This window comes from Bidens hawaiensis, unplaced genomic scaffold (assembly GCF_021521415.1).
Source record: "Bidens hawaiensis isolate Kalapana, Puna unplaced genomic scaffold, B.hawaiensis_p1.1 tig00044774_1, whole genome shotgun sequence".
Taxonomy (NCBI): domain Eukaryota; kingdom Viridiplantae; phylum Streptophyta; class Magnoliopsida; order Asterales; family Asteraceae; genus Bidens; species Bidens hawaiensis.
In genome coordinates this window covers 2-72,090 of record NW_027497958.1, presented here as the reverse complement: position 1 = coordinate 72,090, position 72,089 = coordinate 2, and the positions used below count along the sequence as shown (strand labels likewise).

The window sequence follows — 72,089 nt, the reverse complement described above, 5'->3', positions numbered from 1 at the left end:
AGTTAAGAGGAAAACGAAAGCGTTTGTGTTTGAATTTTCTATAGGTGGAAGGAGAGCGAGCAGAGAGTTGATTTGCATACAATAGAATAGATGCAAATATAGGAGGATACAATGTAGATTTATAAACTCCGTTGGGTTAAATACATGTATGTATTACGGTTACATGCCACCTTTACAAAATATTTTCCTTTTCCTTATATATTTATTTCGTTCCTTAGGTGATGCGAATAACATAAACCCACCCATGTTTTTTCTTTCGTCATCGTCAGAGGATGTTTTAGTAATTTAATTAATTCCCCCATCAATTTTACAAACCATGTTTTTGAAGGATTCATTTCAAATTCCCATTACAATTTCATTTCCAGTTCTTCCATAAACATTCATTGAACCTGCGACATCTAATTTTCTTTTATGCGGCATTACACTTTTATTCTCAAATTGTTTTCCTACAAATTTTAGTTTAAAATTTGATTATTTACGATATGACTAAATTAACCAATTTTGTGGTGTTATAAATCTACCCAGTTATCCTCATCCCATTACACGAACGTGGAACTCAAACTTCTAACTAATAACCTATTACTATTAAGGGTTTGACCCAAACCATTTTAAATGAGTTAATTTGGTTGTTTTAAAATTAAATGGATTAGTTTGGGTAAGAGAATTTAATTAAATGGGTTAAAATAAGTCATTTGAAATTCAACTTGTTGTTTTGGGTGTCAAAATGGATCGACAAATTCAAAGAAATGGGTCGATGTAGGTTAGTATCTAAGGAAATATGGCAGGCTTCGACGCACGAGACAGATTTCGGCACGAAACGGGAACGGGTTTGGTTCAGCTTTCAAGCCAACATGAGTTTTCACACGGGACGGGCTGGGCTTTGGTTTCTTTTGTTACTTTTTGGTTAATTCCGGACTCGTTTTTGTTTTTTTTGTTTTGTTTTGGTCTGTTTTTTCATTTTCGTTTTTGTTAGGTTCCAATTTTTTTAGTTTCGTTTTGATCGATTTTTTCGATTTCAATTGATTAGGTTCGGTTTTGGCTTTTTGTTTCAATTTCGCCGTTTTTTCGGTTCGATTTCTCGTTTTTTTTAATGAAACGAGGACAACGGACGAAACAATTTAATGTTTTTTTTTTACTTTTTTTGTTTATGATTTATATTTTGAGTCGACATTTTTTTTATTATGGAACTCAAAATTAATGTTACTTATATTATAATTTTTGTTTAATAACAACTCATATTATTTAACTTTTTAGAAAAATCTAAAAATACAGTCTTGTTTAAATTTTTTATGAACATTTTGACATAAATTTTATTAAACACCGAGTACTTTTAAAAATATGTATTTTTTGTAACTGTTCGAAATGAAATTTAAGTGTTTCTTTTTTTAAAATCTAAAAAACAGTCTTGTTTTGTTTTTCTTTTTTTAAGTTTCTGAACACAGTTTTGTTAGTTTTCTTTTTCCAATTTACCAAGTCGCGTGTCTTCTCAATATCCAACTTAAACAACATCCCACGTTTTTTTCGATTTCTTAAACCAAGCCATAGTCTCATTTAACATCAATATAATAAACCTAAATAAGATATATGTAATAAAAAATGGCTCAGGTTGGGTTATGAATGAGAGTGAAAAGTTGGATTGTAAATGTAAGAGAGAGAAATTAGTATTTTTTATTAAATGTTGGGTTGGGAATAAAGTTCATCTAAGAGTTCTTCTATTTCTCATATATGACATTTCCAATTGGGTCTCGTTCTTGAGTCTGGTATCGTTTTTTCTTTTAACACCTTTTCATCGCCATTATCTTGTGGTGTTTCGCACAAGTTCTCTTATCCATGTGTTCAAATGCTAAAAATCTCGCCCCTGTTTTTTTTATATCCAAATTTCAACTTAATAATCACCAATTATGAGTCATGATATCATCATCACGTACATTTTAATCAAGTTTAATAGTTCAAATATACGTTTACCTATCACAGGTTATATTTTGAACATCTTTATTACGTTTGAAAAATTAATGTCAAAGTTGCCATTTTAATATTTTATAAAGCCTAGAGTTTCCTCAGTACTCCATTATTATTCACAAATTATTAATCAAACTGTATTTAATCCTCTGTGCATTAGTCTAAAACAAAACTCTTTATTAAATCAAAAGTTTTTTTAACCCTCCTCGAAGTCAAAAGACTTCACATAGCCCATTTATGTAATCAAAATATTTCATACACTCCTTTATGAAATCAAGAGATTTTATACACTCTTTGAAGCTAAAAGACTTCACATGACTCCTTTATGAGATCAAAAGATCCAATACATTCATGTATATAATCAAAAGATTTCATACACTTCTTATGAAGTCAAAAGACTTCACATAACTTCTTTATAAGGTCAAAAGATCTTACGTGCTTCTTTATAAAATCAAAAGATTTCATACACTCGCCTTCACATGTTTTGGCTAGGCTTAATAACATGCACCACGCTTAGGTATTCTTATCCTCGCTATTTGTCACATCCCAACTTAGAGCCTAGGAGTGTGACCAACAGTTGGTACTTATTTTGTAAATATATCAGAGTTGCGAGTTTATTTTAACGGAAGACTTTATAAAATATTAATCTACATTGAAAACTTATGTAACATCACGAAAAATATGGTCCAATTTTGACAAATAATAAAGATGATGGACTAAAAATATTCATGGTATAAATAATGGGTAAAATAAGATAAATAATGGAAATAAGCTTATGTTAAGGGAATAAAGAAAGGAGACTCCATCCCACATGAAAAGTGGTAAAGAAAATAAAACACTTTATAAAGAGAGAGCTTTTCATGTTAATGTTCTTATGTGGCTAACCACTCTCCCTAGTCCTAACAGAGGGTGTGAAGCACCCGACGTGCACGGGCACGGGCTCGGGTGAAGGGCAATGGACATAATGTGGCTCTTTGATGACGCACTTTGCACTTCGCTCGCATCGCTGCTTGAGAGCCGCCTTAGTATTTTTGGATGTGGAATGAGATCAAGATATGACAAGTTACCAAAAGATCAGGGACTAAAAATGGACGATTTGAAATTTTGCATCTTACCGACAATTGAAACGTGGCGACACATCATGGGACACGTGGCAAGCCAAGGTGACACGTGGCATGCCTACTTGGCAGACTCAGCAACCCTACTAGGCAACTTCGCGCGACGCGAAGTTCATCTTTGCGCGGCGCGAAGATGCGCGCCTCAGCCTATAAATAGGGCAGCCATGGGGGATTTCTCATTCATCCCTCACACCTCAAATCTCACACACATAACCTCGGTATTCGTGCCACAACCCCGATATGTTGATATTCTGATGTTCTTGGACACGAAGTGCGTGCTAGAATTCCACATAGTTGCTCTCTCGACCTTCCACCGCCAAGTAGAAGCAATTATCCGAGTAAAGCTTAGGCATTTCTGATATCAAGCCGTTCAAGGTAGGGGTCTTGTCCAATTATTATATTATAAATGGCTTAAACCCTAATCGGGGGATATAGCCCGTACCTTGATCATATAATAAATTGAAATATAGATCTCATAAGTCGAGATTATAGATGAAATAATATTTCTCTATAAAGATTTTTATATAATAAAAGAAACTTGAAATATACGTTTCTTCATGAAGAAGAAAGCATAGTTTATATATGATTAACAAAAGAAAGGACTAGAGGTCCTTATATTTTATAAAAGAGATAAATGTCAAGGTAAAGGTTATGCAATCAGACTAAAGGTCTGAAGCTAGATCGTTGATCTAGTACTCATAAAACGTTATTCTCGTACTATAGGTCCGAGATAACAAAACAAATCGGTGAGAAACACCAAAAAAGAAGAAAGGTGAATATGCCCAACTTTTTATAAATCAAGTCTTTGAATGTTTGCATGGGATTATATAAAAATTTATAAACAAAAGTAATCGCTGGCCCTCAAGCTATTGAATACGTTTGTTTGGATCATTACATATGTGGGTAGTCAGTGGGCACACCGCACCACACTTGCTACTGCCTCCGTCACGTTGGGCTGGACCTTAGTAATGTCCGAGAGGGGATTATCTCGTGTATATTAGTAGTTGCTAAGTCCTTGATGCTGCGGTATCGCTGAGAGGTTTCAAGTAGAACTGAATGTTTATAATAGTAAATTTGAACTTTGATATTTCTTAAGCCACGATGGGCCGGGTCATAAGATACCAGAGGGGATAACTAAGTATTAAAATATTTTGTGTCAGCGTGTTCACCAGCACGTGTTGCTGACGTATTTTTATAACTGTTTTACAGGTAATGAAGAGTAGGTGTTTGGAGATGATGGATAGCCGTTAGACGATCTGATGGCTCGATAGTTGTTTTATTATTAAAATAATGTAAATCATGGTTTTGTAATCCAAACACTTTCGTACAAATCGACGGATGTTTTAAAATCCCGGCTTTTGAATATAATAATATTTTAACATGTCTTTCGCTTTACAACCTTAAACTCTGATATATTTACAAAACAGGTACCAACTTTGGGTAACGCGCCTAGGCCCTAAGTCGGGATGTGACAAGAGTTGGTATCAGAGCCATCGATTTTAGCGAATTAGGTATATAAGTATACCTAAGCTTTGATCAGAGATAAGTTTCAATAATTTATTATATTATATAGGGATAAGATAGGTTGGTATTTTTTCCTATCCCTTATTGTTCAGATCCTTATAGATGTCGACATTTAAGAAGATTATGGAGTCCTTCTATGAAGAAATGAGACAAGTAGGCTGTTCGGAACCCATCATTCCTCCCGATGACGAAAGTGATAGCTACTATTCCAATTTCTTCCAACAAGGCAGGCCCGTCATACTAGTGGTACCATATGGAAGCCAACCCATTCACTTCCCTAGCACAAAGCAAATGCCTATCAACATACAAAGTGACCCGCCAACCCCGGAGAATCATCCTTCTGATAAAATGGAGGTTGACGAGCCAGCTAAATCTAATCCCAAGGAGCGTACCCCAAGTTGGATGCAAATTTATTCCGACCCAAGATATACAAGAACTCCAGTCTATAACCCCACAGATTCTCCTAATGATCTGTTTTAGGTCCATCAAGGAAACCCAAGATAAGGGTGATACAACCTTTTGAAAAGGTGACCATACATGTTGATGTGAATAAAGGAAATGTGGAAGTTGATCCAGAGGAGGAACCAGAGGAAGATCCTGAAGAAGAAGTTGAGCCAGAAGAGGAATCAGAGGAAGAGCCAGAAGAAGAATCAGAAGAAGATCTAGAAGAGGAAGCTCCAAAAGAAATGAGCATTGATAAGAAGAGCCATGAGGTGCAAAATCATCCAGGATGTGACTGTCCACTGAGTATGGGCTGTCAACAACCGTTGTTTCACCTGCCCCTCATTATGATCCGCAAGATCCGTATGTCCAAGCACTTACAAATGGTTTTCCACCCTACACTGGTGTTGTTCCGACCATATCAGAACAGGCGGACGAGATAAGGCAACAAGAAAAGGCTACGGAAGCTTTTCATAACGTGCCATTTGAATCAAGTCTACCACCACCGTATCCAAGGAACCACTATGAGATAGTCATGATGGGGTATCGTGATCCACCACCTCAATACGGATATCCAAGTTTCATCCCTCAGTCCCAAGAAGAACATCTTGACCGGGCGCTCCATGAAACCGATGAGCTGCGAAAGAAGATGGCTACCGAGGGTAGCAAGAAAAAGAAGGCGGGAAAGAAGTTACTACACAAGTGTAGTAAGTTGAAGAAAATGATCAAGAAATACATAAAGGATTAGGGACCCCACTCTGCTGTAATCATATTGTTTGTTTCCCCACTCTGCTGTAGTTGTATCGTTTGTTTCCCACTCTACTGTAGTGTACCGTTAATAAGTCCGTTGTACTTGTGCTTGTATCGTTGTTTCTAAGTACAGGGTAGTAGAAGTTGTCTGTGTTATAATGTGTTTCCGTTTGTGAGATAAATAAAAACTTTTAGTTATGAATCAATTTCCTTATAATTTCATAATGTCGAAACAAAGTAATCCCTCCCAAAATAAGGAAGCTTCGAACGCTAAAAGCAACCAATCAAAAACTGAGCTTGCTCAAGGAAACCATGAGCAGTTGGTAACCAAAATGTAAGAAATGATTAATGTTATGAATACCTTATTACCCGCCATGAAAGAAAAATCTGTCCATCAAAGTGAAAACCGACAACCTAGTAAGTCTGTCAAATCCAAATCCCGTCCAAATCCTACACCTCAAAAGGAAGAGAGTGATCAAGGATCAACCAACGGTGAAGAGTTCCACCAAACCTTTAAAAAGAAGTTAAGGATCGAGGGCTGTTTGTTTAAAGACTTCAAAAATTGTGGGCCGAAGGAGTTTTATGGCGACAAGGGTGCCATAGCCGCCATAAGATGGATTGAAGAAATGGAATCAATCGTCATAATAAGTAAATGTACAGAGGGAAGAGAAAATTTAGCACACGGCGCAAATGTTTAAAGGAGAAGCCTTAGAGTGGTGGAACACTCTGTTAATGACAAAGGGAAGAAAGACCATGTATTAGTTGACATGGGAAGAGTTTAAAGATCTGGTTTTACAGAAGTTTGTCCGATGCATGAGACTGACTTGATCCAAACCAAGTTTCTCAATCACAAAGTAGTCGGAACTAATCCGAGAGACTACAATACCAAGTTTCAAGAATATTGTAGGTTTGTGCCCCAATTGGTAACACCCGAATCGAGCAAGGTAACCCGCTAAATATGGGTTACTGAGAGAAATACGAGACATGGTGAGGTCTCATTTGCTGTAGACGGCCGAATCCGCCATGGAGCTGGCTGGTTATCTAATGAACGTTCTGATTCGCAACAAGGAAGAGGATAAGAAGGAATATAAAACTAATGACAAGAAGGGAAAAGGAAGTAACCGTTTCAAGGGAAAAGATGTGGATAGAAGGAGGGGTGGTTTTAATTCCAACTACCCGTTATACAAGATTTGTAAAAGGCACCATCTGGGTCGATGCCGGTTCGCCATGTCTACATCTGCTATCTGTGATACATGCAAAAAAGCCAGGGCATGCTGCTGCTGATTGTTGGAAAAACAAAATGACTTGCTTCAACTGCAAGGAGATGGGACATCTTAGCTTTAAATGTCCTAAAAAGAATGTTGCTGGTAGTGGAGGTACTGGAGGTGCTGGAGGGAGCGGCACCAAGAACGAAGGAAAGAAGGGGAATGCTCGAGTCTTTGTACTCGACACCAAGAAGGCCACAAACATACCGGAAACCATCACCGGCACGTTCTTAGTTAATAATGTTAACGCAAGAGTTTTATTTGATTCTGGTGCAAATCAAAGTTTTATAGATATAAGCTTTGTAGTCTATTAAATGAACCTTTAAAGAAATTGAATAAAACTACAAACGTCGAGAAGGCTAGTGGTAAGATAGTTAAAATTTCCGAAACCTTAGAAAATGGAAAGATACTGTTGGCAGGCCACGTCATACCTGTACAATTGCTACCCATGACCTTAGCGGGCTTTGATATAGTTCTAGGTATGGATTGGTTATCCGACAACCATGCTTGTATCATTTGCAATAAGAAAACCATAGAACTCCAAGCCTCTGACAAATGAACAATTCAAATCGCGGGCGACAAAACGTTGGTCATGTTAACATAATCTCCATGATGAAAGCTAACAAATGCTTAAAACAAGGATGTTTAGCATTTATAGCTTATGTAACAGAAGAATCAAAACCGAAAGAAATCAAAGACGTACCTGTAGTATCAAAATTTCCCGATGTCTTTCCAGATCTTCCAGGAATTCCACCTAATCGAGAAGTCAAGTTTAGAATAGACTTGATGCCTGGAACAGCTCTAATAGCCAAAACTTCCTATTGTTTGGCTCCAACGGAAATGAAGGAATTAAAGAAATAACTGGATAAATTGTTAGAGAAAGGATTTATTCGTCCAAGCTCATCACCTTGGGGAGCACCGATATTATTCGTCAAGAAGAAGGATGGTTCCATGAGGATGTGTATCGATTACAGAGCCTTGAACAAAGTAACTATTAAGAATCGATATCCGCTACCTAGAATTGATGACCTATTCGATCAACTACAAGGAGCGAGTTTTCTTTTCGAAAATAGACTTACGTTCAAGATACCATCTGGTGAAGGTTCAAGAAAAAGATATTCAAAAAACAGCTTTCCGAACAAGGTACGGACATTATGAGTTCACCGTAACGCCATTTGGACTCACTAATGGCCCAGCCGCCTTTATGGACTTGATGAACAGAGTTTGTAAGTCTTATTTAGATAAATTTGTAATCGTATTCATCGATGATATACTTATTTATTCTAAATCAGAAGAAGATCACAAAGTTCATCTTAGGATCTTACTAGAGATACTCCGAAATGAGAAGTTGTATGCTAAATTTTCCAAGTGAGAGTTCTGGTTGCATGAAGTACAATTTCTTGGCCACGTTATCAATGCAAATGGAATTCAAGTAGACCTGCAAAGATTGAAGCAATAACTAAATGGGAGATTCCTAGATCGCCAACCGAGGTTCTAAGTTTCCTAGGTTTGGCTGGATATTATAGAAGATTCATCGAAAATTTCTCCCTTATAGCAGTTCCCTTAACTTCATTAACCCGGAAGAATGTTAAGTACGAATGGGGAATCAAACATTAAGAAGTATTTGATTTACTTAAACAAAAGCTTACAAATGCACCTATACTGGCTTTGCCGGAGGATACAGAGGATTTCGTTGTATTCAGTGACGCATCTCATTCAGGTTTGGGTTGCGTACTAATGCAAAGAAAGTAATAGCTTATGCTTCTCGTCAACTGGAAGTAAACGAAAAGAATTATACGACTCACGATCTAGAGTTAGGTGCCATAATTTTTGCCCTAAAGTTATTGTAACATCTTCGTTTTAGAGATTATTTAGATTAGATAATATAAGGTCGTTTAAACGGATGTCGTGTTACATTATTTAAGTTAAGTAAATAATATGTATAGAATGGATAAGGTAATTTAGGCCTAAAAGCCTTTGGGCTTTGCCTATTTAAACCCACAAAACCCTAAATCCATCCTTATCCTCCTCATTTCATCATCATCCTCCAATCATTATCACACCCATACACACACAAAGTTCTTGTACACACTCCATCCTTTTCATTCAATCCTAGATTTTAGAAGATTCATTTAAAGGTTCAAGTAGTCGAGATTTAATCAGATCCGTAAGGTAAACATTATAAGTATTTATTTACATTTCATTCTTTTTTCGTTATGATTAATAACAAACGTGCCAAACCGACATAAACGAACAAAGATAAACGGGTTTCAATCAAATAATAACGACAAGGTGTTTAAGAAATAAATGATATGAATAATAAACTGATGCAAACGGGTCTTTAACGAGACCAGGATTCCAACGGTTCAGCCAAAACTGGAACCCGAGCCAGATCCGCAAGCTCGGGGCTCGAACCACCTGACCGGAGCTGTTTCTTGTTCCTCACACAAGTCACAGACGGCCAGAATAGGACCCTTAACTGAGTTCCGGTGATAGTGGAACCGGATCCGGCGAACAAAAAACAAGCACGGGACCCGAGACACCAGATTTGAGAAAACATGTGTGAAATTCCGCTTCGCGAAACCTCCATGCGAGCTGATAGAATTAGCGTGAAATCCGGCATGCGAAATCAGGGACTTCGCATGGTTAAGCGAAATGCCCCAAGCGAAAAACCCCATGCAAAACTGTTGGGTTCGCTTCCCCATGCGATGCGAAGTTCCCGTGCGAATAGGCCCCGTTACTGTGCGATTGAGCCGGAAATGTGGTAGCTAACGCATTGAGCTGGAAAGAACGTGAGAAAGCCAAAAGAGTTCGAGCCTTGAGATTAAAGCTACAAATAGATCTAATCGAACAAATCAAGAAGGCTCAAAAACAAGCAATTGAAGAAAACCATATCTTCGAAGAAAAGCGTAATGGCACCATTGATTCTTTAGTAAAAGGAGAGGACGACATACTCAGACTTGGGAACCGAATCTGGATTGTTGGTGATTTGCGTGAAAGGATCATGAATGAAGCTCATAAATCAAAGTATTTGATGCATCCCGGTAGTGATAAAATGTATCAAAATCTTAAGCCAAACTACTGGTGGAATGGGATGAAGAGAGATATTGCTTTATATGTTGCTAAGTGTTTAACCTGTTTACAAGTTAAGGCAGAGCATCAAAAACCTTCAGGTTTGCTTCAACAACCTGAACTTCCTGTATGGAAATGGGAGATGATAACAATGGATTTCATTATGAAACTCCCTAAAACTACCTGACAACACAATGCTATTTGGGTAATCATTGATAGGTTAACTAAATCCGCCCATTTCTTACCTATCAATGAATCTTACTCTATGGATAGATTGGCACGAATATACATGAACAACATTGTATCATTGCATGGTGTGCCATTATCTATTATATCAGATCGAGATAGTATATTCACGTCTCATTTCTGGAATAGTTTCCAGCAAGCGTTAGGGACTCAGTTGAATCTTACACCTACTTAGCATCCTCAGAGTGATGGGCAGAGTGAAAGAACAATTCAAACGCTTGAAGACATGCTCAGAGCTTGTGTGATTGATTTAGGAGGAAGTTGGGATGATCACCTTCCTCTGATGGAATTCTCATATAACAATAGTTATCACACAAGTATTTAGGCCGCACCATTCGAAGCTTTGTATGGACGAAAGTGTAAAATGCCTGTATGTTGGTCCAAAACGGGAGATAATCAATTATCTGGACCCGAGATCGTCCAAGAAACAACGGTTAAGTGTTACAAATTCGTGAACGACTTAAGATGGCAAGAGACCAACAAATGAGCTATGCAGACGTCCGCCATAAGCCATTGGAATTTCAAGTAGGCGATAAGGTCTTATTAAAAGTATCACCATGGAAAGGAGTCGTACGATTCGGCAAGAAAGAAAAGTTAAGTCCTCGCTTCGTAGGACCATTTGAAGTACTAGAACGAATCAGTACTGTTGCTTATCGCTTACGTTTGCCAGAAGAGATGAAAGTAGTACACGATGTATTTCACGTCTCTAACTTACGTAAATGTCTGGCTGACGAAACTTTAGCCATGCCCTTAAAAGATGTCGAAGTCAACGAAAATCTAAAATTTGTAGAACAACCTCTACAAGTTGAAGATTTCCAAGTCAAGCAACTTAAACATCGAAGGCTAAAGTTAGTCAAGATACGATGGAACTCTCGAAGAGGACCCGAGTTTACTTGGGAGCTAAAATCAGAGATGAGAAGGAAATACCCACATCTGTTCTAGCGAATCTCGAGGACGAGATTCATTCTAAGGTGGGGAGGATGTAACATCAAGAAAAATATGGTCCAATTTTAACAAATAATAAAGATAATTGACAAAAAATATTCATGGCATAAATAATGGGTAAAATAAGATAAAGAATGGAAATATACTTATGTTAAGGGAATAAAGAAATGAGACTCCATCCCACATGGAAAGTGGTAAAGAAAATAAAACACTTTATAAAGAGAGAGCTTTTCATGTTAATGTTCTTATGTGGCTAACCACTCTCCCTAGTCCTAGCGGAGGGTCCGAAGAAACCGACGCGTATGCGCACGGGCACGGGCTCGGGTGAAGGGCGATAGGCGCAATGTGGCGCTTTGATGCCGCACTTTGCACTTCGCTCGCATCGCCGCTTGAGAGCCGCCTTAGTATTTTTGGATGTGGAACGAGATCAAGATATGACAAGTTACCAAAAGATCAGGGACTAAAAATGGAAGATTTGAGAATTTTCATCTTCGCGCGGTGCGAAGAATTTAGGTCTTGCATCTTCACGCGATGCGAAGTTGCAACTCCACCGACAATTGACACGTGGCGACATGTCATGGGACACGTGTCACCACGCGGTGACACATGGCAGACTGAGGTGACACGTGGCAAGCCTACTTGGCAGACTCAGCAACCCTACTAGGCAACTTCGCGTCATCTTCGTGCGGCGCGAAAATGCGCGCCTCAGCCTATAAATAGGGCAGCCATGGGGGATTTCTCATTCATCCCTCACACCTCAAATCTCACACACATAACCTCGGTATTCGTGCCACAACCCCGATATGTCGATATTCTGATGTTCTTGGCCTCGAAGTGCGTGCTAGAATTCTACATAGTTGCTCTCTCGACCTTCCACCGCCAAGTAGAAGTTATTATCCGAGTAAAGCTTAGGCATTTCTGATATCAAGTCGTTCAAGGTAGGGGTCTTGTCCAATTATTATATTATAAATGGCTTAGACCCTAGTCGGGGGATATAGCCCGTACATTGATCATATAATAAATTGAAATATATATTTCATAAGTCGAGATTATAGATGAAATAATATTTCTCTATAAAGATTTTTATATAATAAAAGAAACTTGAAATATACGTTTCTTCATGAAGAAGAAAACATAGTTTATAAATGATTAACAGAAAAGACTAGAGGTCCTTATATTTTATAAAGAGATAAATGTTAAGGTAAAGGTTATGCAATCGGATTAAAGGTCTGAAACTAGATCATTGATCTAGTACTCATAAAACGTTATTCTCGTACTATACGTCCGAGATAACATGACAAATCGGTGAGAAACACCAAACAAGATGAAAGGTGAATACGCCCAACTTTTTATAAATCAAGTCTTTGAATGTTTGCATGGGATTATATAAAAATTTATAAACAAAAGTAATCGCTGGCCCTCAGGCTATTGTATACGTTTGTTTGTGTAAGACCCCGAATCCCGGGAATCCTACAGTTGGTAATCACGTCCACAAATTCTCAAAAATTTAAAGTCAAACCATTTCATCTTATTAAAATCGTTTCAGAGTAATAAACAGCGGAAAATCACAAGTACTAAAACCAAGTTCCCAAAACCATAATTTAAATGTTTAAAGTAATAAATGAAAAGAAAAAAGTTTGCATATTAATCTCCGACTAGTTATGCCTTCAACCGTCCAAGTAGTCTCGAGCACGTCTAAGAGGTAAGCATCCTCCTCTAAACCTGAAACTCACACTAACATACACACAAAGTCAGCTTGAGCTGAGTGAGTTCAAGTTTTAATAATAGACATTTAAATAAATCATTCCAAGGGTTTAAATATAAAAACGGGATTATAAAACATTCCAAGAGTCTAAAATATAATACGGGATACGAACAGTTAGGCCATCATCAACACTAAGTATTCGTACTTAGACATCTATGTACATCCATTTATTTATATCCCTATAAATACCATCCAAATAATAACATCAGGGTCGAGCACACGTACAACCCAAACACGTAACATCCCTATATATATATAACAATATATATATATATATATATATATATATATATATCATCCACGTATAACATTCAGGGTCGAGCACACGTACAACCCAAACACGTAACATCCGATGATGATCATGCCACACAAGCCTCCCCCCTCACGGGCTTTTCAGGGCCCGCCACAGGATTTAAGAACCTGAGTCGTATAGTTTGGCCCGGCCAAGACCACCATCCATCCGTACAATAATAACATTCAGGGCCGAGAAAACGTACAACCCCAACACGTAACATCCGATGATGATCATGCCACACGAGCCTCCCCCCTCACGGACTTTTCAGGGCCCGTCATAGGATTTAAGAACCTGAGTCGTATAGTTTGGCCCGGCCAAGACCACCATCCATCCGAACAATATTAACATTCAGGGCCGAGAAAACGTACAACCACAACACGTAACATTCCATTCAACGCATGCAAACCCGAAGTAGGCATACGTAACATTCCGTAGTCGATAACGACTACAACATCGCCAAATATAGGCTATGCAATAATTTATATATATATATATATATATATACACACATACTATAACATTCCAATGCCAACTATATACTAGCAAGCCTATATAAAATAGTTTAAACGTTTCATCAGGAAAAATCGTTTAATACTAGGAATTAATACTAGGCTTAATAGCAACCTCGAGCCTAGACCACAAGTAATATGTATAACCTTAAGGAATATAAGACCATAAACGAGTCTACAATATCCTAAGGCATAAAATATAGTTCACAAATAGTTTCAGAAATGCACAAATATGAATAAGGCTATGTAATACCATCCAAATAGTTGTAACGAGTAAAATCGTGTAAAATTGTATTACGGTGTGTATGCTAGCCCAAAACTTGAAAAGAGTAAAAAGGGCATCATGAACTCACCTGAAACAAGCCACACAAACACCAAAGATTTTGAGAACTTCAAAGCCAATCCACAGTTTACAAGCCTGTAGGATTGCACACAAAGATTACTAACTAAACGTACCGACTCGTTTATCCTACGAGACGTTCTAACATGATTTGATTGACCTAAAGCCTTTGAAGTTAGCAGGGCTTTGGAGCTTCATTACTTGCACATACTTCGAGAAAATGAGTCGTTGGTTCACCGGGAAAGTAGGGAACGGATTCCTAGGCTATGTGTGTGTTTGTGAAGGTGTTTTGGGATGAAGAGGGCTCAAACCCGTATCCCCCCCTCTCCCACCCCATTTATAGGCGAATTTTGGCTCCCATCCCGTATCATGATGGAGCTGTGTTGTGGCCGTCGTGATACGCGATGCCGCAATTTTTGTGAATCTGCTACGTGTTGACACATGGTTGGACACGTGTACCCAACAACTTAACGTTGTCTTCGCTTATCGTGATGACTAAATTGGTTTGGCCATCGCGTTGCACGACACCGCCTTTTCTCGGTTTTGTTGAAGTTCCATCTCGTATCACGATGGGATTATGGTTATCTCGTCGCGTAGCACGATGGGTCTAGAAACTCAGAATTTTCATTTTAATCCTCCAACTTTGAGAATTGTCACTTTTGGCATAAACTTAAACATGAAATTTTCGAGATGTTACACTATCTAACATTACAAATAAACAAGTTTTAAATGATTAAGCATATTTCATTTTTACTGCAATTCATTTTCTTGACTAGACAATTTGATCAATGCCGGCTTACTAAAACATATCATACCAATAAGCTTTTAATAATTGAAATATTCACATACCTTTGCATCCTTGTTCAAGTTTCGCATAAAACACACATCTAATATCGAGAGCACAAGGTTTAAGTTCAAGTATGTACCAACATACATGAATCCCTTAAACCAAGGCTCTAATACTAATTTGTAACATCCAACTTCTTAAAACTTAAAATTAAAACGTGCTGTGGAAATTGGTCCCAAAATTTTCTTTTTATGCTACTTATTTAACAAACACATCACATAATCTCTTTTAATGTATAATGTTTGACTTCAAAACATTGATTTATACAAACTAAAAATAAAGTATTGCTTGAAACAAGTGTCATAAAATCATCTTAAGATTTACATATTCAGAAAATTTTTTTTTATTAATCAATGGAAGAGGTTTTGTATAATTCAACACAAGATTTGATCACCAACATTCTAAAAGTGTGCTTTACCTTTTGAAGAAGAGGATGAGCCCGTTTGACGATCCTCGTCCTTGATGGCCCAGTTACTTGAATTAAATGATGTGTATAACAAGTATGGAAGATTAGATGAGTATTTCACCAATTTCTTCGATTAAATCAAAGTTTGCTCTTGTTCTCTCTTTCTCCTTTCTTCCGGTCGACACACACAAATACATAAACATACAAATGCGTAAGGTTGACGTATAAGGTTAACCTTATTAAACCCGAACACTTTTATTCTCTAATTATTTTTCCAACAAATTTTAGTTTATAATATATTTATAAATATGATTAAGTTAAGGGAAAATTCTGAAAATGATCCAAAAGAAGAAAGAGGTTCCCATAATAGTCATTGAAAATCTAACATTCCAAAAATGGTCCACCGAAATCAATCGGAGCCGATAGATTTGGAAAAAATCCGATGGTTTTGGCCAGCCACTAAGAAACTGCTTGAAATATATTTTCAAATTCTTGAAAAAAATATATTTTTTACAATTATACCCCTGAATCACCATCACCACCTTGAACCACCACCATCACCACGCCGTCGGCCCCACCCCATCACCACCACCATCAACCGCCACCACCATTTCATGGATCTCTGCCGTCGCCGACCTTCTCTGATGAATCTACTTCCATGGCGGTAACTCTTACTCTTCACCATCTTCTTCTTCATTGTTGCTCGAACAGCTCAATGCTCAACAACAAGCAGCGATCATGTGTTTCGAGTATGTACCCCCATCTGGTCCTTTATGAGAACACAACGACATCGACCCTCTGGATCTGAGACTTCCATGAACCTACACAACGGCGTAAGAGAAGGTCGGCGACGGCGGAGATCCATGAAATGGTGGTGGCGGTTGACGGTGGTGGTGATGGGGTGGGGCCGACGGCGTCGGTGATGGTGGTGGTTCAAGGTGGTGGTAGTGGTTCAGGGGTATAATTGTAAAAAAAATATATTTTTTCATGAATTTGAAAATATGGATGGGAAAGATAGGAAACATAAAAAAAACAGTCTCTCAAGACGGTTTTGTGAAAAAAAAAGTTTTGAAAAAAACTGAACTTTTGGTCCAAGATTACAAAAAAATTTAGACTTTACCTTCATTATTTTCCTAAATCTCTTCCCATACCTGACTTTCTTTAGAAATTTGGCTCACCACCCCTATATTATTATCTTTTCCCAAAGTGTCTTGGCAGTTCAAATTTTAAATAATTCTAAAGAAAAAAGAACTACTTTGGAATGCTCCCATTAAAAAGGGCTATTTTAGGAATTTTCCCAAAAGGAAATTGTTGGTCCAGATGCACTTGAAAGTGTAACACCACCTCATTGTGACAATGTATAACTCAGTTTTTAGCATATCATTAAACCAATTAAATTACTATTAAGGACGTTTAGTGTAATACATTTCATTTTGTTTGCATATTTCACTTTGTTTGCCTATTTAACAAAAGTAGTTAAAAGAGGTGAAGTTACAAGTTGAAACCGGGATTAAAGTTTCTTTAATTTATTAATATTTGTTGCTTTTGAAGTTTTAAACTTTTTAAACTGCTTGTCAAATAACGTATCATTTTATAAAACAAAAGATTTTTCACCAAATATAGGTTCTGTTATCTTGTAGTCAAAGGGAATTCTTGGTAATTTGTTCAACCGAAATTAATTTAGTCAATGCATTCATAATGAAAGAATGTTGTTTTGTGACTTGGTACTACCTTTAACTTAAAAGTTTTTCCTTAAAAGTTAAAAGTTAAAAGCATCAATTTAATATTTATAAGTTGATTTTATCTCCATATTGATGAGAAAAACATATACACGTTTTGATATTTTGAAATAAATTCCATATTTGTAAATTTGCGTTAGTATTACATCCTTTTGGTGTGACCCCCATGACATGATTTGAGTCCTATAAAAGTGAACATGGTCTTAGATGTATATTGGAATATATAATGTATTTATATTCGGTAAGTTTGTTTCAAATTATCAAAGTACTAGCTTTTGAACCCGTGTATTATACGAGTTTTATCAAATGATAAAGATAAATAAGGTATGTTATTGAAAATACTTGTGAATTAATTTAATGTAGACTTAATGGTAAAAACAAACATGGTTAACGAAAAGTACTAAAATAGTATGATTTTGGAAACACCAGGTGTTGATTTGCAAAAAATTTTAAAAACATATACTAAAGTTGTGTAGTTGGTCAAGCCTTAAGTATGATAATGACACTTAATTCAGTAAAGAATTTAATCCACATTATGTTATAACCCATTTAACAAAATGGTTTTCACCTATGACCCATGAATAGTTAGAATAAATTAGATGAGATATTAAGAATTAGATCAAATATGAGTTTCACATTCAAGTTTCAATATTTTTTTTATTAGTATTGTAAGATGTTAAGTAACTTTAACCCTAAAAAGCGAAACATTATTCAACTTTCTTCCATGTGAACTTAATTAAAGCTTAATTATTATGTATTTGCATTTGCATTGTATAGTAATCATTAAAGCTTTGGTACATTAATAAGCTGTTCTAAGTGAAGTTTGAGGATTTTCAAAGTAGTTAATTCACAATTAATATAATTTAATTTGAATCAATATATTAATGCTAAAAATAAATATTAAATTATGGGGAAGAATATATAGGATATGAGAACTTTTTGGGAATTGAGAACTATGAGAACCATTTTGGACCACAAAAAAACAAAAGTATAAAAAAAATCATAAAACAAAAAAAAACAAAAAAATAAAAAAAGTAAAAAAACCAAAGTTCTTATTTATCATCTCGGTTTCTAAAAAAAAAAATTCTCGGTTTAGCTAAATTATACATATACATATATGTATAATATGTACATATATGTACACACATGTTTTTTCCTATACACATATGTATAGTTTAAGGTAAATGATAATGTGCATATGTGTACATTACATAACTAGAGATTAAATAAAAGTATACATATGTGTATAGGTATAATACGAATTAAAAAGAAAAAAATTGGTTTTTTTTATTATACATATATGTATAATATGTACACACATGTTTTTTCCTATACACATATGTATAATTTAAGGTAAATGATAATGTATATATGTGTATATTACGTAACAAGAGATTAAATGAAAGTATACATATGTGTATAGGTATAATACCAATTTAAAAAGAAAAAAAATTCGGTTTTTTTAATGAAGCCGGAATGAAATATAAGAATTTTGGTTTTTTTACTTTTTTAAAATTTTCGGTTTTGTTTGTTTTATAAATTTTTTAATATTTTTTTAGAGGATTTTTTTAGTGGTCCAAAATGGTTCTCAAAGTTCTCAATTTGCTAATGGTTCTCTTAGGATCCTTATCCTATATATATATATACTAGATTTTATCCCTCGTATTACGGGGGTTGTTGTACATTATTCGTTTTTTTAATATTTATATATGTATATTTGGATTTTAATTTTATTTATTCTAAGAAAGTTAATAATTAACATACTTGAGGTTTGATGATTAAATGGTTTCACAAATAAATGATATGTTATAATCCGGTTTAAAAGTTATATGGGTTTGGTGATACCCATTACCCGTTTATTTTCTTTATTATAAAATTGTTTCTTAATTATAACTAATATATTTTTTAAATAAAATAGGATAATAATTTTTAGTATATCCCCATTTTATAGGATTTTCATATCAAATATTTGATTAGATTAATTTTTAATATAATGAGATGTTATAACCCGTTTAAGAGCAATCTGGGTTTGGTGAGACTTTTACCTGTAAATTCGGGTTAAATGCGTGAAAAGCCTTCATTTACAAATAAAGCAATATGGTTTGAAAGAATGGTTGTTTTACATTTTTAGTTTTTTAATATTTATTTTTTGGATTTTAATTTTCTTTATTGTAAGAAAGTTAATATTATACTTAGGGTTTGATGATGAAAAGGTTTTATAAATAAATGATATGTTATAACTCATTTAAAAGCTATCCGGATTCGGTAACCCATGACCAGCTTATGTTTTTTTACTATAAAATTGTTTATTAATTATAAATAATATCTTTTTTTAAATTGGATATTAAATTTTAATATATCCCTATTTTATAGGATTTTTACTTCAAATAATTGGTAAGATTAATTTTTAATTTAATGAGATGTTATAACCCATTTAAGAGCTATCTGATTTTGGTAAGACTCATACCCATGAATTTGGGTTAATTCAATGAGAGGCCTCCATTTAATAATTAAGCAATCTGGTGGCTTCCATAAAAAGGGAAAGCGACCACATCGCGACACATAGGATTTTAGGGTTTTCGTTTATATATATTATAGATATTATATAAACCGTAGTCATCTCAAATGGTTTATCAGGAATGATTAAACTTAATTTTTATAGCATAAAATTACAAGGGTTATGCAACGTTATTTTAGTCATCTCAAATGGTTTATCAGGAATGATTAAACTTGTGTGATTTGTATAAGTTTAGATTGCAATGGAAATATAGTCTAAGGAGTATGATTGATAACTTATCTATAAAACATTTAAACATTTGAAGAAAAATATATCTTTGATTATTATTGAAATTGTTGGTGCATGTTTTTGTAACAGATGATCTTTCGTGTTTGTTAGAATTGAGAGCAACGGTCAAAGGGGAGTCTGTTGGTGCATTTTGTGACCGTCGCTATGCAATTCTGACCAGCGGAACGCCACAGGCGAAGTTATAACAACTTCGCCATAGGAGAAGTTAGCACAACTTCTGCCATAGGCGAAGTTATATCAACTTCGCCATAGGCGAAGTTGTAACAACTTCGCCTACAGGCCCAAGCCCGTGAAGTTTATATATATATATGTGTGTCGTGTTTAGGGTTAAGAATCCAAAAATCAGAGTATTGTGTGATAAGTTTAATTAGCTTGAGAGAAACCGAGAGAGTGAGCCGTGTGGGACGGCCCGAGGTAGAGCTCACCTCGGGTCGGCCGTGTCATTTGTTTTCATGTTCGGTATGTAACGTGTTTTGATTATTATAAAGAATCTGCAGATTTGTTTATCTCGTTCTTGTATTTGTTCGTGTATTTGTTCGTGTACGTGTTTGTGTTCTTCATCTTTACACCAATAAACGAGTCTAGGAGGATTCCGCACTCCTAGACCTCGTGCGGATCTCGTATCGATCAGCGACGCCCTGGGGGGACCTACAATTGGTATCAGAGCCTTAGGCTCTTATGCTATGGTTCGAGATCTGCGTTTTGGTGATTCTGGCACGTTTCTGTGCGTTTCTGGCCGAATAGCGCCGCAGGCGAAGTTATTGTTCATCAGGCGAAGTTGCCGTCACTGTTCGTAGGGTTTCAGCGAAGATATAAGGTCTGGCGAAGTTATGGACAGGCGAAGTTAAAGCCAGGCGAAGTTATGAACAGGCGAAGTTGACTTTAGGCGAAGTTGACTTCTCGGCGAAGTTAAAAAAAAAAAAAAAAAAAAAAAAAGAGTATTTGGAGTTTTCGTCTGTATGGCCAGGTGTACACGATTATTGTGAGACCGGAGATGTTGTTCCGTCAACGAGTGAAACTTGTTATCTCTGGGTCTTACGTGTGAACAAATACGTGTCAACTCTGGATATGGAGTTGAGTTTGTGAATGTGATATTGATTGAAACTGGATATTGACACATATTTGGGTGTTTGTGGGCAATGAAATTGTTGTTGTTCGAGGTTGACCAACTGAAGAAAGTCAAATTGAACTGAAGGTTTTGGTCATTACTGGATTGCGGTCAGAGCATATTATTTATGTTATTTTCAAGGCGTTCGAGAATTGGATCCTGAAACGTGATGCTTATTTATTAGAGTGAAAATTCTGGAACAAGTTGGATTTAATCGGGAACTAAAGTGTTTATGTTCTTGATCGTTATCCCTGGTGATTGAAGATGCTTCGGATTAATTAATGGTCATGTGTTAGATTCTGTCAAGGTGGTTTTGTGATGAAATTGATCACTTGATGTTGAGTAGTTGAAGATTAAACCTTATCGTATGCCGACGAGTTGGTGAAGTTGTGGAGGAAGCCCAACTTCACGTGTTGGTGAAGTCAGATGAACTCACGTGATTGGTTGAGATGATCTATTGGCACGAGGATGCATGCATTTCAAAGACCTCAATCGTTATAGTTGGAGAAGCTTACACTGAAGGGGAGATCTGATATGGAAGACGCTGGGTGATTGGTTGATTTGTGAAGCTACATGACAGTTTCAGACACGGCTGGTTGAAGGGCAAACAGAAGATCATCAGTTAAGAGGGAGTCTGTTGGTGCATGTTTTTGTAACAGATGATCTTTCGTGTTTGTTAGAATTGAGAGCAACGGTCAAAGGGGAGTCTGTTGGTGCATTTTGTGACCGTCGCTATGCAATTCTGACCAGCGGAACGCCACAGGCGAAGTTAGAACAACTTCGCCATAGGCGAAGTTATAACAACTTCGCCATAGGAGAAGTTAGCACAACTTCTGCATAGGCGAAGTTATATCAACTTTGCCATAGGCGAAGTTGTAACAACTTCGCCTACAGGCCCAAGCCCGTGAAGTTTACATATATATATGTGTGTCGTGTTTAGGGTTAAGAATCCAGAAATCAGAGTATTGTGTGATAAGTTTAATTAGCTTGAGAGAAACCGAGAGAGTGAGCCGTGTGGGACGGCCCGAGGTAGAGCTCACCTCGGGTCGGCCGTGTCATTTGTTTTCATGTTCGGTATGTAACGTGTTTTTATTATTATAAAGAATCTGCTGATTTGTTTATCTCGTTCTTGTATTTGTTCGTGTATTTGTTCGTGTACGTGTTTGTGTTCTTCATCTTTACACCAATAAACGAGTCTAGGAGGATTCCGCACTCCTAGACCTCGTGCGGATCTCGTATCGATCAGCGACGCCCTGGGGGGACCTACATGTATGTCGGGTATGTTTCGCTCCATCCGCACTGTACGTTTCGCTCCATCCGCACTGTCAGGTATGTCGATTGTTCCTACTTCTGTACAGGTTACAAGCGCCGCGGATGTTCCCGTGGTGGCTACATCAGCTGTCGGCATCCCATCCATCACACTATAGACGACGACTCCGGAGATTGTGTCGTTACCACCTCCAACGCTTACTCCTTCAGAGGTGGTGGCACAATTTGTAGAGTCTACCGTCGTTGCAACTGCAGGGTTGTCGGTCACGATACCACCTGCGGTTACGTCCACAACTGCTTCTGATGTCCCGGTTACATTCGAGATCCCTGCTGAGTATACTCAAGACACATCTAACATGAGGTTTGATTTCGATGCAACCCTCTCAGACTCGGAGAGAATAGCTGCACTTGAACGGGTCGTGGCAGAGCAATCGAGGATAAACTTTATCCAGACCCAGGCTATTCAGCGCCTTGTAACAGAGAATCAACTACAGTCGTCCCTCCTAGTTGAACATGGGAGAATTATAGATGCTATGAAGGAGTTCTTGGCATCTCAGGGGGAGACAGGCTGTAGAGGCGACGAGTTAAGGACAAAGAAGAGAAATGATAGAGACGATGATCCCAATGCATCGAAAGGTGCAGGTGGTGAGTTGCCAAGAACTACTCAAGCTCTTGGGACTTCCACAGCTCAGGGGGAGTCTTCGGGTGCAGTTGGTGGTGATGAGGTGGTGATGGTTGATGATGATGATGATGATGTGATCGATGCGTTGAAAGAATTGGATGATGTGATGTTTGATGATGATGTGCTGCCTATTGAGGAGATTGAGAAGATTGGAGCACAGATTGTGATTGAAGATGAGATTGAAGAAGGTGAAATAATTGAAGAAAATGTTGAAAACGAGATCCCAGATGTTGAGAAAGCCGATATGGGTACTGAGATGGAAAATGATGAGACTGAGTGGGAGGAGCAGCCTAGGTGGAAGGAAGGCTGTGCTCATTGGTTTATTAAAACTAAGAAGCCTGCTGTTCCAACCATGTTCAAGAAGAGTTATAATATCAAAGGCTATGCTGAGTCGAAGAAAGGAATTATTTGTTGGCTATATGATGAACAGATAAAGTTGTTTGTGGTGAAACGTTTTGATGGGATTCAGTATTTTAAAAGAACGTTGAGATCTCTCAATACATTTCCTGAATGTGAGGTGAAGGATTTGGCTAGATTGGGGCTGATCAATAGAAGCGACGACAACATGGCAAGGGTTATTGGGAAGATCGTTTGGAAAGAAAGCATAAAAGAGAAGAAGTTTGAGTTATTAAAGCCACAGAAGGGAAAGCTAGTGGAAGATAAAGAAAGGGGAATGAGAGCAGATGGCAAGCCATGGATGGTAATGAAGTACAAACCGATTCGATGCATTAAGGAGGTTCCAATGAAGATTATGCCTCAAGATGTGTTGAAGAATCTTAAATGGTGGTATGTTGATTGCCAGACTGCTGAAGCCGTGATGGAAGACGAAGACGAACAAGAAGTGCTGAGGGTGTATGATCCGATGCATCTTGTTAACTTATCGAAAGCTGATCTGCAAGTGTTGAATGAAAAGAAGATATTCTATATTCCTGCTTGGAAAGACGAAGCGAGGAAGTATCAGCGAGTAGTCACGGTATGTGTTAGAGAATGAGTGCATGCGTGAAGATTACAAGACAAGTGCTTAAAGATCAAGATATGAAGCTACTGCCAAGGGGGAGTCTGTTGGTGCATAAATGTCAGTAGTTCATAGTCTAGTGTCTGTAATCGAGTCTGTAATGTTATTTATGTTTTTGTTTAAGCGAAGTTGTTAACAAGTTCGCCTAGGCGAACTTGTTGAACAAGCGAAGTTATGGACAACTTCGCCTGAACATATCAGGCTAGGTTACGGGCTGTTGAGAGTTAGTCGTTAGAGTTGATCGAGTTGATCTAAGCTGGTGACGAGAGTCTGTATCAGTGATTCATATCACGTGAGTTCAGTTATTAATATATAACGTGTTTCGGTTTATTCGTGTATGTTTGTTTGATTTGCTTTCTACGCTCGTAACGATCTACGCAGGGATTCCGCACCTGAGTAGACCGAGATATCTCGTGTGATCCGTCCAGGGAATCTACAGAAATCAAAAGTAGAACTTTTTAAATTAAAGTATAGAGTAAATGCATTTAACCTTTTAAGTTTAGTTTTTTTGAAATGTTCTATTATTATTATGACAATTAAGTTTTGAATTTAATGTATTATACTTTTTCCTAAAACTAAATATATTCTTTGATGTGGCAAATATTCAAATAAATAACCAAAATAAAAGCACTCATGCTAATATCTTACCGGTTGTTGTAACCAATTTGATGGGATGGTAAAGAGTTTTAGGGTGGAGGAAGCGCGCACAAAATAAGGTGTGGTGTCGTCTGGCCCCGACGGGAACACCGCCTTGTGAAACACGGTCCCGACAAAATGAAATCATGCTAGGGGTGTATCTGCCTCCGCTCCCAACCTCCTCAACGATTATATGACCGTTACGAACAGTCAATAACAATAATAAATGCATTTACACATTTTTATTATTTTTTAATTTTAATGTTCCATTTAAATTTTAATATGTACGTTTTTAATTAATTGAATTCTTTTTAATTTAATCTTATGTATTTTAATTTGAAAGTAATTTAATTAATTTAGTTAAATTAAAAAAATAGTTGAAGGATAGATTTGGGTGAAATTTGGGCATTTTCAAGATTGAAATATGGTTAGAATCAGAATGACGCGGTACTGATATGGAGAAGAGTTAATGTGAAAGATGGTTAGGGGTGGGACGGGCACTTTCACACCTAGAGCCGACCCAAAGGGGAGACGAGAAGGGCGACCAACCCAGGCCCAGACTCTCAAGAGGCACATAATTATTTTAAAAAAATCATATATATTTTATATATAATTTTGTTTTAGAACAAAAGCCTACAAAAAGAACTTTTTTGATACAATAGAAAAGAGTGCTAAACTATAGAACTGAAGGTCATATATTCATTTTCCATTAGTGGTGCTCTATTTTTTTTTATATAAGAAACTTTTCTATCTGTTTTATGTCAGCAATTTTAGTAACTCGTTTATTATTATTTTTTGGCTTTGGCCCGTATAGGCTTTGAAAATGCAACCCAACTGCTGGTAAATTATCGAATTATTTATCAGATAACTAAAAACGTAATTTTAGTGGCGCTTCTTTTCTTTACTTGTCTTGAGCCCCGAAATGTTAAGTGATTCTAGGAGACGACTCTGCCACCACCCTTACCTAAGGTTTACCAAAGAGTTTCTTTTGTTTGACGTTGCAGCTTCGAATCCCACTCATGTGTCAGATTCTTGAGTTTAAGTCTGGGTGAAGCACCATTGGGTGGATTAGGCTTCACGGCATCGAACCTCCTAAAAAGTTATTTAAGGTTTTAGCCGGTATTCTTCGTTAAAAAAATATCTTGATAGTTATTTATTGATAAGATGCAATGGGAGAGTCATAAAACGCAGTAACATGTAGTTGTGAATATATAGTTGTTTTATATTTTAGTTTTATTTTCTATTGGAATTGGAATTAGGGTTGGCATATCGTGTGTACATGTACAAGTACACGATAAGACACCAATACGAAAGACCTACCTGTACACGACACGAAAACTTATCGTGTATATGTTTCCTAAACATGAACACAAACCTGTTAATACACTGTATACACGATAAGACACGATAAGAGCTACTTTGAAACACATGTTTAACAACTTTTTTAGTGAAACTAAAGTCGTCGTTGGTGTCGCTACAACTGGAGAATCGGAGATGTGAAGGCGGTGACCGGAGAATCGGATATGTCGCCTTGTAAAGGGAGATATTGGGAGGGAGACCGGAGAATCGTAGGCCGGAGATAGACCACTAGAGATCATGGATGTGCACCGCTATTGTTTGTGATGCCTCTGGAGTCTGGATGCGTCGATGCATTATGGGTGTAAAAAATTAGGGTTAAGTATTTAGGTATATAACATATTATATTATTATATTTTTAATTATAAAAAATCTAATCAGGTACTAACGGGTACTTAACAGGTAAACATGTATTTTACCTGTCTAGACACGAAAATTAACAGGTCAATTTGTGTCCCTGTTTAGTATATGAAACAAGTTAAGGTCATACCCTGTAACTGTTAAGGACGTGTAGGTTCGTGTCGTGTATTCGTGTACGTGTCTAAATTGCCAGCTCTAATTGGAATATAAATTAATCAAGGGTTTAGGAATTAATTTTCAAGGGAAAGTTTAACATACAAACTAAAAATGTGTGCTAATTATCGAATTACGTAGTGTAATTATATATACAAGTGGTGTAATTATAGTAATTAAATTGTAGTGTAATTACACTATGCTGTAATTACATGTAACATTTCGGATCTTTCGTATTCGTATTTGCATTTATTTACCCGATTTGGGAATGTAATTCGGATATTTTGTATCAATAAAATCATGCATTCATTAGTAATTAATTGTGTTTAACTTAGTTTATAATTTCATAATTTTCAATCATGCTAAATAGTCCTTAGAAACTCTTAAAATCGCTTAAAATGGCTAAAAAATGCATTTTTGGAACTACAGGGACTAAATATGGCATTTCGTAAAAGTATGGTAGAACCCAACTCCCGAAGCATCGCGAGGGATTGCCTTAAGTTTGCTGCGTAGCACGACCGACGATCAGATCCGTTTTGGATTATTTTTTGTTCGTTTAATGCTAAATCCTTCCTTAAGCGACCCCAAATCACGAGAATTGAGGTCCAAGATAACTAACCTGCTATTGTAATATGTCTATATTCATTTCTTGTTGATTACACAGAAATCTTGGAGTTAATAGACCCAATTTTAGTCATCAATAGTTTATTCTTTTCCTAATCGAGTTATTTCCTAAACTAATAAGTTTTATCTCTGAATTTTTTAACCATAACACAATCATAAACCCAAAGACCACTACCTCTCAGTCGTCACTCTCAAAACCCACGAATTTCCCCTCTCCCATTATCATATTCTCAAGATTAATCGAGTTCATTCAAGACCAATTGACTTTGGTGTTCAAGACCTCTTTGACCATGATTTGATCCTAGTTCCAATCCTCGTTTAGATAAGTTGTCTTCTACAAAATTTCGTTCACTTTTACTTAATAATCAATAGCCCTCAATCAATTTATGATATTGAGAGGATTTACTGGGTCAATTGGACTCCGACCCGCTCAAGGCAAATTAGTCAACAAAGTTGACTAATCGATTAATTTCTATCACTTCTTGTTGGAACTATCTTTCGGACCAGAAGACGTTTATGTTTGTTTCGAGATTTGGAGTGTACTGACCAAAAGCCAAATCCCGACTTGTAGTTTGAATTCTGGTCAGTACCAGCTCGCTTATTTACTGAAAATCTCATAACCGGAGTTCTATTCATCCGTTTGGATTGATTCCAGCACTATGATCTCGATTTTGACTTTATTTTGTATTTTATAAGTTTCAAGTCTGTTTGGGTCAGAACACTCGTCATGTTAACTTTGCTCGTTTATTCTTTCTCTTGGTTTACTCGCTTAATCGTCAAGGTGAGAAGTCATTCCCCTCACATTTTACTGCTTTTAAAATATTTTGAGGACTTATGAGTACCTACTCATATTTTATATATTATCTATTATACAACTAGCAAACTGTGAATATTGTGTTTTGATCGATTAAATGTTTAATTGCTTTATGTCTAGTTATTTTATTTTATTGAATTTGGAGAGGTCCATCATAATCACATTATAGTATGATCATACGACTGTCATAGTAGCTAAAGCCCGATTCGCTAGGCAACGGTCAGCTGACACCAACTATTTGCTCATGGTTTGATTGATTTATGCTCAAAATATCAATTTTGCTTATTTATTTACATACAATTATTATATCAAAACTGGTGATTTTTCTCACTCAACCTCGGTTGACTATATTATTTTGTACGCATATTCAGGTTACCATCTGGTTTGAAGCTAAGAATCATTTAGAGATACCCTAAGTTAATTTAATAAAGGTATATTGGTTTTTAATGATCCCAACTATTGTCTTTTGGTCACTGCTGGTCTCAAGTAATGAATTGGCTACTAATGGTCCCAACTTTTAAAGTATTTGCTTCTAACGGTCCGCGACTAACAGAATCCTAACGTCATTAGTTTTAGGTCGCCGGAAAAACGGTTTTGTCCGGAAAACTCAATTTTTTTCCCGAAAACTCAACATTTTCGTCCCAAACATCTTAGTAATTTCGTATCAGACCTTTAGCAACCTTTTTCTAGTAAAAGCCTCAATTATTGAGGTCGCCGGAAACCTTAGAACCATCGTCGGAATCGGTTGATGGTGCTCAAGTGGTGGTAGTTGGTTAGCGGTGAGTCAATTGGCGGTGGTTGTGTTGTTCAGGTGGTGTTTTCCGGCAACAAATTTGAATTTTCTGGCCAAAAACGTTTTCCTGACGACCTGAAACTAACGGTGTTAGGATTCTGTTAGTCGCGGACCATTAGAAACAAATAATTTAAAAGTTGAGACCATCAGTAGCCAATTTATTAATTGGGATCAGCAGTGACCAAAAGGCAATAGTTGGGAACATTAAAAACCAATATATACCTTTAATAAAAGACTATTGTGTTTGATTTTATTATTTTGAGATATTTGGTTTATTTGGAATTGTTTTGTAATTTGTTTGAACATGGTGTACTTGCTTGAAATTTTGAATTTAATAAATAAATTAAATATTGGCATATTTAAATTGTATGATAGTACCTTGTGAGCTATGAATTAACGGTTTACACCCCGGCATTCCGCTGTAGGTTAGGGTGTGACATTACACTACACTATAGTTATTATATGTTGTATATATAATTAAACTACTTTTTTTTAAAGGCCAAATTTTGTAAAAGAAAATAAAAAGATCACTTATAAGACACAAGGGACCTCAAGATACAAGAAAACAAACCACAACAGCGACAAACAACCTATCCTTACAAAACAAGCTACAATGGAGACTTCATAAAATTAAAACGACACAATTATTTCCAATCTAGGCCAATACTTTTCTTTCAATTACTCACCTAAAGAAAAGACATTACCATAACGTCATTTATCACTTTCACCATCGAGAATGTCTTCTTGTTGAACACCATATCATTCCTTGCCAACTAAGTCACCCAACAAGTTACCATCACAATAGCTTGAATCATCTCGCCTTCCATCTTATTTGTTTTGAGTTTCAGTGGATATTCAAATATTTCTCTAACTGATTCAAAGGAGTTAAAACCAGGTAATCTTACCCATTCAAGAATAATTGCCCATATCCATCTTGCCACCTTACACCGAACCATCAAGTGTACGGAGGACTCCAACGCCCCGCCACACAAAACGCACCAATTATCACCACTGGCGAAGCTTACTTAGGCCCGGGGTCCCCCCACCCACCCGATTTTTTCGCGCAGTAGTGTAAATTTACCCGTTTTCGTCCGAAATTTTTTATGCGTAGTGTAAATTTAGGCGTTTTCGGCCGAAAATTTGAGTCCGCCCCCCATCGTTTGTGAATTTTTGTATACATTTTGAGTCCAGCCCCCCAGTGTCTTAGTCCAAGCTTCACCACTTATTATCATCCGGTTAGCATTACTTGATTCTAACAGTTAACGCATTAATTTAATTATATTTGATCCAAACGCTTAATTTTAAAATGGCACCTAACAAATATAGCGCATACCCTGGATTAAGCAGAAACGAAGTCTCTTAATCACACGAAAGAGTCAAACATCCTGGGTTTAACTGCTAAAAAAATAAGAAATTTGCCATTAGAAGAAACAAATGTTGCACACATGCATTCTAAAAGAAGATTCATTTTAAAGAACTATTATTGTATTCCAAGTTTTATTACTATTTGAATCGAAACTCATATTTAGCATCCTTGTGTGTCCACCTTATCTGAATCTTGAACAACAATGGTGTCACTAGTGGACCAAATTGATGGATTCAGGTGTCGTCCATCTCTCTCACTCTCCACTACAGCAGCACCATCTTCTGTCATTATAATTTAAGGAATGTTTATAGAATGATGTAGGATTGGAAAGAAAATGTATGTTTTAAATCTTAAGTAAAAATATGGTGTAACAACTAACATAATGTGTTTGTGAGTTTATTTTTTTAACATATTTTTAATGAAAAGTTTGGCACAGGATGGAAAGGAAAGTGAAATGTGGTTGATGTACATTCAATCTCAACCACTAAATCCAGAGGCTTATTAGGTTAAAACACCTAAATTGGTAAGGGTAAGTGCTATGTTTATCCTAAATTTCTTTGGTCTTAATCACTCATTAGACCTTGAAAAGTATTCTTCATAATAATGCATGTGATGCATCAATCTAAAATCTTGTTGAGTTGAGGTGTGAAGTGAATGCATAAACCACCCTTTCTATACACCAAGTAAAAAAATCAATTATCCCAAAATTTCCCTTTGAAGGGCAAATCATCATATTAGTGATTTGATTAGGTAATAGGTAGGTAGATTGGTAGCTAGTAATTTTCCTGTAGCATTCTCAAGGAAGCTTGAAATGATTAAGCCTTGTATCTCCAAGGCGATGCGCATAGGTGTGGGACTTGTACTCAGCCCAAGTGAAAGCCTTGTATAGAGGCTTGTTTAGTTTTAACAACTGCGGTGGGCAACTGATGGTTGTTTCAGGTGGAGGTCCACCAAAGAACGCCATTGAAAGTCGGGGTTCAGTGGATGATGTGTTAGCCATGGCTCGGTGTCTCACACTCCTAAATCTACCATTTGTCATAACCTGTATGATTATTAAAAAAAATAAATCTTAAGTGAATCTCGTGCCAAACATGCATGCATCATTTTGTTTACTATCTATTATATGCTTCAAATCTAATACAAGAAAACAACTTGGTATAGCTTTATGATCTAATGTAGTTAAGCTTTGACCAAGGCTTAGACTTGGATTTGAAACGAGCATCAATTTTTTTTTAATTATTTAAAGTTTCATCATTTGCACTTTATAGTCTCCTAAGTTTACAATTTGGTTAAATCCATGGCAATTTAGTAATAACTAATTTTAATAATTATAATAATTAATTTTGATAATTTATGGCTCTGATAGATTATTATCGAATTATTCACGGTTCTTTTTAGAAAAAGTTTATATGATTGTGTTTCCTATTAAATTAAAAATGCGACATGAAAACCAACTATAAACGTATGGTAAAGGTTTATAGCACAAATATTTAGATATCATTTTGATCGTATATTTACGACTTTATGTAAGTTTTCTTTTTCAATTGCTATTGCGTATGTAAGTATCCTAGTAACAGTATCATAACGAATTGAACCAATGCTAATGAAAAGTAATAAAAAAAACTCCATGCACATGCACTACCTACCTGTAAAAGGTCGCCAACGATGACATAAAAGGCAAGTGGATCCGGGGTGACAGGTAGCCAGCGGCCATTTGGCAACGATATCCGGAGGCCGGGTACATCGTTGGATGTGAGGAGGGTCAAGATCTGAGGGTCAGAATGCTCTCCGAAGCCAATGGCACTGCCCCGGTGGCGCATAGGGGGATAGTGATTGAGCCTGAAGAGCGAGTCACTGTGACAGTCTGTGAGCAATGCAGCAAAGTAGGAGTTTGGGAGTCCTGGACCCAAGCCTTTGGCCATCAAACCCAATATCTCACATGCCAGTCTCCTCACTGCCTCTACGTACCCAACCACCGTGTAACTGCTGTAGGTCCCCCCGGGGACGTCGCCGATCGATACGAGATCCGCACGAGGTCTAGGAGTGCGGAATCCTCCTAGACTCGTTTATTGGTGTAAAGATAAATAACACAAACACGTACAAGAACAAATACACGAACAAATACAAGAACGGGATAATCAAATCTGCAGATTCTTATATAATAATCAAACACGTTACATACCGTAACATAAACAGAAACACGTCCGACCCGAGGTGAGCTCAACCTCGGGTCGTCCCTCACGACACTTCCTCTCTTTTACTCTCTAGACAAATGAACTGTAACACACAATTACTCTTATTTTCTGGATACAAAACCTAAACAAGACACACATATATATAGACAAAACATCTTCTCGGGCTTGGGCTTGGGCCAGTAGGCGAAGTTGTTCATAACTTCGCCTATGGCGAAGTTGTGATAACTTCGCCTAAGGCAGAAGTTGTTACAACTTCGCCGTTGGCGAAGTTGTTCTAACTTCGCCTAAGGCGAAGTTGTGCTAACTTCGCCTGTGGCGTTCCGCTGGTCAGAATTGCATAGCTGTTGGTACATGTGTGTCAGTAGTTCATAGTCTAGCATTTGTAATCGAGTCTGTAATGCAATTATGTTTTGATTATGTTTATTTGTGTAATACGCGAAGTTGTCATCAAGTTCGCTATGGCGAACTTGTTAAATCAGCGAAGTTATTGACAACTTCGCCTATGGCGAAGTTGTCGTGTATATAAACTGTTTCAGACGAAACAGTTTGAGGTTGATCGTTTAGGGTTTTCGTTTCAGTTGTTTAGTGAACGTGTTCGTGTCATTGTCTGTAATAGTGACCTCGGGTCACGTGTTTGTTATCAATATAACGTGTTTGGTTTATTGCTTGTGTGTTCGATCTCTACATACTCTACACTCGTATCTACCTACGCAGGGATTCCGCACCTGCGTTGTTAGCGACATCCCGTGTACGATCCGTCAGGAACCTACAATAGCGACGGTCACAAAATGCACCAACAGTCTCCCCTTTGACCGTTGCTCTCAATTCTAACAAACACGAAAGATCATCTGTTACAAAACATGCACCAACAGACTCCCTCTTAACTGATGATCTTCTGTTTGCTCTTCAACCATCCGTGTCTGAATCTGTCTTGTAGCTTCACAACTCTACCAATCACCCAGCGTCTTCCATATCAGATCTCCCCTTCAGTGTAAGCTTCTCCGATTATAACGATTGAGGTCTTTGAAATGCATGCATCCTCGTGCCAATAGATCATCTCAACCAATCACGTGAGTCCATCTGACTTCACCAACACGTGAAGTTGGGCTTCCTCCACAACTTCACCAACTCGTCGGCATACGATAAGGTTTAATCTTCAACTACTCAACATCAAGTGATCAATTTCATCACAAAACCACCTTGACAGAATCTAACACATGACCATTAATTAATCCGAAGCATCTTCAATCACCAGGGATAACGATCAAGAACATAAACACTTTAGTTCCCGATTAAATCCAACTTGTTCCAGAATTTTCACTCTAATAAATAAGCATCACGTTTCAGGATCCAATTATCGAACGCCTTGAAAATAACATAAATAATATGCTCTGACCGCAATCCAGTAATGACGAAAGCCTTCAGTTCAATTTGACTTTCTTCAGTTGGTCAACCTCGAACAACAACAATTTCATTGCCCACAAACACCCAAATATGTGTCAATATCCAGTTTCAATCAATATCACATTCACAACCTCAACTCCAAATCCAGAGTTGACACGTATTTGTTCACACGTAAGACCAAGATATAACAAGTTTCACTCGTTGACGGAACATCTTCGGTCTCACAATAATCGTGTACACCTGGCCATACAGACGAAAACTCCAAACAATTTTTTATTTTTTATTTTTTTTTTTTAACTTCACCTGGCTGCTAACTTCACCTGGCTGCTAACTTCGCCTGGCCATAACTTCGCCTGTTCATAACTTCGCCTGTTCATAACTTCGCCTGGCTATAACTTCGCCGAGAAGTCAACTTCGCCTAAAAGTCAACTTCGCCTAAAGTCAACTTCGCCTGTTCATAACTTCGCCAGACCTTATATCTTCGCTGAAACCCTACGAACAGTGACGGCAACTTCGCCTGATGATCAATAACTTCGCCTGCGGCGCTGTTCGGCCAGAAACGCACAGAAACGTGCCAGAAACACCAAAACGCAGATCTCGAACCATAGCATAAGAGCCTAAGGCTCTGATACCACTTGTAGGTCCCCCCGGGGACGTCGCCGATCGATACGAGATCCGAACGAGGTCTAGGAGTGCGGAATCCTCCTAGACTCGTTTATTGGTGTAAAGATAAAGAACACAAACACGTACACGAACAAATACACGAACAAATACAAGAACGGGATAATCAAATCTGCAGATTCTTATATAATAATCAAACACGTTACATACCGTAACATAAACAGAAACACGTCCGACCCGAGGTGAGCTCAACCTCGGGTCGTCCCTCACGACACTTCTTCTCTTTTACTCTCTAGACAAATGAACTGTAACACACAATTACTCTTATTTTCTGGATACAAAACCTAAACAAGACACACATATATATAGACAAAACATCTTCTCGGGCTTGGGCTTGGGCCAGTAGGCGAAGTTGTTCATAACTTCGCCTAAGGCAGAAGTTGTTACAACTTCGCCGTTGGCGAAGTTGTTCTAACTTCGCCTAAGGCGAAGTTGTGCTAACTTTGCCTGTGGCGTTCCGCTGGTCAGAATTGCATAGCGACGGTCACAAAATGCACCAACAACTGCCAGCCGTTAAGTTAACCATATATTATTAGTTAATAACTACTATAACTATTTGAGTTGAGTTGACCTAACTGGTGTGAAAAGAAAACACACCTCATCATCTGACACAAAAGCATGCAAACCTGTTTCTTGCTTTAATTGGTAAAATACCAAACTAGATCCACTGTTGTTTTACCAAAAACTAGATTCTTCTTTCCACAATTTCCAATCATTAAAAAACAATACTCAACTATTATAAAATGCTTCTATATGTCACACACATTAGGCTGAGGGGTATGGGGGGCGCAAGAGGGGGCGCGAGTGGGGGCTCCAGCCAATAATATTGTGACGTGTGGCAGAGAGAGAAACTTGATAAGATGGGTGTTGGTTGTGGTGCTCGCGCCCCGGGCCCTGGTGTGGAGGGGCGCGAGAGGGGGCGCGAGGGGTTTTTTTTTTATTTTTTTATAAATGTATTAAAAAAACGTATTATTAAAAAAACTCATAAATTATTTAAAAAAACACACATTAATTAAAAAAACACATTAATATCTAAAAAAAAAATTAAAGTACTAAAAAAAACATTATTCTTATTCTTCGGCTTGGTCTTCTTCGATCAACCTCTTCCGGATACGTTCCTTTTGTTTTTCCATCAGCATTTGGTCGACCGGATTTAGGTTACTGAAGTCTCTTGTAAGGAAGTCCAAAGTTAGGAGACGGTTGTATGTTGGATGGTTGAAAGCCGGATGATTGTTGCGACCCCGAATAAAACATCGGTTGGTCCGGTGCCGACCATAAATCGTCGTAACTGTAATCTGAATCTAGGTTTGGGTACCAATTTCCAGCCATGTTTTTAAAAAAAGGTTTGGAAGATGGGGTGATTTTGGGTTTTGGGTGTGGTATGTGATATTGGTTTTGGGTGGTATGTGATATTGGTTTTATAGAGAAAAAAATTTTTTTTTTTTAATAAACAAAGAGCCCAACGGCTCTATTTACGCATTCCCAGGCCACTTCACGCATTCTCCCAGCCGCTACCCCTCTTGCGCCCGCCTGGAAATCCGCGCTCGCGCCCCTCTCGCGCCCCTCTCGCGCCTCGGTGGTGTGGTGCTCGCGCCCCGGGGCGCGAGGGAATGGCCTCACGCGCCCTTTCTCGCGCTCCACACCCCTCAGCCTTATAAATTTCTTTAGTTTTTACAACAAGGAAAAGAAGGAAGGAAATTCTTATAATTATTATTTGATTTGATCTGACTTGCTTCTTGCATTGTCAAGTCAATGTAAATCTTTTGTTGTTTGCTTGTACATGTACATTTGCACATCCCTACGTACTGGCATCTACCCTTGCTGCATATATATCCATCAAAATAAATTTCACCTTTTCAATATTTTAATACAAAGCACTTTTATTTATATATATATATATAATGAAAGAAAATGTTTGACATAAATTTAGGTAAAAATGTATATAAATAATATTTACTTTATAAAATTATTAGTATTTTTTCTTCACAGTTACCTCCTACTTCAAGTTAATTGAAATAAAATTATCACTCGCTACTAACAAAGATTATGTTTCAATTGAATCACTTTATTTCAAAAAGATTGTAAACGTTTATAAATAAAATTACATAGGATCAGATCGAACACAACTAATAAATATTGAATTACTTAGTGAAACAATTAATGACTTAAATTTCAAAAAAATTATACACTTTTAAACAAAATTACATAGGTCAATACACCTAATGAAAATTGAGTAAGTTTAGAGAAACTATAAAAACTGAGTTACTTTAATGAAAAAATTGATAGCGTGTTGACGCAAACTATAATCGAGCGAGCAACTCCAAAATTTTCTCTTAGAAAGAAAACTTATAGTATCCAGTTTCGTTTTTCGTAAATAAATAACAAATAATTAATTAATTATATTCTACTTACCTCAAGATATGTTTGAACATCAACCATTCTGCCATGCATTTTATGCAAAAATGGTTGGACAACTTATAGTGCTACCATTTTTAGTTGCTATGACTTCTTACAACTAGTTTATAATAACTAAACACATCAACACTTTATCACATATTTATAGTTTTATCACATGTTTATATTTATAGTTTTATGACAACTTATTTAACTTGTTTTGATAAAAAATATTAAATAATAAAATTGATCGTTTTAACTTTTTAGGTTTTATGTTTTTAAATGCCTCTAAGTTGTGATGGATATTATTAACACGAATAAATATATAGATTATGTTCTGAATAATAATCACTTTTACGCAATTGTGACCCTGAGGATCGAAGATTTGAGAAGTTTTATTCTGAAGTATGTGAGGTGGAGTTATTTTTCATAAATCTTTCTTGATAAGATATTGACATGAACCCTGCACCATAGTTAAAAGTGTTTTATATCAATTATGTTGCATTACTATATATGTCCATTTCATTAACTTTTTTTTCATGTGTGCCATTTATAATTAATATTATAATTACTATATGGATTAGATTATAATATGAAGTATAGTTTTTATAGGAAGGATAAGAAGTAATCTTGGCCATTGATTTTGAACATGGAGGGTTGAGATTAGTTTAGAGGGAAATCATGTGTGAAAATAAGGGGAAGGGTATAAAAGGAATAACACATTTGTTGACTTTATCTCTCCACATGCAAGGCACATGCCAAATTCCTCCATCATTTTTAAACATCCATAACTTTTATTTACGATGTTTTTATTGAAAAAAAAATTCACCATAATAACGAGTGTCTTTTTATCTTTTATATGAGTACCATATTGTAATATAAAAATTAAAAAAAATTAGTGGGTTTTTTACAAATTGTGGTTTACAAAATTGTGTTGTACAATAGTATTTTCATTGTTTTTTTTTTCATTGTGTTTTTTCTATTTTGTTTTTTACATTGTGTCATACAATTGTGTTTTTCCATTGTGTTTTTTACATTGTGTTTTTCATAGTGTTTTCCATTGTGTTTTTTTCGGACTTTTCCGGCGAGGTGGTGGCGGTGAGTGACGGTTGTGGTGGCGGTGGGCGGTGGAGTGTTGGTGGTTGTAGGAGATGAGTGAAGATGTAATTGGATTTTATGTAAGTGGGTTTTTGAAATTAATATAAATGGATTTTAAGATTAAAGTAAGTGAGTTTTGATATTAAGGTGTTAGACTAAAATACCCTCATTCCTAGCCTTTTTAGAAAAACCAAACTTCTTATTTGAACCTAACCCTATATTTGAAATAGTTATTATCATTAATTTTTTAATTTCATACGTATTAATTATTATCTCTTTAAAATGTTTTTTTCTCAATAATGACGATAAAAAACATTTTAAAAAGATACTTGTTCAAGAATAATAATAATAATAATAATAATAATAATAATAAAACACTTTTACTATTATTATTGTAATTGTAATTTTTAGGGTTTCTTAGTTTATTTTATTTTATTTTTTATTTTGACTTATATTATTACTTATTATTGGTTCTATTATTATTATTATATGGTTTTCTTTGGTATTATTTTTTATTATTACTAATATTATCATCATCGCTATTTTATTATTATTATTATTATTATTATTATTATTATTATTGTTATTATTATTACAGACTAATATGGTTACCGTCATATATTTTTGTTCATGATACCGCTTATTTTGGTTACATGGAGCATTGCCTTATGTGGGAAAAATTACTTAATTCCAATATCATTTTCATACCATTATAGACTCCATTTTCCATATATAAAAAGATGTTTCTGTTGGGTTTCAACGGTGGTCCGAGACAAAAACGGATAAACTATTTGACCCGTTTTATTTAATATTTCGGTTTCGATAATAATTAATCCATATTAATTATTAACCTCATTAACGAAACAATAAAGAAACGCAGCGGAATAAAATATTTAAAACGAACGATGAACCGAAACCCGAACCCGGATCCAATTACAAACGCGTACGAGTACAATAAACGATAAATAATAATCAACCATAGGAGGTTTGTCGATATACCTCGGTTACGAGAACCGGGAAGACACCGAGAGTATACGAGTCACGCTAGATCGACACAATCAAAGAGCAATGAAGTTCCGGCAGCGGCGGCGGCTAGCGGCGGCGGCGGAAGCAAGTGATAATGCTCAGATTTAGTTCTAACGGTAGAGATTAGAAAGAAAATAGAAGATCTTGAGCTAGGAAGCTATCACTTTGAGATTGTACGCTTTATAAAAACTCAGTCCATTGTTCTCTCTTGAAAATGCCTCCAAAATAACAATAATATTTATGTGTATGGATGTGTGGTCTCTTGAGCTGGGTGTCATCATAATTTTTATGTGAGGCCATCTTGGGTTGCTTGCAAGAAAACCTAAACAGGATAGGTATAGGTTCTGCACTTTTTATTTCTTTTTTGACTTTTAGGCTTTTTATGTGTCGGGCCTAATTAACCTTTAAGTAGGCCTTTATCTCGTTGCCCCCGGTGTAACTCTGTCCGGGTCACGTTCGGGTCGGTCACGTTGACTTGACCCGAAACGTCCATAAAATCCAACAGTCTCCCACTTGGACGTATTTGGGTCAAGTATCACAACGCTGACAGCCAAAGGCGTTCTAGCTACACATAGATGTCCCCAACCGAATGTGACATTTTTAAATCCATAACCAAAGTATCTTGGAATACCTTATTGCAAGACAATGAATTTATAGTAATCGTCGTCATCTATCCTTTCTGTATAAGACATTAATTGAACAATAAGACATGGATCAAATCAATCTCATATAGTGTTAAATTATTTTAGTTCTCGATATAGAGTCAAAGTGGTCCAATCAAACACACAGTTAGTTTGGGTGAGGCCTCACACTTTACCAGTTTGAATCAACGAGGGCGCCAAAATGTCTAACTGTTACATTTGAATGTAAGAGTACAGAATCCCATCTTGACTACATACAACTCCCACTGAACTCCAGAACATTCCCAACCAGTGCCTTTATGGCTGGCAGTTACGCAACAGCGATTGACATGATCAAAGAATATTCCTCGGTAAACGAAAGTTCTAATATGTATCTCAGGTCTAAGGATACTAAATGAGCATACTATTATCAAAACATCTTATGATCAAGATCCTTGAAGATGATTTGATGCGAGTTACATCCAACGTCATTCATAATGAGGTCTATGAGTTTGGAAGTCAACTTCTTGAGTCCAAAGTCAGAATAGTCTTAATTAAGAATCGTTCCCACGAGTCTGACCGACTACGGATAATTTAGAATATAATATTCATGGATTAAACGTATTAAAAGAACACAGTTGTATCATTCATCGTTTGCATTTAACCATTAAATCAAAAGTGAACTGAAAAGTACAACTGTTTGAATGTTCATACATCCAAATACTAAATCAAAATAAATTACTAGCAAGTCTAAGCCCGATAGCATCTCTATGCTGATCATGTTTGTCCTGAGTCATTGGCTTAGTGAACGGGTCGGCTAGATTTTGATCTGTGTTTACTTTGCTTATCACGATGTCACCTCGTTCCAATATTTCCCGAATAAGATGGAACTTCCTTAGAATGTGCTTGGTCCTATGATGAGACCTTGGCTCTTTGGCTTGAGCAATAGCACCTGTGTTATCACAGAATATCTCGATTGGTTTGTGGATACTCGGAACCACATCAAGATCGGTGATGAACTTCTTCATCCAAGCAGCCTCCTTAGTAGCATCAGATGCGGCTATATATTCAGATTCGGTGGTAGAATCCGCTACTACACTCTGCTTGGAGCTCTTCCAATAAACAGCTCCTCCATTGAGAGTGAAAACGAAACCTGACTGTGAGCGAGAATCATCTCGGTCAGTCTGGAAGCTAGCATCAGTGTAACACTTTACAGTAAGCTCCTCTTCCACTCACCCAAACACCAAGAACATGTCTTTGGTCCTATTCAAGTACCTTAGAATGTTCTTCACAGCAGTCCAATGGGTAATGCCAGGACTCTGTTGAAAACGACTGGTCATGCTCAAGGCATACGACACGTCAGGTCTAGTACATAACATAGCATACATGATAGAGCCAACCGCTGAAGCATATGGAATTGCTTGCATACGTTTAGATTCAATGTCCGTTGCCGGAGATTGCGATTTGCTCAACACGGTTCCCTTAGTCATTGGAACAGCTCCTTTCTTGGAGTTTTCCATTGAGAAGCGTGCCATTACTTTGTCTATGTAAGTACTTTGACTAAGCCCTAGAATCCGCTTAGATCTATCTCTATAGATCTTTATTCCCAGAATATAAGCGGCTTCTCCAAGATCTTTCATTGCAAAACAAGATTCCAACCATAGCTTAACTTGTTTAAGCATAGGAATGTCGTTTCCAATGATCAGTATATCATCCACATACAAAATGAGGAATGATATAGTGCTCCCACTAGCCTTTCTGTAAACACAAGGTTCATCTTCGTTTTTGACAAAACCAAACTCTTTGATTTTCTCGTCAAAGTGAAGATTCCAGCTTCGAGATGCCTGCTTAAGTCCATAAATGGACTTGTTCAATTTGCAAACTTTATTAGGATATTTTGGATTGACAAAACCTTCAGGCTGAACCATATAGACATCTTCAGAAAGATGTCCATTAAGGAAAGCGGTTTTGACATCCATTTGCCATATCTCATAATCATAGTATGCAGCAATGGCAAGCAAAATCCTAATTGACTTAGTCATAGCAACGGGCGAAAAAGTTTCCTCATAGTCAACACCTTGAGTTTGAGTGAAACCTTTTGCGACTAGCCGTGCTTTGTAGGTTTGCACATTTCCATGCATGTCGGTTTTCTTCTTGAAAATCCATTTGCTCCCCACTGCCCGACAATCGGGGGGTAGCTCAACCAAGTTCCAAACTTGGTTATCATGCATGGACTGCATCTCAGCATTCATGGCATCTTGCCATTTCTTGGATTCCGGATCCAAGATAGCAGACTTGTAGTTAGTAGGCTCGTCCCCAGACTCGTCTACTAATAAGACTTCGGCACCATCTAGATGACATAAGTATCTAGCATTTGGTACGGGAGTCCTACTACTTCTGCGAACGCTTGTGTTCACGTCTGATGTATCAGCAACAACAACTTGTTGATCAGACTCTCCAACTTCCTCAGCAGTTGGTTGTGGTTCTTGAATTTCTTCAAGATCAACAATGTTACTTCTAGTTCCTTGACTAAGAAATTCTTCTTCAAGAAAGTAGCCTTTCCTCCTGACAGAAATCGTATTTGTATCAGGATGAAAAAAGTAATAACCGCTCTTGTAGTAGTATCCGACGAAAATAACTTTTTCTCCGCAGGGATCAAGTTTGTCATCAGACTCACTTGTGATATAAGCATCACATCCCCATACTCTAAGATAAGACAACTTGGGTTTCTTTCCCTTATGCCATATCTCATATGGAGTCTTGTCTATCTTCTTAGTTGGAGCTAGATTGACAATGCGAGCGGCGGTCATAAGGGCGTAACCCCAAAAGGAGTGAGGCAAGTTGGTTCTACACATCATCGATCGAACCATGTTTAGCAAGGTTCGGTTTCTCCTCTCGCTCACGCCATTAAGTTGGGGTGTGCCAGGAGGAGTGAGCTGTGAAACAATTCCATGCTCTTTTAGATGAGTGATGAACTCTGTGCTGAGATACTCTCCACCTCGATCTGATCGAAGTATCTTAATGGTTTTGTCAAGTTGGTTTTCCACTTCGCTTTGAAACTCTTTGAACTTTTCAAAAGTTTCGTGCTTGTGTTTCATAAGATACACATAAGCGTATCGACTATAATCGTCGATAAAAGAAACGAAGTATCTTTCATGGTTTCTAGTCATGGTTCTAAAAAGTCCACATACATCAGTATGTATGAGTCCTAATAGATCACTTGCTCGTTCACTTTTATTAGTGAAGGAGTCTTTGGCGAGTTTGCCAGCTAAGCAAGATTCACAAGTGTTAAAAGAGTCCGGTCCTGAGTGTTCAAGAATACCTTCGGATTGGAGTCTTTTAACTCTTGCCTTGCTTATGTGGCCAGTCGGCAATGCCATAGAAAAGTATCGTTGAAACTAGTCTTGATACGTTTTGAAAGATGATATACGTTATTGTCAGGTTGAACATCAATCTCATAAATACCATTTCGAGGTTTAGCCTCAAAATAAAAGATATCATTTAAGTAAGCAGAAATAGCCATGCCATTAAGAACATACTTAAATCCTTGTTCAAATAACAACGAAACTGAAATGATGTTTCTGGTCAAGCCAGGAGCATACAAACAATTATTTAAAGGAAAAACTAGGCCAGATGGACAAGCAAAATGAAATACTCCAGTTGCCAGAACTGGTACTCTCTTCCCATCTCCAACGATGAGTTCCATGCTGCCTTTATTCAGTTTCCTCCACTTCTCAGGTTCCTGCAAGACATTAACGATGTGGTAACCACATCCGGTATCAAATACCCATGTGTTGCTAGAGACAGTGAAAAGTTCAATAACGTATATGGAAATACCTCCAGAAGAGCCTTCACCATTGGCTCTCTTCTTTCTGATCTCAGCAAGGTGCTCGGGGCAGTTTCTCATCCAGTGCCCCATTTGGTTGCATTTGAAGCACTTGCGCTCCTCAAAGGGCGGCGGTTTTTTCTTTGCAACCACTTTGTTAGTGTTGGTGGCAACATGGGCAGCAACAGTAACTTTCTTCTTGCCTTTTCCCTTAAAACTCCGATTCTTTGGTTTTTGGCTTCTTGACACCAGCAGATCGAATCATCAGAACTTGATTGGTCCTAGAAGGAATGTTCATCTCAGCCGTCTTGAGCATGTTATGAAGCTCCGGCACTGTCTTCACCCAACCATTCATGTTGAAATTCATTACGAACTGGTCGTATGAGTTGGGGAGAGAGTTGAGAATGAAATCCGATGCCATATCATCGGGCATGGGATAATCAAGTTTCTTGAGCTGATCGATGTGCCCCTTCATCTTTAGAACATGAGCACTGACGGGAGACCCCTCTGCCATCTTGCAACTGATGAGTTGTTTCATGGTGTCGAAACGTTCTTGACGGGCTTGTTTCTGGAACATGCCCTTGAGTTGTTCAAGCATCTCATAGGCACCAAAGTCTTCCAAGCCTTTAGCAAGCTCAGAAGTCATGGTGGCTAGCATAATATGTAACACCCCGACCAAAGGCGGATTATACATCGGGGCGCCACATATTGTTTCATTACTCGTGACACTATTGGGTGTCAATATTTAATAAATACATTCATTCGCGCAGGCGCAGGGTAAACATAAGATATAAATAAACCAACATAAATTAATATATTATAAATCATAATATTCGAACAGCAATAACTTGTCTTGATATATTTTAATCTAGGTCCAAAAGTAAAAACGTCCTACGCGTCCACAAGCTCCAAAAGTAGCTACAGCAAACCTGAACATGTGTTAAAATAAACGTCAAACACTTGCGTGTTGGTGAGAAATCAAGTTTAATACAATACATAGATAACAATAAATCTGCGCGCAACATGTGTATGTCTGGTTTTCAACAAGGGTGTAATCTGATCGGGACCAACTCTAAGATTCATAAGACTGCCAGTGCTCACAAACAAGACAAACTGTGCATGTGTATACAAAAGAGAAAATCATAAACGATAGTTCTCCCGTGTTCATCTAATGGTACCATGAAAACTGCGGAATAGACCGACAAGACGGTTAATGATCCACACATACAAATAAACAGCCAAGTCTACGTCCTCAACACATGGGATACTGCGCGACTAAAGTTCATAAACAAGTTTAAGACTCTAAGTTTGTATGAACACATGAACATCCCAAAACATTAAAAGCAAAAAGGGATTAGGTACGAGACTACTAACTTGATAAACGATGCGGTGTAAGATAAAGCAAGAACCAACTTTAAACAAGCACAAGTTAACCTATAAATAAGATTATTGTTTTAATGATTGGTTTAAGTCTTGATTATAAGTTAGCATAATTAATAAGTAAATTATTATATTTAACATATATATTACCGAAAATCAGGGCAGAGGAGAGGAGAAAACGGAGGCAAGAGAAGAAGACGGCAGAGAGAGCAAGGGGCAAGAGAACAGGAGAGATTAAGTGTTTTGTGTGTGTAGTGTTATGAAAATATTGTTATTATTTATAGGAAAACCCTAGGAGACATAATCCCTAGAAAAGGGGAAAGGATCTTTAACAGGATCAAGCAAAAGATATCAAAAAGCATAAGAAAACAAAAGCAAAAGATATGGAAAGATATGGCAGCTGCAGAGGCAAGATAAAGCTGACAGGTTAACAGTAAAAAAAAGCATGGGCGGGTCAGATAAAGGTACTGGTCAAGCATGGCAAAAGCAGATCTCCAAAGATAATGTCAGTCACTTTTTCTGCCAACCAATGGGGTTGGTGCGCCAAAAGTGGCTTTTCAGACATAAAGCAGATTAGGTCAACAGCTCAAAGATAAGACAACACAAAAGCAACGGCTAGATTAAACAGAAGAAAACTCAAAGGGTTCAGCGCGAGAAGGCTAAGGCGCGAAGGCAGACACAGAAGGTCAAGAGAGCGCGAGCGCGAAGGCAGACAGAAACAACCTTAACGCGTCGCGGGAAGAACTACATTTCTAAGCGCGTCGCGGGAAGAATCACATTTCTTAGCGCGCCGCGGGAGGAACTAGAATTCCTAGCGCGCCGCGGGAAGAACTATAATTCTTCGCGCGTCGAGGGATGAATTACAATTCTTAGCGCGCTGCGAGAACTACAATCCTTAGCGCGTCGCGGGAAGAACTACCGTTCTTAGCGCGCTGCGAGAAGAACTACAATTCTTAGCGCGCTGCGAGAAGAGTTCGTCTCGCGTATCGCTGAAACAGGTGGTCTTCACGCAGGCTTCCTTGCAAGGGGTCTGCGCAGACAACCTTAGGCGGGAAGGAACAAAAGAGTTAGAAGAAGAGGAAAACAAGGCTTAAGGGCGGGACGGCGACAAGAGGGAAAAGAAGGCGGAAAGAGAGAGGGAGAGGGACGGGACGGCGGAAAGAAAGAGAGAGAAAGAGGCGGGAAGGAAAATATATTATTATTATTAAAAATAAAGTATAAGTATAAATAAATATCACATCATAAAAGAAAGAGTTCGGGTCAGAGAAACGGGTACCTGGGTCGGGTCGGATCGGGGCAGATGTCACAGTCTCCCCTACTTTAAGAAATTTCGTCCCGAAATTTATCTCGAAGTAGGTTGCGCAGAGAACAGGTGCGGGTACTTGATCTTCATTTGATCTTCCCTTTCCCATGTAAACTCGGCTCCGCGCTTGGACTCCCATCGAACTTTAACAATAGGGATACGACTGCGCTTGGTTTGCTTAACCTCGCGATCCATAATCTCAACAGGCTTCTCAACGAAATGCATAGTTTCATCAACTTGAACTTCATCAAGTGGAATGTGAAGGTTCTCATCAGCTAAACACTTCTTGAGATTGGATACATGGAACGTTGGATGCACATTACTGAGCGCGGGCGGCAGGTCAAGTCTGTAGGCAACTTTTCCCACACGCGCGAGAATCTTGAATGGTCCAACATATCGAGGAGCAAGCTTACCCTTCTTCCCAAAGCGGACAACACCTTTCCAAGGCGACACTTTGAGGAGAACAAGATCACCAACTTGAAATTCGAGAGGCTTTCGCCTACGATCTGCGTAACTCTTCTGTCGGCTTCTGGCAGTCAGCAGATGATCACGGATCTTGGCGATTTTATCTGTTGTCTCTTGAACAAGTTCGGGTCCTGTGATTTGAGTTTCTCCCACTTCGCTCCAACAAATCGGGGAGCGGCACTTACGACCGTAAAGTGCTTCAAATGGGGCCATACCGATACTGGAATGATAGCTGTTATTATAAGAGAACTCAATCAAAGGCAGGTGGGCAGGTGTGAATCCCAATTACCTCCAAAATCAAGAACACAAGATCGGAGCATATCCTCAAGAGTCTGAATAGTTCGCTCAGACTGACCGTCAGTCTGGGGATGATATGCCGTACTCATTTCCAAGCGAGTTCCTAGCGCAGATTGGAGAGATTTCCAAAAGCGAGATATAAAACGGCCATCGCGATCGGATATGATGCTCAAAGGAGTACCATGGCGGCAGACAATTTCCTTGACATAAAGCTGCGCGAGTTGCTCAACACGGTAGTTTTCACGAATGGGCAGAAAGTGAGCAGACTTAGTCAAACGATCCACTATTACCCAAATGCTATCATGTTTGCTTGCTGTCAAAGGTAACTTGGTAATAAAGTCCATCGCTACACATTCCCATTTCCACGTAGGAATTTCTGGTTGTTCGAGCAAACCAGATGGGCGTTGGTGTTCAGCTTTTACTTTAGAACAAGTCAGGCATCTAGCTACGAACACAGCAATATCCTTCTTCATACCGGGCCACCAATAAGTAATGCGCAAATCCTTGTACATCTTATCAGCGCCAGGATGAATAGAATACCGAGATTTGTGCGCTTCACTCAGGATATCAGCGCGAAGATTCACATCAAAGGGAATCCAGATGCGATTGAGATAGCAGAGAATTCCACTTAGATTAGGCACAAAATGCGCTTCCGCGCCACACGCTAACTCGGCGCGAAGGTTACCATTACTGATGGATGCGCGCTGCGCGTCACGGATACGCGATTCAAGGTTGCTTTGAATCGGCGCAAAGTGAAGATGCGTGCGCGGCAAAATACAGTTAAGCTGGCAGGGTTTTCGGCTGAGCGCATCGGCTACCACATTAGCCCTACCAGGATGATACCGGATCTCACAATCGTAATCGCTGATGAGTTCGTTCCATCGGCGTTGTCTCATGTTAAGTTCCTTCTGATCAAAGATATGCTGAAGGCTTTTATGGTCAGTGTAAAGGATACACTTAGTACCATAAAGGTAGTGTCTCCAGATCTTTAAGGCAAAAACAACTGCACCAAGTTCGAGGTCGTGAGTTGTATAATTCTTTTCATGAACCTTGAGTTGCCTTGATGCGTAAGCGATAACCTTGCCTCGTTGCATAAGAACACAACCGAGACCTTGGTTGGAGGCATCGCAGTACACGACAAAATCATCATTACCCTCAGGTAGCGCAAGAACAGGAGCTTCACACAACAAACGCTTGAGCGTTAGAAAGGCTTCTTCTTGCTTCGAGCCCCAAATATACGGTTTACCTTTGTGCGTTAGAGCTGTTAAAGGCAAAGCGATCTTCGAGAAGTTCGAAATGAAACGCCGGTAATAACCAGCTAAGCCCAGAAAGGAACGGATCTCAGAAGGAGAGGATGGCGTAATCCAGTTCTTGATTGCTTCAATTTTGGATGGGTCGACATGAATACCCATCTTGTTTACAACATGACCAAGAAACTGTACTTCATCCGACCAAAATTCACACTTGGAGAGCTTGGCAAAGAGCTGCTCGGTTCGAAGCTTTTGCAACACCAACCGAAGATGTTGCTCATGCTCGGCCTTGGTCTTAGAATAAATCAGAACGTCATCGATAAACACAATCACGAATTTATCCAAGAAAGGCCTACACACCCGATTCATTAGATCCATGAAAACGGCGGGTGCGTTGGTTAAACCGAAGGACATGACCAAGAATTCAAAATGGCCATAACGAGTTCGAAAAGCTGTCTTCGGAACATCTTCATCGCGGATGCGCAACTGGTGATAGCCAGAGCGGAGATCAATCTTCGAGAAACAAGAGGCACCTTGGAGTTGATCAAAGAGGTCGTCAATACGCGGTAAGGGGTACCGGTTTTTAATGGTGAGTTTGTTCAACTCGCGGTAATCAATACACATGCGAAACGATCCATCTTTCTTTTTAACGAACAACACCGGAGCACCCAAGGGCGAAGAGCTAGGGCGGATGAATCCTTTAGCAGTCAACTCTTGAAGTTGGCTTGCCAATTCTTGCATCTCAGCGGGTGCAAGACGATAAGGAGATTTAGCTACGGGGGAAGCACCAGGGACAAGATCAATACGGAACTCGACTTCACGAGCGGGAGGGATACCAGGAAGATCATCAGGAAAAACTTCAGGGAAATCACGCACAACAGGGATATCGCGAAGCTTCTTTTCTTCAGCAGGTTTAACCACATGGGCTAGAAATGCAATACACTTCTTCCGCATGAGTCTTTGGGCTTCGGCGCAAGACATAAGTTTAAGACCACTGGAGGGTTTTTCGCCGTAGATATGAAGATCACCATTTTCTCGAGGAATGCGAATCAACTTCTTGGCGCAAATAACTTCGGCGCGATTCTTCGAGAGCCAGTCCATACCAATGATAACATCAAAGCTTCCAAGAGGCATGGGGATGAGGTCAATCAGAAAATCGTTTTCGTTAAGGTTAAGCGTACAATCTTTAATCACTGAGTTTATTAAAACAGTTTCACCATTAGCCAATTCAACTGAAAAATCTTCTTTTAAATCGTTGCGCGGTCGCGCAAGCTTCTGCTCGAAGGCGCGAGAGATAAAACTTCGATCGGCGCCAGTATCAAAAAGTACAGAAGCATAAAATCCGTTAAGCAAAAATGTACCATTAACTACGTCATTATTCGCTTGCGCTTGGTGCGCGGTTATGTTAAAAGCTCGTCCACGCGTTACTTGGTTTGAAATCTGGTTCACCGGATTCGCTTGTGTAATCTGAACTTGTAGTCTCGGGCACGCGTTCCGGAAATGACTGGGATCACCGCAGTTAAAGCACGATCTGGGTCGTGGGTTTTGGTAGGTTGGTTGAGGGTTTTGCGGGTAGACTGGTGGTGTTGGCGCAATTGGATTGGCGAGAAGGACTCTACAGTTTTCTGCAAGGTGACCAGCGCGGCCACATCGGGTACAAAGTCGACATGGGACTTGAGGTGGGTGGTGGAGTCTACAGGTTGGGCAAAAGGGGTGGTTTCCTGTGTAAGGTTTCTTAGTTGGCGGGGCAGGGAGTGCTGGATTGGTTAAGGCATAGTTATGGGCTACAGGAGGTGTTGGGTAGGTTAACAGTGGGTTAGGCGCATAAACTGGAGGTTGGTATGCGGGTTGCTGGACAATGGGCGGGTTGATAAGCGCATAGGCCTTGCGCCTGCGCTTGAGGTTGTTACGGTTTGAGGGTTCTGGTTTGGTTTCTGTTGGTTCAGGAACAGTCTTGGTGAGTTTGGTCTTTTCTGTTCCCCGCAGGAACAAGGTTCCTGCTCTGACATGGTTGTCGCTGAGCACAGCGGCCAACTCAATAGCGTCAGGGAGGGTTACTGGGTTTCTGGCCCATACAGAATCTTGAATTTCCATGGGGAGACCCCCAAGGAATTTCTCTATGGCTCGGCGGGAAGGGGTAACAAGGTGAGGGACCAGTAAGCTTAGCTCGTGGAAGCGCGTCGCGTACTCGCGCGCTTCACCGCTGTATTGCTTAAGATTCCAAAATTCCTCCTCCAGGCGCTTAACTTCGTTGGGAGGGCAGAATTCTCGCGTAAGAATTTCCTTGAATTCCTCCCATGTCATGCTAGAAGCAGCCTCTGCGCCACGCGCATGAGCTACTCCATTCCACCATGTAAGCGCTCTGGATTCCAGGACACTGGAAGCATATAGGGTTCGTCTGTCTGAGGGGCATTGGGTGTGGAGGAAAGTGTTTTCTATTTTCTCAAGCCACTGGAGCATCACGGTGGCTCCTTCAAGACCTGTGAACTTTGGAGGGTTACCCGCGTTAAAGGACTTAATGTTGTAACCAGAGGTGTTGGTATTGTTTTGGCTCAAAGCTTGGGCTATTGCGGCGGCCATTTCCTGGGAACGTTGCTGTCTACGCATGCGCGAGGCTTCTCTTCTCTGAAATCGGCGAGATAGCGGAGGCATTCTATAAAAATTTTAATTTTAGTTAATATCTTGGCTTTAGCGCAAAGTTTTAATCTTATAAAGCTTGGTTTCACGGAGTCAGTTACTGTCAAAAGTTAAAGTAAAATAAATGACTTTAATGCAGACTTAATAAAGGTAACAAACTTGAACCAAGAATCGGCAATTCATGTATCACCATGACTTTCCGAATTCCCAATTTAAAATATACGAGCAAACGAGTATTGGAGATTGACGATTCATGTATCACCATGACTTTTCAATCTTCAATATAAAACATACAAGAAAATGAGTATTGGGGGTTGACAATTCATGTATCACCATGACTTTTCAAGTCTCCAACCTCAGAACATAATCGTAAATGGAAATTGAAAATCAACTATTCATGTATCACCATGACTTTTCGGATTTTCAAATCCAACAAACGAACATGTAAGTAAAATCAATAAAAATCGAAATTCGACAAAAATCGAAATATCGCGAAATAAAACATAAAATCATATACTGCGCAAGTGCGAGCATATTCATAAATAACGAGTAATTAACAATAAGCGCGCAAACATGAGATTTCTCTCATGCGCGAGAAGGGACTCTTAGGTATTCTAGGCCGTTACGTCTAACCACCTATCCTAAAGTCAACGAGCTCTGATACCAATCTGTAACACCCCGACCAAAGGCGGATTATACATCGGGGCGCCACATATTGTTTCATTACTCGTGACACTATTGGGTGTCAATATTTAATAAATACATTCATTCGCGCAGGCGCAGGGTAAACATAAGATATAAATAAACCAACATAAATTAATATATTATAAATCATAATATTCGAACAGCAATAACTTGTCTTGATATATTTTAATCTAGGTCCAAAAGTAAAAACGTCCTACGCGTCCACAAGCTCCAAAAGTAGCTACAGCAAACCTGAACATGTGTTAAAATAAACGTCAAACACTTGCGTGTTGGTGAGAAATCAAGTTTAATACAATACATAGATAACAATAAATCTGCGCGCAACATGTGTATGTCTGGTTTTCAACAAGGGTGTAATCTGATCGGGACCAACTCTAAGATTCATAAGACTGCCAGTGCTCACAATTGAGCTCACAAACAAGACAAACTGTGCATGTGTATACAAAAGAGAAAATCATAAACGATAGTTCTCCCGTGTTCATCTAATGGTACCATGAAAACTGCGGAATAGACCGACAAGACGGTTAATGATCCACACATACAAATAAACAGCCAAGTCTACGTCCTCAACACATGGGATACTGCGCGACTAAAGTTCATAAACAAGTTTAAGACTCTAAGTTTGTATGAACACATGAACATCCCAAAACATTAAAAGCAAAAAGGGATTAGGTACGAGATTACTCACTTGATAAACGATGCGGTGTAAGATAAAGCAAGAACCAACTTTAAACAAGCACAAGTTAACCTATAAATAAGATTATTGTTTTAATGATTGGTTTAAGTCTTGATTATAAGTTAGCATAATTAATAAGTAAATTATTATATTTAACATATATATTACCGAAAATCAGGGCAGAGGAGAGGAGAAAACGGAGGCAAGAGAAGAAGACGGCAGAGAGAGCAAGGGGCAAGAGAACAGGAGAGATTAAGTGTTTTGTGTGTGTAGTGTTATGAAAATATTGTTATTATTTATAGGAAAACCCTAGGAGACATAATCCCTAGAAAAGGGGAAAGGATCTTTAACAGGATCAAGCAAAAGATATCAAAAAGCATAAGAAAACAAAAGCAAAAGATATGGAAAGATATGGCAGCTGCAGAGGCAAGATAAAGCTGACAGGTTAACAGTAAAAAAAAGCATGGGCGGGTCAGATAAAGGTACTGGTCAAGCATGGCAAAAGCAGATCTCCAAAGATAATGTCAGTCACTTTTTCTGCCAACCAATGGGGTTGGTGCGCCAAAAGTGGCTTTTCAGACATAAAGCAGATTAGGTCAACAGCTCAAAGATAAGACAACACAAAAGCAACGGCTAGATTAAACAGAAGAAAACTCAAAGGGTTCAGCGCGAGAAGGCTAAGGCGCGAAGGCAGACACAGAAGGTCAAGAGAGCGCGAGCGCGAAGGCAGACAGAAACAACCTTAACGCGTCGCGGGAAGAACTACATTTCTAAGCGCGTCGCGGGAAGAATCACATTTCTTAGCGCGCCGCGGGAGGAACTAGAATTCCTAGCGCGCCGCGGGAAGAACTATAATTCTTCGCGCGTCGAGGGATGAATTACAATTCTTAGCGCGCTGCGAGAACTACAATCCTTAGCGCGTCGCGGGAAGAACTACCGTTCTTAGCGCGCTGCGAGAAGAACTACAATTCTTAGCGCGCTGCGAGAAGAGTTCGTCTCGCGTATCGCTGAAACAGGTGGTCTTCACGCAGGCTTCCTTGCAAGGGGTCTGCGCAGACAACCTTAGGCGGGAAGGAACAAAAGAGTTAGAAGAAGAGGAAAACAAGGCTTAAGGGCGGGACGGCGACAAGAGGGAAAAGAAGGCGGAAAGAGAGAAGGAGAGGGACGGGACGGCGGAAAGAAAGAGAGAGAAAGAGGCGGGAAGGAAAATATATTATTATTATTAAAAATAAAGTATAAGTATAAATAAATATCACATCATAAAAGAAAGAGTTCGGGTCAGAGAAACGGGTACCTGGGTCGGGTCGGATCGGGGCAGATGTCACATAATACAGGAGACCTCAGCCGAGTCATCCTTATGCTTGTCAAGAACCTTTCGTGCAGCGGCTGTGTTGTTTTCAGGCTCGGTTGGAACAGGTCCATCGAGAACATACAGGCGCTTTGCCATGGTTAGAACAAGTCTTAAGTTGCGGTGCCATTCGATGAAGTTGGTACCATTCAGTTTATCCTTCTCAAGGATAGTCTTAAGGGCGTAGGGTGAAATTTCGTTTGACGACATCTGATTAATTTAGCAAAAGTAAATTTAATTAGTATTTTCGATGTTGTAGTCCTATTAATAATGACCCAATAACATTAATTAATTAGGAGTATGAGAATCTGGCTTCCAGTTATTAAAGGCAGCTGTAGCACACAACATTAATAAGTGGTTAGGAAGGCTGACAACGATTGCCAATTGTGAATAGAACACAACTCTCGGTTATGAGGCCTATAGAGACAACGATTGTCTGTATAGATACGTTTAGCCTCATCTTTGCCCATTTTAAGTCTCCAGACAGTTTTAGCACGTAACAGGAGAGTAAAATAATAGTTGTCCTAGTACCGTGACGTGTGAAGGTGCCGGATGTGTCAACGAAGCACTTTCACCTTGATGGGATAGGCTAGAAAACAAGTACGGTGCTGTAGCTCCAAATACTCGAAATTTCGCAGTATGCCTCAAGTGTGACTTGTAGTAGGATTGGCATAAACTATTGGTTTTAAATTGGGATAAAATTTTTAAAATTACCAAATAGAGTAAAAGTTAAATTTTACTGTATTTATTACCGCGACGCATAGATGAACCCTTTCATCTCTCAGGACACTTAGTTTTAAATAACCAATTAAAACTAAGTTTGTAGCGATACGACTAACCAATTTTAAGTTATAATAACTTATTAGTTTTGGAAATCAAAACGCTTTTAATTTGCAAAACAAAAATCGGTTAATAAAATGTTTATTTTCCAATTTATTTGGTATTAGGTTGGAGATATTATAATTTTATTATAAACAATCCAAGCAACCACAAATAGCAAATAACAATAATATGTAAATCCTTATGGCCAAAAGGTGATCGGTCTCGCTAGAGCCAATTAGGGAGACCGATCGAGTCAAGGGGTTCACAACACAAACAACCACAAGGATGGACTCCTCCGTGCATCCCGTCATCTTGTCCGAACTCCCACTAACTCCAAGGTGTCCATGAGCTCGTCCTCGGTTATCTTCGCGTCTTCTTAATTACAAATTTATAAACTAACAATAATATGTCCTATTACAAATTTGAACCATCTATATGGCCAAAAAGAAAACCGAAAATTAAATAATAACCTTTTTACAACTTTTGAACCAACTGTATGGCCAAAACAAGCTGAAACACCGAACACAACCAATCAATCACATAGGTTGGGGCCGGATTTACATATTCACAATAAACGAATTTCGGGTCGTTTTGACTTGGTCAAATAAAATAAACAAAACTTTGACCAATCCAAAATCACCCGAAAATAATTCTAGATCTATAAACTTTAAACGATTTAAAGTTTAAGATGGAGATCCGGTTTTAAACGAACCGGTATCGACTCGTACGTTGTAACCGTAGCTCTGATACCACTGTTGGGTTTCAACGGTGGTCCGAGACAAAAACGGATAAACTATTTGACCCGTTTTATTTAATATTTCGGTTTCGATAATAATTAATCCATATTAATTATTAACCTCATTAACGAAACAATAAAGAAACGCAGCGGAATAAAATATTTAAAACGAACCATGAACCGAAACCCGAACCCGGATCCAATTACAAACGCGTACGAGTACAATAAATGATAAATAATAATCAACCATAGGAGGTTTGTCGATATACCTCGGTTACGAGAACCGGGAAGACACCGAGAGTATACGAGTCACGCTAGATCGACACAATCAAAGAGCAATGAAGTTCCGGCGGCGGCGGCGGCTAGCGGCGGCGGCGGCGGCGGCGGAAGCAAGTGATAATGCTCAGATTTAGTTCTAACGGTAGAGATTAGAAAGAAAATAGAAGATCTTGAGCTAGGAAGCTATCACTTTGAGATTGTACGCTTTATAAAAACTCAGTCCATTGTTCTCTCTTGAAAATGCCTCCAAAATAACAATAATATTTATGTGTATGGATGTGTGGTCTCTTGAGCTGGGTGTCATCATAATTTTTATGTGAGGCCATCTTGGGTTGCTTGCAAGAAAACCTAAACAGGATAGGTATAGGTTCTGCACTTTTTATTTCTTCTTTGACTTTTAGGCTTTTTATGTGTCGGGCCTAATTAACCTTTAAGTAGGCCTTTATCTCGTTACCCCCGGTGTAACTCTGTCCGGGTGTGACATTCATGACAAAACGAGGTACACTATATTCTTTACGTAACAAGTAAACGACAAATCGGTTAATTCGTAGTGCTTAAACGAGTAACCGACCGATACTAATTATGACCCGTATATATACTGAGGGGTCATATACGAGTTATATATATGTTATAGAGGCTAACATATTGATATTTAGGCCTCGGTACGTTTAAAACTCTTTAAACGAAAAAGGTTTCGTTTACCGATACGCTATAAGCTTAAACGCAATCGTTAATGTCAAAACAAGCATTGTAGCATCCGTTAAGCCGAAAAAGATTTATAAAACACTTATATGACATGTTCTAAGCCATCCGTGAAAATATTTTGGAATTTTACAACGAGTCAGTACGTTTTTCTTATTTTACAAAAACAAGCTGAAAAACACACGTTTTTACGTTATTTCTCACACCCGAATTAATTTTCTTGCGAAAAACCGAACCCGAACTAAACTTAAAATGGGCTTTTCATGTTTGGGCTGGTATATATATAATTGATGGGCCAAAACAGCCCATTAAGGCTCCATTTAGCATTCCGATCGGAACAGCCACACACACACATTTCTTTTTAAATAACTTATTACCTAAGACTTTTTATTCATTATAACATATCACAAAATTTCAAGTCCAGCAGCAGCTCTGTTCTTCCAAACCCCTGCCCAAAACCCTAAGGTAAGCTCAAAATATATAAAGATTGAACCAAGTTTAATGCATATAATTAACTTATAAACATGTTTTAGTTAATGTTAAACATGTTTAACCATCCAAAAACCCTAAAAATCAACTAAAATTATGTTTTGATGTTAAACATGTTTACAAACCTGGAACATATACTTTTTTTGGTCAAAGACGCGGATTAGAACATGTATACAACGTTTTTACGGTTAGAAAGTTCGGTTTGAACCCAAAACCGAAACCCTAATTATCAAGGCTGTTACATGGATGATTTATGCTTGGTTTGATGTTATATGATATGTAGATATACTGAGTTTGCAACCCGAGACCCGGAAAGACGTTTAAGCTAGCAAAATTCACAAAAAACCGACAAGGTAAACCCGTAATACTCGTTTAGGGGCTGTTTAGTATTAGGTTGTGACGTGCTTGTTGTTAGCTTGTGAAAATTTGCAGGGACATTAGGGATCATATAAATGAGTCCCTGTTCAAATTTGGTAATTTTTCGATAAACGGAGAATATTTGGCGAATTTATTCCTGTTTATGGGCGTTTATTTGGGAAAAATAGCTAAACACATTGAAAAATTATGAAACTTGGTTTTGGAGTTTGATATGGGATGGTAAGATCACTGGTAAATTTTGGGAATCATTGGAAATGTCTAAGTACGGTTTGTGCAGCCATGGTTTAATTGAGTTTTAACAGCCGAAAAACGCACAAAAAGGCATTTTGTCAAAAGATTTAGGTTCTGGAAATTTTGCAGGGGCTATGTACTCACATTGAGGCCATTGGTAAAAATTATGGGATTTTTCGGAAGTCGTTTGATATAAACGGGCAATTTATTACATGATTATAACCTATTAAATGAATTTTTATAAATAAATAAATAATCATAAAATTTCTGGAAATATTTTTATAAAATTCTCCATGTCTTAATGTATTTTTACAAAAATTTACATAATTTATATGTAAATACATATTTAGTTATGATTTATTAAAGATTTAAATTATAATTGTTTTAACGAAACCGGCAGTTTTGTGTTTAACGGACTGACTGGTATGTCAAAATGTCAAAAGTGGTCAAATATCATATTTTTGAATGATATTGATAAAAACGAACTTTTTACGAGAATTCCGGACAATTCGGGTGGATTGTACGCGTTTTGTATAATCAAACCCGTGTGAAAACGGAAACGAACCCTGCGGTCAAACCAGACACCGAAACCTTAAAGTTCTTTTATAAATCAAATCATTTTATCAATCAATATATTTACTTAAGTTTTATATGATCTTACCTAATCCCGAAACGTATAAACGACCAACTGAGCTAGGCTCGGAAAACGGTGAAACTGAGCCAAATCCAGTTTTAAACATTTCATAGTATACAACGTCACAATCTAAGACTATGGTCATGTTCTGGGCCTAACAGCTATACCCAGATTATCTATACAGCCCGACTTAGCTTGAACACTGTACTAGTATTAACGATACGATACCGTTTATAGGAATCAGGCTATAAACGAGTCATCTGACTATCTGACACGTAATTTCTGTGCAAACTACAATAAGGTGAGTTTCACGACCCCCACTTTCTAAACTGTTTTACGAACTTTTGGGGTGAATAGCATGTTTACATAAACTGTTATACTTGAAAACGTGTGATGATGTGGATTATCTAAGTACTAACACTAGACAAGTCCCCACAAACACAAGTGATTAACTTCGTGCCGGTGGCGTGTGGATAGTACTATCGGTTTGACAAACCCAACTGACAGAGCCGGTGGGGTATGCCGGAACATATGTAAACCCAGTTGCACATTGTCATTATATTTTTACATACTGCTATGTGGTGTTAGACATAGTACATACTTGGGGCAAATTGGCTGTTAAATGCCAACGGGAGTGCATGGGCAGTGGAGGCCATGTGTTTTAGCTCGTTTCGGTTTCACTTGTGGCTTAGTATAATACATCATACACAGACATATATACATACACACTGTGAACTTTACGAACTCGTGTACTGATTTCATTGAAACTCGTGAAACTTGAAACTCACCAACTAGACGTAGTTGACCCGTTTTAACATGCTTTTCAGGTAAAGCAAAGGTGGAATGATTTGCTTACGTGCTTGGTGTTAGAAAGACAAGTTGAATAGCTGTGAATAGACACTAATCTTATACTGTATAAGAAGCTCGTAAACCGGTTATGTGTTTTTCACCTAGTTTGTAAACATAGTACCTACCAGTGTAATATGATGTAATTTAGTGGTTGAATTTTCTTTATAAACAATGTGGTTGATACCAGTGTTATCTGTTACATTCCCGTATTACGCTTCCGCAACTGCCTAGTCGGGGTGTGACAGAAGTTGGTATCAGAGCCATTGGTTATAAAGAATTAGGATGTCCCTTAGGATACCCTAAGATAACCGTAGGCTCGATTAACTCTGGGAATAAAATAATATTAAATAATATACACGAATGATTCTTGTGATGAACACGAATGGACAAGTGGGTTATTATGGTCCGGAACGTAATAACGGACTTGTTTGTACGAGGAAATTCGAGAAGAAGTCGATAAACAATTGAATAGGTAAAAACAGCAACATATGTGTATAAAATATAATAATAGATGAATATTTGTGTATATAAACGATTATTTGTGCCTATGTGTATAATACCTACATGTATTTTATTATAATTAATATAGAAGGGTATTATTCTTATCACTAACCATTGTGCAGGAATATGTCAAGATCCACTGATCGTGTACCTAACACACTACCAACAAGGCCTGAGGAGGAAGAGGAGGATCCGGAGGAAGAACCGGAGGAGATACAAGAAGGTGTAGATGTGGTAATTCCTTATGAGGTACCCCCAAACCAACCCGACTTATCGGGTTACCGTTGTGACACCTACCCCCCTAGGGAATCCCCTAGGAATGTAGTAGAACAGGGAGCTACTAGTGCTTATCGTTCACCTGTTAGAGCACCCAGATCCCCTACTCCACCCGTACAGCATACACCAGTACCTCCACCCACTGTTAGAAACCGTCGGACTGCTCGCATTTCAGTGCGTCCACCTGAGCACACCTTTTCCCCACCTCGATCTACGTACCATAGGGGAGAAACATCGCGTGTCCGGGTAACAGAGATACCTGTTCCTACTTGGGGTTTACCCGCCCCGGTACCCGAGCCACCCCGTCATTCTGATTCAGCATGGTTTGGTTTAGCAACTGATCAGCTCTTAGAACACTCACACATGATAAATAGTCTAAACCAGCATAGACATGATATGTATGATCACATGAGGTATATGCAGCAGGAAATCAGAATTGTACAAAGATCCAGTGCTGACAGCCACGGGCGTCAGGATCGAGCGATGATACTACTGGGGGCGTGTTTAGCAGTTAATGCGGCCCTAGTGGCTGCTGTGATTTGGTTGTGGTTCCATGTTGCAAAGAATGGATAGGACCTAGTAGTCTGGTCTTATGTATATAGTCTTTTGATATCCCAAGTAGCATTTTGTACAGCGTGTTGGGCTGACTTGGGAATTGTTTGTGATTTAGTACTATCTCAAGCACTGGCCCTTATCGGGTTAAGTCTACATGTCACTTGGTGACAAATTTTGATACGCATATACAAGCGCTGGCCTATACCAGGTTAAGCCTATGCGCTAATTTTGGATGCATATGTACAGTAATGATTATAATTAATACAAACGTGTTTTCTTTGGCATAGTTGTGTTGTGAAAGTGTGATATCATAAAGTTGTGCTGGTTATGGTGAAACGATATTGATTATTACATAATTGATTATTTTATAGAATGGCCCCGAAGAAAACAAACACTTTGTCTGAGGCGGAAGTGGCCGCAATGATTGCTCGTCAACTACAAGCAGTGATACCAACCATTGTAGCCCAAGTCACTGCAGGCATACGTGCTAACAATACTGTTAATCAACCTACGAGCACCACCACGGCCACTGTTAATCCACCTCCGCCGGACACTAATGTAGCCCCGGGTGTTACTACCCCGGTGAATACTGATACTGTCATAAATAATAATAACACTCTCCCAACTATGAATGTCACTGGGAACCCGGAGCCTGTTGTGCACCCTGATAATATCCCGAACCCGAACCCTGTACCGGTTGTTAACACAACTAATAATAATAACCGAGAACCCCCGCGTCAGGAGTACTCATACAAACAATTTACATCATGTAAACCGATTGAGTTTAAGGGTATTGAAGGACCTAGCGGGCTAGTCAAATGGATAGAAAAGACCGAATCAGTAATTAATATCAGTGAGTGTCCACCGAACCGCGTAGTCAAATTTGCTACCAGTATGTTTCTAGACCAAGCGCTGATGTGGTGGAACACAGTAGTCCAAATAAGGGGACAAGATGCTATTAATCGTATGTCATGGACTGAATTAAAAACCCTCATGCTAGAGCATTTTTGTCCTAAAAGTGAGATTCAGAGGTTGGAACACGAGTTATGGAATCTGGAAATGAAAGGAGCAGACCATGTGGGATACACGAATCATTTTAACGAACTGTCCCGCTTAGTTCCGTGGTTAGTTACACCGGAAGCGAAGCGAATTGAACGCTATATCTGGGGACTGACCCCTGCTGTGAGAAGTATAGTAAATTCAGTTGCCCACCCGACATTAGAAAGTGCTGTATCTCAAACGGGTGTCGTTACTTTTGATTTGATGAGAAGTGGAGTGATAAGAATGCCAGGTGAAACAAGTTTAAAACGAACTGATTACGGGACAAGAATGCAAGGAAACTTTCAAAACAAGCGGGCTCGTCCGAATACCCGAAGTTATGCCATGACAAGTTCTAATGTAAAACAAGAAACCTATAAAGGGACGTTACCGAAATGCAGAAGATGTAACTTTCATCATGTGGGTGATTGTAAACCGATCATCTGTCAAAAGTGTGGAAGGACGGGACACTATGCCCCCAACTGCAGAACCCTTACCAACACTGTTAACCGTCCACTGCAATCAACTCAACTCCCTCGATCTCAATCAAACCGCCCACAACTCAACCAACAAACCCCACCTACCACGAACCTCCGTGCTTGCTATGAATGTGGCAGTACGGAACATTTTCGGAAATACTGCCCTAATTTGAACCCGAGTACGGTGAAAAGGCAGAACCAAGCACAAGCATCAACCTCCAACACAGCTAAGGGACGCGCATTTGTATTAGGACCGGGTGAAGCGCGTCAAGATCCGAATGTGGTGACAGGTACATTCTTAGTTTCGGGTCAGTATGCTTCAGTTTTGTTTGACACGGGTGCCGATAGAAGTTTCGTATCTGTTAATTTCTTACCTTTAGAAAATATGCCGGTTAGTGAACTAACAAAACCATATACTATAGAACTCGCTAACGGTAAGTCTATACTTGTTAACCGAATAGTCCGAGACTGTTCCCTTATCCTAAACGATCACCCATTCCTTATTGATTTACTCCCAGTGGAATTGGGAAGTTTCGATGTTATAGTCGGTATGGACTGGCTATCTAAGTATAAAGCTGAGATTGTCTGTAAGGATAAGACCGTTAGAATACCTCTTTCGAATGATGAGGCTATAATTGTTCAAGGTGAGAAATCTGGTACAGTACTGCCTCTCATATCTCAACTTAAGGCATTGAGATATTTACGCCAAGGTTGTACTTTATACTTGGCGAGCGTGACAGTTAAGGAACCCGAGGGAAAACGAATAGAGGACATCCCAGTGGTACACGAGTATTCAGATGTATTCCCCGACGAGTTGCCTGGTTTACCACCGACCCGACAAGTAGAATTCCGTATTGACTTGATACCAGGAGCAGCACCCATTGCTAAGGCACCTTATAGACTTGCGCCTTCTGAAATGCAAGAACTGTCCAACCAGTTACAAGAGTTACTGGACAGGGGTTTTATTCGCCCTAGTTACTCATCGTGGGGAGCACCAGTGTTGTTTGTAAAGAAGAAGGATGGGAGTTTTCGAATGTGTATTGATTACCGGGAATTGAATAAAGTGACTATAAAGAATAGATACCCCTTACCTCGAATTGATGACTTGTTCGATCAGCTCCAAGGTGCGAAGTATTTTTCAAAAATTGATCTTAGATCTGGTTATCATCAAGTGAGAATACAGGAAGAAGACGTACCAAAAACAGCCTTCCGAACTCGGTATGGTCACTATGAATTTTTGGTTATGCCGTTTGGGTTGACGAATGCACCTGCAGTGTTTATGGACCTCATGAACCGAGTTTGCAAACCTTACCTTGACAAGTTCGTGATAGTGTTTATCGATGACATTTTGATATATTCGAGAAGTAAGGAGGAACACGAACAACATTTGCGGGAAATCTTAAAATTATTGAGGCAAGAGAAATTATATGCAAAGTTGTCCAAATGTGAGTTTTGGCTGCAAGAAGTACAGTTTTTGGGACACATTGTGAACCATCAGGGGATCCAAGTAGACCCAAGTAAAATTGAGGCCATTAAGAATTGGCAAGTGCCTAAGTCACCAAGAGAAATTCGTCAATTCTTAGGACTAGCCGGGTACTATAGGAGATTCATTGAAAACTTTTCAAGTATTGCACAACCTCTAACCCTCCTAACTCAAAAAGATCGAGCATATGAATGGGGAGAAGAACAAGAAATGGCCTTTCAAACGTTAAAACAGAAGTTATGTGAAGCTCCAATATTAAGCCTTCCAGAAGGAACTGATGAATTGGTGGTATATTGTGACGCATCTCGTAAAGGTTTAGGATGCGTACTGATGCAAAGAAAGAAAGTAATAGCATATGCTTCCCGACAATTAAAAGTACATGAAAAGAATTATACGACCCATGATTTGGAATTGGGAGCAGTTATCTTTGCATTGAAGATTTGGAGACATTACTTGTATGGCACTAAATGTACCATCTATACTGATCACAAAAGCTTACAACACATATTTGATCAGAAAGAACTAAACATGAGGCAAAGAAGATGGGTAGAACTGTTAAATGATTACGATTGTGAGATTAAATACCACCCGGGTAAGGCCAACGTAGTAGCTGATGCTTTAAGCCGAAAAGACAGAATCAGACCATTACGAGTACGAGCACTCGGAATGATTGTTCAAAGTAGCCTAACCGAACAAGTTCGCATTGCACAAGATGAGGCCTTGAAGACAGATCAGCTAGAAAAAGAAGAACTACATGGAAATGAAAGGAATTTTGAGAAGAAAACCGATGAAGTATATTATTACAAAAACCGGGTCTGGATTCCAACACTTCATAAACTCCGAAAGCTGATACTTGATGAAGCACACAAATCCAAATATTCTATTCATCCAGGTGCTGATAAGATGTATAAGGATGTCAAAGAATTTTACTGGTGGCCTGGTATGAAAAAGGATATAGCCGTGTATGTAAGTAAATGTGCAACATGTGCAAGGGTAAAGGCGGAATATCAAAAACCTTCGGGAATGTTACAACAACCTGAAATCCCACAATGGAAATGGGAACAAATTACCATGGACTTTGTGACACACCTTCCTAAAACTTCTCGAGGACACAACGCAATTTGGGTAATAGTAGACCGGTTAACCAAATCCGCACACTTTATTCCCATCCGTAACAACTTCACCACCGAAAAACTTGCTCAAATTTACATCGATGAAATAGTATCTCGACACGGAGTACCTCTTTCGATTATTTCAGATAGAGACAGTCATTTTACTTCACATTTCTGGCAAGCAGTACAAGAAGCCTTGGGAACCCGAATCGACCTAAGTACAGCTTACCATCCCCAAACTGATGGTCAATCTGAACGAACCATCCAAACCTTAGAAGATTTACTTCGTGCTTGTGTACTGGACTTTAAAGGGAATTGGGATCAACACCTCCCGCTCATTGAATTCTCTTACAATAACAGTTATCACAGTAGTATACAAGCAGCACCTTATGAAGCTCTATATGGGCGAAAATGTAGATCACCACTATGTTGGACAGAAGTGGGTGATACTCAAATTTCAAGATCCGATTTAATTCAGGAAACCACTGATAAGATCCACCAGGTTAAACAAAAATTGAAAGCTGCCCGTGACCGACAAAAGAGTTATGCTGATGTTCGCAGAAAACCGTTATCTTTTGAAATAGGTGATAAGGTGTTTTTAAAAGTATCGCCATGGAAAGGTGTTATAAGATTTGGAAAGACAGGTAAACTAGCCCCGAGATACATCGGACCTTTTGAGATTGTTGCAAAAATTGGTCCCGTAGCTTACCGATTAAAACTACCCTTAGAACTGAGCACTATTCATGACGTGTTTCATGTATCGAATCTGAAGAAGTGTTTGACTGATGAAACGACAATAGTACCACTGGAAGATGTTCAAATCAACGAAAAGCTCAACTTCGTAGAGGAACCGGTAGAAATTGTAGACGGGAAAACCAAACAGTTACGACACAACAAAATTTCATTAGTAAAAGTTCGGTGGAATTCAAAACAAGGACCCGAGTATACTTGGGAACGAAAGGACGAATTCCGAAAGAAATACCCACACCTGTTCCCTAGAAAACCGATGACACATTAAATTTCGGGGACGAAATTTCTTAACGGGGGGAGAATGTGACATTCATGACAAAACGAGGTACACTATATTCTTTACGTAACAAGTAAACGACAAATCGGTTAATTCGTAGTGCTTAAACGAGTAACCGACCGATACTAATTATGACCCGTATATATACTGAGGGGTCATATACGAGTTATATATATGTTATAGAGGCTAACATATTGATATTTAGGCCTCGGTACGTTTAAAACTCTTTAAACGAAAAAGGTTTCGTTTACCGATACGCTATAAGCTTAAACGCAATCGTTAATGTCAAAACAAGCATTGTAGCATCCGTTAAGCCGAAAAAGATTTATAAAACACTTATATGACATGTTCTAAGCCATCCGTGAAAATATTTTGGAATTTTACAACGAGTCAGTACGTTTTTCTTATTTTACAAAAACAAGCTGAAAAACACACGTTTTTACGTTATTTCTCACACCCGAATTAATTTTCTTGCGAAAAACCGAACCCGAACTAAACTTAAAATGGGCTTTTCATGTTTGGGCTGGTATATATATAATTGATGGGCCAAAACAGCCCATTAAGGCTCCATTTAGCATTCCGATCGGAACAGCCACACACACACATTTCTTTTTAAATAACTTATTACCTAAGACTTTTTATTCATTATAACATATCACAAAATTTCAAGTCCAGCAGCAGCTCTGTTCTTCCAAACCCCTGCCCAAAACCCTAAGGTAAGCTCAAAATATATAAAGATTGAACCAAGTTTAATGCATATAATTAACTTATAAACATGTTTTAGTTAATGTTAAACATGTTTAACCATCCAAAAACCCTAAAAATCAACTAAAATTATGTTTTGATGTTAAACATGTTTACAAACCTGGAACATATACTTTTTTTGGTCAAAGACGCGGATTAGAACATGTATACAACGTTTTTACGGTTAGAAAGTTCGGTTTGAACCCAAAACCGAAACCCTAATTATCAAGGCTGTTACATGGATGATTTATGCTTGGTTTGATGTTATATGATATGTAGATATACTGAGTTTGCAACCCGAGACCCGGAAAGACGTTTAAGCTAGCAAAATTCACAAAAAACCGACAAGGTAAACCCGTAATACTCGTTTAGGGGCTGTTTAGTATTAGGTTGTGACGTGCTTGTTGTTAGCTTGTGAAAATTTGCAGGGACATTAGGGATCATATAAATGAGTCCCTGTTCAAATTTGGTAATTTTTCGATAAACGGAGAATATTTGGCGAATTTATTCCTGTTTATGGGCGTTTATTTGGGAAAAATAGCTAAACACATTGAAAAATTATGAAACTTGGTTTTGGAGTTTGATATGGGATGGTAAGATCACTGGTAAATTTTGGGAATCATTGGAAATGTCTAAGTACGGTTTGTGCAGCCATGGTTTAATTGAGTTTTAACAGCCGAAAAACGCACAAAAAGGCATTTTGTCAAAAGATTTAGGTTCTGGAAATTTTGCAGGGGCTATGTACTCACATTGAGGCCATTGGTAAAAATTATGGGATTTTTCGGAAGTCGTTTGATATAAACGGGCAATTTATTACATGATTATAACCTATTAAATGAATTTTTATAAATAAATAAATAATCATAAAATTTCTGGAAATATTTTTATAAAATTCTCCATGTCTTAATGTATTTTTACAAAAATTTACATAATTTATATGTAAATACATATTTAGTTATGATTTATTAAAGATTTAAATTATAATTGTTTTAACGAAACCGGCAGTTTTGTGTTTAAACGGACTGACTGGTATGTCAAAATGTCAAAAGTGGTCAAATATCATATTTTTGAATGATATTGATAAAAACGAACTTTTTACGAGAATTCCGGACAATTCGGGTGGATTGTACGCGTTTTGTATAATCAAACCCGTGTGAAAACGGAAACGAACCCTGCGGTCAAACCAGACACCGAAACCTTAAAGTTCTTTTATAAATCAAATCATTTTATCAATCAATATATTTACTTAAGTTTTATATGATCTTACCTAATCCCGAAACGTATAAACGACCAACTGAGCTAGGCTCGGAAAACGGTGAAACTGAGCCAAATCCAGTTTTAAACATTTCATAGTATACAACGTCACAATCTAAGACTATGGTCATGTTCTGGGCCTAACAGCTATACCCAGATTATCTATACAGCCCGACTTAGCTTGAACACTGTACTAGTATTAACGATACGATACCGTTTATAGGAATCAGGCTATAAACGAGTCATCTGACTATCTGACACGTAATTTCTGTGCAAACTACAATAAGGTGAGTTTCACGACCCCCACTTTCTAAACTGTTTTACGAACTTTTGGGGTGAATAGCATGTTTACATAAACTGTTATACTTGAAAACGTGTGATGATGTGGATTATCTAAGTACTAACACTAGACAAGTCCCCACAAACACAAGTGATTAACTTCGTGCCGGTGGCGTGTGGATAGTACTATCGGTTTGACAAACCCAACTGACAGAGCCGGTGGGGTATGCCGGAACATATGTAAACCCAGTTGCACATTGTCATTATATTATTACATACTGCTATGTGGTGTTAGACATAGTACATACTTGGGGCAAATTGGCTGTTAAATGCCAACGGGAGTGCATGGGCAGTGGAGGCCATGTGTTTTAGCTCGTTTCGGTTTCACTTGTGGCTTAGTATAATACATCATACACAGACATATATACATACACACTGTGAACTTTACGAACTCGTGTACTGATTTCATTGAAACTCGTGAAACTTGAAACTCACCAACTAGACGTAGTTGACCCCGTTTTAACATGCTTTTCAGGTAAAGCAAAGGTGGAATGATTTGCTTACGTGCTTGGTGTTAGAAAGACAAGTTGAATAGCTGTGAATAGACACTAATCTTATACTGTATAAGAAGCTCGTAAACCGGTTATGTGTTTTTTCACCTAGTTTGTAAACATAGTACCTACCAGTGTAATATGATGTAATTTAGTGGTTGAATTTTCTTTATAAACAATGTGGTTGATACCAGTGTTATCTGTTACATTCCCGTATTACGCTTCCGCAACTGCCTAGTCGGGGTGTGACACCGGGTCACGTTCGGGTCGGTCACGTTGACTTGACCCGAAACGTCCATAAAATCCAACAGTTTCCATAAGCTTCTTTAATTAAATGAGATTGATCGATATGATCGAATTAGGTATTCCCATCCCCAATCACATTCTGGGATCGATGCTTATTGAGAATGCTATTAATTATTGATGTTTCTTTCTAGCTGTATCTCTTGCTACACATTATTTGAGTTTATAAAATATCTGTATTAAGCATTCAAATTATAACCATGGATGCATAATACATACAAGAAGCACAAGCATATTCAACGATAAATAATTCTCAAACCACTAAAATATTTCAAATATCATCTAACTATATTTTTTGGTGGATCATGTTTATAATGATATATTAATAATATAAACTTTTTTTTTCATAATATAAACCTAATTTAATTTCATGCAACAAATATAAATAATTACGTAGCTTATAAATGATCAAATACCTAAGCTTTGAAGATGCATTGGAGATGAGTTTTGAAGTGTTATGAAGCGAAATCTGGTTTGTTTGAAGAAGATATTCAAGCTCTCCTTGGTCACCACTAAGCCCGATGTTCTTGTTCCCGTATCCAAACGGGTTAGCTGACCCGACCCGTTGTTTCTCGGGTAAAGGTTTTTGGAAGAACTCAAAGCCTTCATGTTCCATTGTCCTAACAATGTGATGAGGGACGCCATGGTTGATGACTTTGAAGAAACCATACTCTTCACATGCTTCTACAATCACTTTCGACACATGCGATTCTTTACCCGAAAGATCGATTGTTGGTATCTTCATTTCTTGGGTTGCCACCACCATTTTTGGCTCATGAACTAGTTAGTTAAATATATTTAAGAGAAAAGAAAGCTAGCAGAATATTATTATTATATTATATTATATTATATTATATTATATTATATTATATGTAGTTGGTTGAGTTAAGATAGAAAGAGAAATATAGGAAATATGAATGAAGGATCCATGTGATGTGAATCTGTTTATATAAGAGACATGGGTAGAGTAGGGGCCTATGAGTGGACTAGGCGATGAACTTGATAACGTGGTTTTATAAGTTAGATGCTACAAATACTATATATTAGGATAATAACCCGTGTTACACACGGGTGTGAAGAGGTAGGTCCCAGCAGAGCCCAGTTGGACCCGCAAGACTCACCTCAAAGAGGGACGTTTGCGCAGTTGAACCCGCAAGACTCACCTTCAACAGGGACGTCTGCGCAAAGGCTAAACTCGCAACTCACCTTGAAGAGAGAAGTCTGCGCAGAAACCAACTGGATCCGCAGGACCCACCATGCTCAGAGACGTGACGTCCTTACGCCGCAGTACGCAAGCTGTTCCCAGCAGGAAAAGCCTCCCAATGGTCGACGTACTCCGCCTGTTCCCTCAGCAACGGATACTAGCCATCAGGGAAGGCTACCCACGCAGCAAGGCTACACGCACAAGGCACTTAACTCTTAAATAATTCAGTAATGTCACCTGAAGGAGTGAGCAAGCCGGGAATACTCCCGCCCAAAGCCGGGAAAACTCCCGCCCAAATGAGCAGTCCGTACGCTACTGGAGGATCTTTTGTACTGTACCTGACGAGGTATGGACAAAAGATCTGACCAAAGCTGCGACAGCTCACTGACAACAGTACAACGAGCAGCATGCTCTATTACTTAATGTCACTATCAGCCGGTACCCCACTCACCAACCTGTCGTAGCACGTGCATAGCCTGCAGTTGGTGGAAAAGGAATAGTACACAGCCGGCCTGGTCACTATCAGCCACTGCCTACCCACCAACCACCAGCATGGCATGTGCGTAGCCCACAGTTGGCAGAACAGAAATACTATTCAGCCGGCTGTACCTTCTTGGAAACCTACCTTCGGCTATAAATACTCCAACACCTTGGAACGGTATTATCATCTTATCATATCTTATATCTTCATATATTATCTGATATCTGCTCTAGTCATTCTCTTAATATACACTTATATTCAAGAGCAATCTAGTCTGATTCTCACGCTGGAGGGTGGTCAAAAGGAGGTACCCCCCCCCCCCTTCTCAGTGACGAATATTTGACATAAGTTTTTTACCCTCAGATGCTAAAAAGATGTTAAACTATATTTATAACATAAAAAGAAAATACTTTATAAATAAACAATGTAATGAATAAGAAATAATATAACATAAATGAACCATTAGACCTGAAAAAAAAAATAAAAAACACATATTAGTAAAAGATTTTGTAATATTAATTGAAAACTAAGTTTACAAATACATACCAACTTTAAACTGTATCACATTAAGTTTTCGAAAATCTCTTTGTAAACAGCTTTATTTAATTTTTTTTAAATGTTCCTAATTGTTCTAAAGAATGTTTTTTTTTCTTTTTTCTTTTAGAGTGTTTTTTATAAATAACTTTCAGAGATATCTTTATTTTTATAGCATTTTTCATGTCATTTCTTAATAAATAAATAAATTAAACTTAAAGAACATTCGGTTTGATCACCATTCACCGGCTCTTCTTCTTTCCTCAAGAGTAAATTAAATCATTGACAAGGTGGGTATTAATTGGAATAAATAGACTTAATCATGGAGGTAATTGCATTAATTTGAATAAATAGATTTAATTGTAGAATTAATTGAATTAAATTGAAATGCTTATTTTAATTTAGTGGATTAAAAATAATTGTGAATATGTGGAAATTATTGATATGGAAATGTGGTTACATGGAATCCTATGTGGATATGCTAGAATAAGAACATGCAGAGAAAATCATCTTGCTTTAATATATTAGTAAGATTATTAGCAATTGTGCTCAAGCTTTGCAGCGGGATTTGTCAGCTTTTAAAATGATAGAAATGCATAAGGGAAGTTTTTTTATATCACTGTAAATGTACTAACAAATAATTTTATCCAAGCCCATTATAACCCGAACTGTTTTAATCTTAACCCGTTTTGAATCGAACTAAACTAACTGTTTTTATGTGTCTTGTTCTCCCAACCCGACCGATATGCATTATTAAGTGCCAAAGTATTATTAAAAGAAAACTAATAAAATAAATTTAAAATTAAAGGATTGAATCAATTGGCTAGTAAATATCAAATATTGTGTTATAAATAAAACTTATATTTGTAAATAAATAATGCATTCTTTAAATTTTATGTCGTTAATTAATATATTAATTGAATATTTCAGTAAAGGATTTTCTAATATATTTCCTAAAGACACATATAAGAATTATTAGTTATATTAGATATTTTTATTGAAATTAATATTTCACATTAATTACATTAATCATTTAATATTTACCATATTTACTTTTCTATTATTTCTTTCTAAATTTTCATCCATTCATGATTATTAATTAAAATTTTTAATCTCTCTAAAATTATTCTTTTGTCACTTCAAAATTACATCTAAAGATAATTTAGAAAAATTTGATGTACATATAAGTAGTATAAAATAATGTTCTTGTTATTTTTGTTAACGAGGAAAACGTTTTAACAAAAGGGTAATTTACAAACTAATTAAAACACAAGAATAAATATGTAGCAGGAATTTGTTAAACTAAATAAATAGGTAAATAATTTCAATAAGCATTTATTATACTTGGGAGTCTTGTGTTGGTGTTTAAGAATTCCTACATTTCTCTCTTGGTATTTTGAAGCATAGCATATGCATTTGAATAACTATATTTATCATGTAAATTGCATAGCGGGAATTTAGAAGTGATAAAAGAATAATTTTGGAGTTATTTTTCAAAAAAAGTAGTCATGAATAGAAAGAAGATTTAGAAGAGAATAATAGAAAGTAAATATGATAAATATTGAAAGATTAATGCAATAAATATGAAATAATAATTTCAATACTAATATATAATATAATTAATACTTCTTGCATTTTCC

The 72,089-nt window shown here is 38.0% G+C and overlaps 1 protein-coding gene across 1 annotated transcript; it reads right to left on the bottom strand.

The window, feature by feature from the left end:
- Positions 1–30,999: 30,999 nt before the first annotated feature.
- Positions 31,000–69,037, bottom strand: LOC143595181 (gibberellin 2-beta-dioxygenase 2-like). The gene is made up of 3 exons (XM_077074284.1): positions 68,647–69,037; positions 31,850–32,186; positions 31,000–31,245 (listed from the first exon to the last, which is right to left on the bottom strand). The coding sequence occupies exons 1-3, from the start codon at positions 68,994–68,996 to the stop codon at positions 31,000–31,002; spliced, it is 933 nt and encodes a 310-aa protein (XP_076930399.1). The 5' UTR covers positions 68,997–69,037.
- Between the last annotated feature and the right edge of the window lie 3,052 nt (positions 69,038–72,089).

Excerpts from the sequence above, each read along its gene's own strand:
- LOC143595181 (XM_077074284.1), bottom strand. The coding sequence starts at position 68,996 with ATGGTGGTGGCAACCCAAGAAATGAAGATACCAACAATCGATCTTTCG. Across the intron at positions 32,187-68,646 it reads AATGCATCTTCAAAGCTTAG|TTACACGGTGGTTGGGTACG; the intron begins GTATTTGATCAT and ends GACCTACAGCAG. Across the intron at positions 31,246-31,849 it reads TCGTTGGCGACCTTTTACAG|GTTATGACAAATGGTAGATT; the intron begins GTAGGTAGTGCA and ends ATAATCATACAG.